The 71683-nt window shown below is 42.8% G+C and overlaps 2 protein-coding genes across 10 annotated transcripts in view; both read left to right on the top strand.

The window, feature by feature from the left end:
• SLC22A15 (solute carrier family 22 member 15) overlaps positions 1-2581 on the top strand; it is a 68623-nt gene extending 66042 nt beyond the window's left edge. The window contains exons 11-12 of the mRNA XM_012807640.2: positions 1312-1500; positions 2018-2581. Of these exons, the coding sequence (XP_012663094.1) occupies positions 1312-1500; positions 2018-2107 (279 nt within the window). The 3' untranslated portion in view covers positions 2108-2581. The remainder of the gene's footprint in view (positions 1-1311; positions 1501-2017) is intronic.
• Positions 2582-13828: 11247 nt separating this feature from the next.
• MAB21L3 (mab-21 like 3) lies at positions 13829-68649 on the top strand. 9 transcript variants are annotated; one of them, XM_023515482.1, is made up of 10 exons: positions 13829-13920; positions 36713-36867; positions 41722-41905; positions 42544-42680; positions 44058-44309; positions 53338-53478; positions 56735-57026; positions 60664-60842; positions 61265-61459; positions 66719-68649. In XM_023515482.1, exons 5-10 carry the CDS (start codon positions 44262-44264, stop codon positions 66950-66952), a joined length of 1089 nt encoding a protein of 362 aa, XP_023371250.1. In that variant the 5' UTR covers positions 13829-13920; positions 36713-36867; positions 41722-41905; positions 42544-42680; positions 44058-44261; the 3' UTR covers positions 66953-68649. The 9 variants fall into 9 exon arrangements, with proteins under 9 accessions (XP_023371250.1, XP_023371247.1, XP_023371251.1 ...); XM_023515479.1 differs by having other exon boundaries at positions 40438-41905; XM_023515480.1 differs by lacking the exon at positions 13829-13920 and having other exon boundaries at positions 36657-36867; positions 40438-41905.
• Positions 68650-71683: the final 3034 nt, after the last annotated feature.

Raw genomic sequence — 71683 nt, 5'->3', positions numbered from 1 at the left:
TGCTGTATGCTGGGCTCTATGCTGAGTACTTTATGTATACATATATGATCTCATGTAATCCTTACAATAACCATAAGGGGTAGGCATTGTTGTTACCCTGTATTAATGATAAGAAAATGCTACAGAAAGAAATTAAATATGTTCCCCAAAGGCACACCACTTGGAAAGAAACTTAGATATGAAGTATGCCTGGCAATGTTTATTAGTATCTTTTTGGCATTTTGTGAGTCTCACAGTCAAAAGAAAAGGGGATAATCCTGAGTCCTTCCACTCTGAAAATAACTCTCAAAGAGCTTACGGGTAGAGGCAGGGGGGCATATACAGATTTCTCCTTGGTCTGACCTGAGACTTTCCCGGCCAAGACTGGTGAAAGATGACTAGGCTGGTACGGGGCTTGTGGACCTGCTCTGCAGAAAGCTGTTCATCGTGCAGAAAACTCTACCCACCACTTTTTAGTAAGAGTTGTCTCAGAAACACCACCGTAGCCTTTTCATATTGTGAGTTGGGATATTTTTACAACTGAGTGTCTCTTTCCACATCTGGTGCTTACCTTTAGGTCACAGGACCCTTCTTATGACAGAGCCACGTTAGCTCCATGTGTCATTCTATAAAATATAGGTATCACACGCTAAAGAGATCCAACTGTGGATGGCCGACCTAGAGCGTTACAGGACCCAGCACGATGTGTCGATTGCTGCTAAGTTTAGAAGACGGGAAAGCGCAGGTCCCCTTGCTTCAACAATACCCCCACCCGTGTGGTTTAGAAACCACGTGTATGTGGTAGGGGTTTTCCCCCCAGAGTTTTTATACCTTTAATCCCTGGATCTCTCAGTTACGGTGTTAAGGTATACGGGATGGTTCAGCCAGTTCCAGGGTTGAGAACTTGAAAGTTCTTCATTAGCATATATTTTGGGATGACCCTTAAGGGACAAGTATGTGGGGATCTCGGTGTTACAAGCTGGGGAAGCTGAACACCAGGCTTCGGTCAGCTCTGGACACTGCCTGCCCAGCTCAGGTCAGCGTGGCCTCTTTTCTCCGCTGCCCAACCCAGGCATGATGCGGTGGCTGCTTCCAGTCCACAGACTGGGGCCGGCTTGTATTCCTCACTCTGCCTCTACATGCCGAGGTATCTGTCACCCTAAGGTGCCCTGGGGTCGTTATCCGTGAGGAAAGAAGTGGTTTGTAATGTAGCCGAGCAGGAGGCCTGAGCCCATGGTAACCATGCAGTTCCTCGGTCAGGAGAGGGCTGATGTCACTGCTGGGAAACGAGCCTCAGTTTGTGTGTCCTCATTTCATTCCTTGTCCCCACAGAAATATGTGCAGTGGTCTCTGCCTTTCATTGTCTTTGGAGCCACCGGCTTGACCTCGGGCCTCCTCAGTTTATTACTGCCAGAAACCCTTCACAGTCCTCTGCTGGAGACGTTTTCTGACCTTCAGGTGTATTCCTATCGCAGGCTCGGGGAGGAAGCCTTATCTCTGCAGACCCTGGACCCTCCACAGGTATGAGGTCATGTTTCTAAACCATTATAGCACTTGGGTGATGATAGTTGTTGAAACAAAGACTGTTCGGGTCAGGTTAAATTAGTGACGTTTAACTAGTGTGCCCTGAGAGGATCTTAGGTGTGCTGAGAAAATTGTGAAAGATCATTAATTAATTTCCAAAGACGTTCAAAACACAGTATGTCTCTATTTTCTTTTACTCCTTTGTTTTGATCAACATAGTTTAAGTGTGCCACGAAGTTTAACTATAGGTTCAAGTGTGCCTCGAGATAAAAAATATTGAAAAACACTGGGTTAAATAGAGCTGAATAAAACTGGAAAACAACGGTGGAATGTAACAGCAGCTGATTTCAGAGAGAGATGTGATCGATGACTTTTCTTAGAACGCCGTAGGGGCTGTTTCTTTGGGGAGCAGATGTCGTAAAGATGCATTTGCCAGATGAATAGACAGACAATAACTTTCGCTTTAGAAATGTCCTGACATCATTTCTCTGCCCTTTCCCCTTTCCTGTTTCAGTGTGTGGACAAGGAGAGCACTTTAGGGAGTGAGAGTGAGGAAGAGGAAGAATTTTATGATGCTGATGAAGAGACTCAGATGATCAAGTGAACACTCCCAGATTCCTCCTCGGAAGCGAAGGTTGTGTTTTATGCCTCTGGCTAAGGCAGGTTCTTCTTAAGAGTTGTAGAAAGGTTTGGTTTAAATAGCCACGGATGATACTCAGTGTGGACTGATTTTTTTCCAACCACCAAGGGAAGTTGGAGAAGAGATTTCATGAGAGATGACATCACTGCATTGAAGGAAGATTTGTTAATTTGTCCAAAAGTCAAGTCGAACTCTCAGAATCGTGACCTCTGGTAAATTGCCGAAATCCACTTTCCAGAGTGTTGGGCTGATGTGTTTCTAGAGGTTGATTATGTTGCTTTTCCTTCATGATTACCTAAAAGCAGATGTGTACAATTCTTCACTACCATAGTGGGATAAGATAAATGATCCTTAAGATTAAATCTTTAGCTCATGCCTGTAGATCCCAGCACTTTGGGACCTGAGGCGGAAGGCTCACTTGAGGCCTGGGCAACACAGTCAGACTTCTTCTGTAGAAAAAATGTTTAAAAATTAGCTTTGTGCGGTTATGTGCACCTGAGGTCCCAGGTACTTCAGAGGCTGGGGAGAGAGGGTCACTTGAGCCCGGAAGATTGAGCTACAGTGAGCTATGATCTTGCCACTGCACTCTGGGCAACAGAGTGAGACCTTGTCTTAAAAAAAAAAAGTCTTTTAAAATTTTGGTACATGTTTGGCAGTTGCTCCTTATCAGGAATCTTCTGCTGCAGATTGGTGTCAGCGTTTCAGCAGCTCGATGTCAGCATTTCAGCAGCTCAATATCAGCGTTTCAACTCTGTGTCCCAGGAAAAGCACTCTGATGTGATTTGTTTGTCCCGAGGCCCTGCGGCTTTATCTTGAGGAAATTAGAGTCCTCACCTGGGTTCCCAGCCTGTTGGTTGACTTGGGCTCCTTCTACTTTTAGTCTGAAGATGACTCATTCCTAAAAGCAGGATGTACCAAGGGTTTACTTGAAGGCAGAGGCGTGGCTGTTAGCCCTTTGATTCTTAAATTGTGCAGTTTCTTCAATTCCCACTTAGAGTCTGGTAGTTCACAGTCATGCCCAGTAAATGAGGAAGCTTAAGTAGAAGGCAGTTAAAAAGTGATGTGTGGCTCACACCTACAATCCTAGACTGTGGGAGGCTGAGGCCAGAGGATCACTTGAGGTCAGGAGTCAAGACCAGCCTAAGCACCATGGCAAGACCTACTGGGCGTGGTGCTGTGCATCTGTCGTCTCAGCTCCTCGGGAGGCAGAGGCAGGAGGATGGCGGGAGCCTAGGAGTTGGAGGTTGCAGTGGGTTGTGATTGAGCCACTGCCCTTCTGCCTGGGTGACGGGGTGAGACCCTGTGTCAAAACAAACAAAAAGAGAAAAAAGCCAAAACCATGTGACATGTCGAGAATGTGGGTGTAAAGAAAAAGGTGCAGTTTGTAATAAGGGAGGAAAGAAACCTATCCCTCGCAATTCTTTGTTTGTTTTGCTTCCAGTGTTGTGGCGCCAGGGACTTAGGGCAGCATTTAACAACCTAAACTCTTCCTGCCCTGGAGTAGCCCGGGTCTGTTCACTCAGAATGGGAGGCTCAGTAGTTTCCTAGGAAGCGTTGGCTTTTCGTTACATACTGTCCACTTTCAAATGACTCAAAATCATGCTTAGTTTCCTAAAATCGTGTGCTGAAAATATTTTCCCACAAAACTTGGAAACCATCTCAGACAGGACAATGATCCTGGAGGCAAGCTTGGGCAGCCTTGCTCCAGGTCACTTTCCCAACCAGGAAAACGTCCATGTTTTCAGACTCTCCATTTCTGCTAATCTCTTGAAGAAAAAGTAATTGCCTTCGCAATAAAGAGAAGCTGTCACTGTGGTTACTTCTGGAAATCTTGGGAGCACCATCCCCAGTTGGCTCCAGACACTCCCCTGCTCTCTTCCACGGTGATGTCTTGGTTGGCACCACGCCAGTGTGTACCTTTGTATTTTTTAAACTATTTTTATGTCCTTTATGCCCTTAATTATGTATTGAGCTCTTCATAAACAGGGCCCGTGTCTACTGCTGTTTCACTCTGCCAGGCCCAGAACATTGGTTTAGACAGAGTAAGGATCTAATAAATATTACTGTTTCTAGCCATCAGGGACATCGTGGAACTCCCCCAGCCTCATTTTTGCACACCCCAAGCAAATCTGAACCAAATTGTGGACTCCTGTTTGTCTTTCTCTGGAAAATGAAGACCTGGTCACCATTAGGATAGGGAGAGGAAGAACTTACAGAGACATATGGAAATTCTTCTTAAATGGTTGAGCATTTAAAATAAAGTAGTGAACTAATGTATATATAATCTTTGATTGAGGCTTTCTTTGTACTATAAGAATAACATACTCCATTATGAAAAATTTGGAAATTATAAATTTAGAGATGTATCACCCATAGACCCAACATCCAGAGACAACCTGTGTGATAGCCGTGTTCCATTTGAAGACCACCCGGGAGTCCATCTGTCTATTGGCACTGGGTCTCCTCCTTTCTCTGCTCTGAGCTGTAAGAAAGGCTGGAGATGGACATTTGAATTAAAAGTCTGGGCTGGCCATCAGCTGCTAATGTCAGGTGTGTCTCTAAATTTTCTTTCTAGATGGTTCGTTAGCCAAGTTTAATAATGACTGTTTTTTATTTATACCACTTTTGTAAAAGCAGACTTGTTCCCTTTGGATAATAACTGCTGAAGAATATTGTTTGTAGAGTGTGCCTGTGTATATATTCGCATTGGTTATATTGTTGGAAAACTTTTAATTCATAGGTAACACATATTTTGTTTGTACAGATGATTTGTAAAAAAGTGTCCTTTTTTTATTCTTTTCAAAATTAAATTTCTTTTCTGCTAAACGTAGCAAGAAAAGCGTAAACCACATAGGAAGTGTAAGACCCCAGGGTTTCCAGGGTCAACGGTCTCCTGAACAGCTTGTCTAGAACCTTCATACCACACAGATATGTTGAGAGAAACCGTGTTGCAATTTTCTCATCTCGTGAGTTAAAACTGCCACTCATTAGAAAGCCAGTACTTGTCATCAGGTTGCTTTCAAACAATGCAGATATTCTTTAGTATTTTTAAATGAGCAAATAAAATATAAAAAATGAAAACAAAGGTTTCTGGGGGACTGCTTACATGAGTATCATTTGGACAGGTATTTTTATGGGCAATCAAATCGATGAAGAGGAAACATACGTGTTTCTCCTCACTCTCTCAAGGTGTCTTTGTAAATACTGCAAATGTACTGAGCTCCAATAAAGTGATGCTTTCAAGACTTAAAAAAAAATTGATGAAGAGACTTTCATTAGGTGATTTTTATCTTAATAAATGAATACTGAAATATTATAGAAGTATAATACTGAACTATAACAGAAGTAAAATAGAGCTTTCCATTAGGACTCACCCCTTCATACAAACTCTTGATCACTGGTTCTTACACTGGCAGGGTATCTGTAAATTTTGAGATTTCTTTTTACTAAATGAAAAGCAGGTGTCTTGGTTTCTTGTGAATTTAATAAAGGATCCCAAAACATAGGCCTTTTCTTTTGTTCTCACAGAACGTCTCAAAATGTACAGTAACATCTTTGACAAACTGGGCAAACATGGAACCTGCTGGAGATGATGGGTGGTAATGAAATTGAGAGGCATGAGTTCAAACGATAACTGTGTGAGTAAAAATGCCTTCGAAAGAGAAAAATGGAAAGATGATGCCTTGTGGAAAATCCACCGAAGTCGTACATCCGAGGAACAAGGCCTTCTGATTATTACCTCAATAGATACATACGTGAAGATTATTTGACAAAATCCAACACCCTTTCAAAATAAACGCTACTGGCAGACTAAGAGTCAAAGGAAGCTTCCTTCACGAAACCAGGGCTATAGCAGCAGGTCTGGTGAAGTGGCACACAGCACCTGTTCACCTTCCTGGTACTTTGCCTTCAGACTTTTTTGATCATAACCCACAAGAACGGTTTTTATATATTCCTTGTCCTCCTTTAAAAATATGTACACAAATTATAAAACATATTTGTGTGTATGTCTGTAACTTTCATGAAATAATACCTATTCTTGATAGGCACACTGATAATTTCTATTCTGTCCTATTTTTTAAAATGCAATTTGTAACCTACTAAACCAATTTCATGACCCACTAATAGGTTCCAACCCATAGTTTGAAATCCACTGTTGTACTCTGTCTTCATGTCCAGAGAGGCTTAAAGCTAAAATGTACTTTTCCTGAACGCCTTTGCAGCTAGGCCTCTAGGTGCAATTTAGTTTGCAGAGACAGATGGAATCTGAAAAGTGGATTTGGAAGGTGCAGGCCAGACTTCTGCTGGGTCGTCTTTGGTCTGCTCAGAGTCACAGTGGTGGGGACATCTGGTTTCCCTAAGGAGTGTTAGCCAGTGATGTCATCACTCAGGGATAATATGGATTAAGGTCTTCAGATTTGTTGACATAGAACAGTAAGAAGTCTAATATTTGCCCAGGAAGGCAAGGTTTTTAAACAGTCACCATAAAATTAAAAGAAAGCCAATAGATTAGGAAAACTTTTTACACCTTCTATAAACAATAAGGATTAATATGCAGAATAAAAAATGATTGCAGATACAAGAAAGAAAAGTAGCCTATAGTTAGGCTACTCAAAGATCACAAGATGCTCAACCTCCCTAGAGGATCAGGGACGTGGAAATTGAAACAACATTAAGATATCACTTAAAACCCATTAGATTGAGGGGAAAGTCATAATATCCAACGCAAAGGCTCTGAAGAAATCGTGATAGACGCTGGGAATTTATTCTTCACCTACTTTGTCATTAGCAAGCAAGGTTGAAGACGTGTATATTGTATGATACAGAAATTCTGCTTCAATACGTGTATCATGGGAGAGCGTTTTCAGAAATTTTTTACTATAACCCACTGTAAAAAAAATGTTTTTTACACTATGGCACACAGTACACACACACACAACTGAATCAGTCTTGTAAAACAACTCAAGTACAGCATATGCTCTGTTTTATATTTTACTTCTTAAAAAAGGAATACTAGTGAAGACATTAAAATGATTTTATAATTCACCAGTAGACCAAAACTCGCAGCTGGGAGAAGTGAACCATCCTGTCCTTCACACTTGCCTTAGTACTTGCCTGGTACACACATGTGCAAGAGATGTGTACTAAGACGTCTGCCACAGTGGTGTTGTAGTAAAATAATGACATTCAACACTTTCAGTAAGAAAATTTATATAATTTCATATGCACAGGATAGGATAAAAACAGGAGTCCTATGTATTGAGGTGGATGGATCTCAATAATGTTGACCAAAATGTTGGCAATTTTTTTCTGGATTGAAGTTATTTCATCCTTAAATTCTATGGTGAATCATTACTTGCTAATTAAAGAGATTCGAGTGCTTCTTATGCCATACTTTATAGCCAAGGCTATTGTTATTTTATGCCAAAAATATAGACATCTCCCTCTTATTCCTACCAGACGAAGAGTTCCCCTCTTCCTCTCCCTATGGAGAAGGTCTATAAATCTGCCCGCATGTAGCTCTCAGTTTTTCTTGAAAGAGAGCTTTGCATCTGTGGAAACATTTATACAACTTTGCAGCCAAGATCCTAGAACTCTGTGTTCTAAGGCTTAGAAAGGATTTACCTATGTATTGAAAAATGTCAAGGGCCAATCTAGCAAAATGAGTTATTAAAAGAACTCCAATCTGGACCCTGAACAAGAATTGGTTTTGAACAGGGTTGATTCTGATAGAATTGCGTTGCTTCAAAATACAACTCCAAGATATTGAATGAAATGACAAGCATGAAAGCACATAGTCAACTTGAAGAAGAGTTTCATAAACAATGTTTCCCAGAAAGGAGACGGAGCTTCTATAAACTGTGGAAGAGAAGGCGTTATGTAGAATGAAGCCCGTTAATGGCATCTTTAAAGTTTTAGCCTCCTAGGGCACAGCAGAGCTTGAAAAGTGGATCCAGAGAACCAAACTGGGGCTAATCACCACTGGAAGGCACTTAAAGCTAGGGAGTCACCTCAGATGATGAGGGTTTAAGCTATTCTAGGTGGTGACAATATGACACATTCATTTACTTCCTAAAGCCACTTGTATTCTTAGAGATGCGTTTCACCATAATACGGAGAACCCTTTCTTTTCTGCTTACTATTGCAGGTGCAGTGCTTTCATTTAATTGTGTAGCAGGATCAAGTTATACATGTAGGAATGTAAAAGAAGAAGGACTAGGCTCGGAGGCACCAGCCACATACACCAGAAAGCTGGCGGGTTTGTATCCAGCCCAACCTGCCAAACAACAACAACATCTACAACAACAACAACAACAAAACAAAAATAGCCGCTGGGAGGCTGAGGCAAGAGAATCGCTTAAGCCCAGGAGTTGGAGGTTGCTGTGAGCTGTGATGCCACAGCACTCAACCCAGGGCAACAGCTTCAGGCTCTGTCTCAATAAATAAATAAATAAAGGATAAGAAGGACTAGAACACGTTTTTCACTTGTGTGATTTGCCAAGCAACCCCCTTGCCCTCGAATTCTTTCAGTGGTTAGTGAAGAAATACTGATAACTTGAGGACTGTGTCAAGCACTACATCTCACCACACTTTAGGGAAAATTTACTGTGATCAGCAAATACTTTAAAGTCTCCCAATCCCGCCATTTCCTTGCTAATACAAAATAGCAAAACAGGGATATGAAATGAATTGTTTCTGTAATATGCTTGCCTCTAATGCCGTACAGTTAGATTGGAAAACTTAATAAAACTGGCAGAGTAAGAGTTTACTTTCAACGGATAGTCTTACCAAATTATTTATTGTAATTAATCTTTCCATTATACTCTAAATGGGTACTATAACCACGGAAGAGGAGATTGAAGAGTATTTTGCTTTGATGAGATGAATAGCTGCAAAAAAGACCAGTGGTTAGGAAATTTGAATCAAAACAACTTTCCATACAGAATACGCTCAACGGCCTTTTCAGTTTACCTAAGGAATAGGGTGCTGTGTTAATTTCCTATTGTTGCTTTAACAAATTTCCACACACTTAGTGGCTTGCGAAGAGACAAATTTATTCCATGACAGTTTTGGAGGTCAAACTACAAAATGAGTCTTCAGGGGCTAAAAATGAAGACAGCAGCAGGGCTGGTTTCACAGCTTCTGGGGATTAAAAGGTGGGTAGTTTTAGGGGGGATCATTCAGCTTATCATAGGTGGCTTAAAGTTTATGTCATTAAAGGCTCCTGTGTGGACAGAACCTGGTGGAGTCATCAATGTATATTATAGGTTTAATGGGGTAATTCAGTCATCATCTGAATGGTGGTCAGTGTAGGGAGGTGGTCAATTATGGAGGCCTTCTTCTATTGGGAATGCCATTCAATCTACTTGGTGGTAGAATAAATTTTAAAATCAGACCCAGACAGTGAACAACAGCTCCATTTTACCCAGTTGGAGAAGCCTAAAGTCTCCCACTAAGACATATTATCACTTATTGTTCGAAAGAATAAACTGCTTACAAAAGAATGTAAACCTAATCTTTGTTTTGAGTTTCATTTGTTGTTGGAGCTTAACAGTTTCCAGCAGTTGCCTTACTGAAGTCAGTTATTTCTTGTATAACTTTGTTGTGTTCTCTTAAATTATCCAATACATCCCCATCATAACCTTACTGTGTGATCTAATAAGTGACATCTTCCCTAGTAAGCTGTAAGCTCTCTGGAAACAGGGTACCTGTCTTTCTTTTTCCCTATGACATTCCAGCCCACGGCACTGAAGCCATTGTGTTGTGCTCATTCAGAAATTTTTGAAGGAAGGCAAGAATCTCACCACTCCTTCATAGGAGCACCATTGTTACACTGAACTCAAAGGCAAAAGTCTGTCTTACTCATTTTAATAACCTTAAGAACTAGCACATTGTCTGGAATAAGGCAGGCATTTATTTAAATGTTTAAACAAATGGATGCTCACACACAATGTCAGGAGTGATAAAGTCATTGGCTTAACTGGTCTGCGTACTTACTCGAAAGGGATATTATTCCCCAAAATCAATCGAGAAAAGGTCTGTGGATTTTTTATTTCTGAGAAAGCTACTTATCAAAACAAGAAAGGCCCTCATTCCACTTTAATCTTTTCATTACCTAATCTTACCATTTTGTGCAAAGTTACAATTAGACTATAACTTTGTAATGTAATAGTAATTCTAATTTAATGAATACTTAGAATACCTTCAAGAGAGAAATGATTCCTTTTAACAAGTTTTAGAATATCTACCCTGAGAATGGAAATAAAGGCTTGATTATTAAATAATAATCTTGTCCATATATACACTACAGTAGACCCTCTGTAAGTTGACCACCCAAAGGATGGTAACAAATTGGTCTATATATGAGGGTGGTCACCATAAGGAACCAGGCCTATGTACTGATACGTATAGGTGGTGCATACCCATTCTGTGAGAATTAGGTCATCCTAAGTAGGTGGTCAGTGTAGGGAGGTGGCCTATTATGGAGGCCTTCTTCTATTGGGAATGCCAATTTTATTGGATGACCTACTAGGTCATCCTAATAGGTGGTCAGTGTAGGGAGGTGGTCAATTATGGAGGCCTTCTTCTATTGGAAATGCCATTCAATCTACTCAGTGGTAGAATAAATTTTAAAAAATAGAACTCCCTGTGCCCATAAAGAGGCAGTCTACCCTATGAAGGTATTCTTTGGAAGAATTTTTGGCATAGACATCACAGTTGTAACATTGAGGTCTCTTAAAATAATTCATCTAATGGTGACAGAAAGTTCAGAAGTGATGTCAGTGTGGCTCCAGGAATTTAAGGATCAACACAGTAAGAAAGAAAGGTCATTAGTTGTTTGATCAATGTTTAGATGTTTTTTCTTTGCTAGATGACTTGGAAGGTGGCTGTCACATGTTGACAAAAAAGTAGGTCACCTTTTCTTTGCCAGAGGGATGCTTTATCAGAGGAATGAATAAATACCTGAAAACAACCAAGGGGGGCCGGCGCCGGTGGCTCAGTGAGTGGGTGCCAGCCCCATATACCGAGGGTGGTGGGTTCAAACTCAGCCCCGGCCAAACTGCAACAAAAAATAGCCAGGTGTTGTGGCGGGTGCCTATAGTCCCAGCTACTCAGAAGGCTGAGGCAAGAGAATCACCTAAGCCCAAGAGCTGGAGGTTGCTGTGAGCTGTGATACCATAGCACTCTACCAAGGGCCACAAAGTGAGACTCTGTCTCTAAAAAAAGAAGAAGAAAACAACCGAGGGGAAAGTTTGACAGACTGGGTATATTTACTTCCCCATCCTGATACATCCCAGGAAAAGGTATTTATTAACTGGTAAGTAGGTTTCAAAGCATCTTCAAGACCAAAAATGCATTCAGATGCCATTGAGCTGTTGAAGTCTATAGTTACTGACTAACTAATTTCATAGTAGAGACACAGTATAGCAGCCACACTTTTCTTTTTTTCTTTCTTTTGAGATAGAGTCTCACTTTGTCACCCTCGGTAGAGTGCCCTTGTGCCATAGCTCATAGCAACCTCTTACTCTTGGGCTCAAGGAATTCTCTTCCCTCAGCCTCCTAGTAGCTGGAACAGCCACACTTTCACAGAAAACAAATTTATGATCTTCCCAATCCAGTCCACCGGGAGAGGGAAAGTCTTGATAAGGATTCAGATATTAAGAAGAAGAATGACAAGTATGAAGACCTGGGCAGCAGCAGAGAATTTCAGAAAACAGATTGCATCATACAGGAAAGTTAATCTGATTGTGGTTATGTGGGATATTAGAGTTAAGCAGGCCAGTAAAGCCACTGGTAAGTTATGTTAGCAAAGGTGTCATAAAAATGACACAAATGAGAAATAGAGTGGTAACCTAGATTTTGCGTATCTTCCATTTCCTTTTAACCATTTTTAACCACCCCAAATAACTTCAAGTTTACCCTTAAGTAGATGTGCACAAAAGGTGCTAGATTAAAAGAGATACCTTGTATTACTTTCCCTTAATGCTGGTGATCACGATGGTCTTCACTATCCTGTATTGGGTACCCTGTGCCATATCACCACGTTTAAGTGTACTCCTTGGTTATGTCATGTATTAGGTAGTTTCACAATCTCTACTCAGTTGATGGGAACAATGAAGCTAAGAGACATCAAGCAACTTCCTCGAGGTCCCAGTTTACAAGTTGCAGTGCTACTTACAAAGCCTTGGACTATTAGAAATGGCCTCAAATCTCTGTTGGTTTTCAGGACAAGAAAGGGAAATTGAGAAGAACAGTCACTGGTGGAATCTTTACAAAGCCAAGGATGATGAGGCTCCTTCTGGAGGTAGGGCATTTTAGGAAAAATTCTAATTAGTTCAAGATTCTCCTTGTTTTTTTAAAAACTTTAAGATTTCTTTTTTTCAGAATTAAGTCAGCGAGGGAGTACATTCATCAGTTAATAATATAATTAGATCGGGAGCTTATCAAGATTAATTGGCTGAATTAATGAGCGGAATGCGATTAAGACCTTACAGAGAAGATGATAAAATTCCTCTTCATCTCTCATTATTTGCTTTGGGGAAACTGTAAAGCTGCCATTCCACCAAGAGCATTCAGGAAATATTCGCTGTAGACCTACTGTGTGCCAGGCATTGTGATAGGCTTGGGGTTGTCAAAGGTCAGAGATCTGGATTCCTCAAGCTGTGAGCCTTTCCAGAGTCTGCCCTGAATCTGAGCAGCAGGGAGTGGGAGCTTAGGGGAGGGGCTTAAAGTCCCTGAAAGTCCTCAGTGGAATTGGAGCCTGGTGAATCCAAGTTTGGGAAACCAGCTAGTATCAGAAAATGATTTCAAGGAAGAATTTCTTGAGAAAAAGACCTCAGGCTGAGATTCTGCTAGAGTTTCACTTCTGAACTATTCCTCAACCTATGCTTTAATTATACCTCTGGCTAAAACCCATTATCTGGGGAGAGGAAGTTTGCTGCTGCTAGGGAAGGGACTTGTAAACACATCCTCTTGGCATGCATAGGCGCTTATCAGATCAGCCACATTTCAAAACTCAAGGCAAAAAAACAGGCCCTTCCAACAGCTTCCAATTTTTCTCTCATATTTCTTGTTAAATTTCCTTATTTGATGCTTAATAATTTATAGCTCTGAAGTAGCACAAAATATTCCCAAACGACGTTTTAAGTACCCTCTACAGTCTTCATAATCAGTATCATGTAAATAATGCTTTCAGAATCAGAAAGCCATTCTCCTTTTCTCCATCCGTAACGTGAAATATTAATAACACCATCTTTCTTCTAAGTTTTGTGATATAACTAACTGACATGTATGTAAAATTCCAACTGCCGCGTAGAAGGGTTTCAGTAAATTATACCACTTAAGGAACTGTACAAAATTTTAAAACAAGGATCTAAGGTACACATTTAAAAAAAAGTTGTTTTTTTTTTTAAAGCGAGTTTCAACAGTTTCTTTTCCCAAACAAATGTAATTGATATTAAATGTTCCAAGAAAGCATATTTACACTTGATCCACTTCATTTGCCAGATAATTATGTAACTCGGGAGACAGGACTTTCGTAAAATCATTTTCCTTTTCTTTATTGTCCTGGAAGATCTTTCATTTCCCATATATAGAAAAATACCTGGAAGGTGCATTCCCCTCCTACTTTTCGGAAGAATCTCAGGATTGGGGAGGTGGCCATACCCTTGTGGGAGGAGTGGAAGGGCTATCTAAAACCGCTTCCTCTGACCCTGGACAGCAGACCTTCTCTGTCTTTTTGGGAATCAAATTGGAGGAGTAAGCACGGGAAAGAGGTAACTGGGGCTGTGTGTGTGTGTGTGTGTGTGTTTGCTGTGGGCACGTGTTCAGTCTAAAGCTCCACAAGGGAACGGAGGAGAGGAAAGAAACCATGAGCTGGGGCTGCACTGGGCTGCGGAAGGGTCCTCCAGGTTCTTTCTGGCTGTAGGTACACTCAGGACCAGAGTGTGATCTGTCCAAAGTGTCATCTGTGTTTAAACTGTGGAAACCCGCAGGAGCCTTGAGTGAATGAATAGAAAGCTAATTCAGTGACACATCATGCACTCCACCCCTCAGGTGGATGACCAGGTCTGGTTGTTTTAAGGACCAGGAATTTGTAGCAGACCCAGTTACATCTAGTTGTTCTCACAGAGGTTCCATCCTTTGCCCTCTTTCCTTTCTGCTTTATTCTCTCTGAGCAATCTTGACATCCTCTGCTCTGATACTGAATTGTATTGTTTGATATTCCTTTTTCTGATTATAAAAAATAATATTTGACTGTAAAAAGTATATTGGACAATGTGTTTAAGGCTAACAAGGAAAAGAAAAATCACAGGCAGGCCTGCCCCCCAGAGATGACCAGCGACTCCCACTCTTTTGAGTAATGTTTAGTGACCTGCTTTTCCACCCCATTCATCAATATGTCGCCAACATTTTCTTTAACATTAATTAATCTTTTGCTATTTATTTTTAAAGGCGGATGTATTTTAATTTATTTAGCCGATGTGTAATTATTAGATGTTCAGGTTATGTGATTTTTCGCTATTTTGAGGCACACAGTTGGTGTACGTCCCATGTTTCCTTCAGATATATTTTAAGATGCAGACTTATGGAGTCAAGGGGCATGATTCTGAAAATTCTAGTGACACTCTTCATATCAGTTCACGCTGTCATTGTTAATATAGGGAACCAGGTTCCCCTTAGTCTCCTAAACACTGACTTTTTTTCTAGTCTTTGCCAAATTATCAAATTCTAGGGGAGAGGCGTGAAAGAGAGTGATACCGTGTTGTTAGGGCTTAATTTGCCTGCTTTGAGTCCCTAGAGATTTAACAGCTTTGTGTTTCTTAACCATTTGTGTGTCCTCATTTTGCGACTGCCTCTTCAGGTTCTCTGCTTGTTCTGTATTATAAAATTACGTTTTCTAATTTCAAAGCTGTCAATTTGTATTTATGTTCCTTTCCACCACTTGTTCCATCATTCTTCTCGTCCCTACCAAGTCAAAATGACACCTTTATTTCAGGGCCTAAGGATCCAGAGTTCTTGGATGGTCACAATTAGTAGGCAGAAGGGGGCACGGGGTAGGACACAGGGCGGTCAGCAAGACTTTAGTTTTATGGGTAGCATTTTGTATATTGCAAACTTGACAGATGTTTTTACCTGTAAAGTCTGTATGTATGGGCTCAGGTGCATTTTCTGTTTCTCCTGGTGCTGTATAAAAAAGTGATGGAAACTGTGTATTCCCTGGAAATTTAAAATCTCCAGGCCAGGCGTGGCAGCTTACACCTGCAATCCCAGCACTTTGGTAGACTGAAGTAGGAGGATTTTCTGAGGCTAGCAGAGGCCAAGAGTTTGAGATCAGCCTGGACAACATAGACTTCATCTCTACCAAAAAAAAAAAAACTTTAAAAAAAGTTTACCAGGCATAATGGTATGGGCCTGTGGTCTCAGATACTTGGGATGCTGAGGTGAGAGGATTCTTTGAGTCCAGGAATTTGAGGCTGCAGTGAGCTATGATTGGGCCACTGCATTCCAGCATTCCAATCTGGGCAACAGAGTGATACTGCCACTTAAAAAAGAAAAAAAAGCAGTAAGCTGAACCAGCCCAGCAAAGAGGAAATACTTCAACAATTTTATAATTTCTTCCATATTGGTTTCCATAAGAATATTCCTACTTCAGGCTTGGCACCTATAGCTCAACCGGCTAAGGCGCCAGCCATGTACACCTAAGGTGGTGGGTTCGAATCCCCAGCCCGGACCCGCCAAACAACAATGATGGCTGCAACCAAAAAATAGCCGGGCGTTGTGGCGGGCGCCTGTGGTCCCAGCTACTTGGGAGGCTGAGGCAGGAGACTCGCTTGAGCCCAGGAGTTGGAGGTTGCTGTGAGCTGTAATGCCACGGCACTCTGCCCAGGGGGACAGCTTGAGGCTCTATCTCAAAAAAAAAAAAAAAAAAAAAAAAAAATTCCTACTTCTTTTGAGTCACTTTTCTTGATTAATTTTTTTTCTGGGACATTGCCCACTTTATTCTGACTTTAAATTAATTAGCATAATTTAGGAAAGTAATCCCCCCCCCCATATCTAGGACTATTATCTTTTTGGTTCCAATTTTGTATATTGTTTTCTTCTTTTTACTTGACTAGATTAATCAAAATGTCTTTGAGTGTCTTTATTATTGTTTTCAAACTTTTAAAAAAAATTTTCAAGTAGTTGGAATTATTTTGCATATAATCATTTTTTTGTATTGTTTTGTTCTTTAGTCAAAGGATATAGCAAATACCATAAGTTTCTTTTCAGAACATTTAAGGTTCTCTTTACCATGAATTTATGAGCGCTTGACAAGATTGTCATCCGTGTCTCCATTTTAATAATTTTTGTCTACTTGACAAGGTAGGGCTGAACGGGGTATGTCTAATAAAACCTTCCACGACCATTGTATTCATGCCAGCTTTCTATTGTACTTCTAGTGATTTACACTTTGTTTTTTGTTTTTGTTTTTTGACATAGAATCTCACTCTGTCACCGTAGGTGGAGTGCTGTGGCATCATAGCTCACAGCAACCTTAAACTACCTGGGCTTGAGCCATCCTCTTGCCTCAGCTTCCTGAGTAGCTGGGACTACAGGCGCCTGCCACAATGCCTGACTAATTTTTCTATTTTTAGTAGAGATGAGGTCGCTATCTTGCTCAGGCTGGTCTTTAACTCCTGAGCTCAAGAGATCCACCCGCCTGGGCTTCCCAGAGTGCTGGGAATACAGGTGTGAACCACAGCACCCTTTATATGGTTATTCTAGATGTTAGTAATGGCACATAAAAATTCCTGCTTGACTAACACATCTTCCTAATCTCTGCTATGGAGAGCAGGAAACAAGTCATTTTGTTCTAGCTGAGAGCTGATAAGGGAGTTGAGCCACTGATCTTCAGTATCATGATTGTTATTTTGAGCGTCTGTCCTCTGATCTTTTCAGGCTTGTATGTTTCCTTCCTATATGACATCTTTTCTATCCTTTTCTGCTTGGATTCTGGGATGTTTTATTGTGATGAAATATACCTAATGTAAAATTTATCATTTTAACCATTTTTGAGCACGTCATTGTGCAGCACTCAATACATTGGCACTGTTGTACAGCCATCACCACCCTCCATCTCCAGAACTGTTTTCATCTGCCCCATTAGAAACTCTGTCCTTATTAAACACCAAATCCCCATCCCCTCTCCCCACAGCTTCTGAGAATCACCATTCTACTTTCTGACAGTCTGACTACTCTAAATACCTCATATAAATGAAAGCATGCTACATTTTGTGCTTTAGCAACTAGCTTATTTCACTTAATGCATTATCCTTAAATTTTACTCCTGTGTGTATTACAGTATGTGTTGGAGTTTCCTTCCTTTTAAAGGCTGCATAACTTTCCATTGTATGGACATACTACATGTTGTTTATTCATTTTTCTGTCCATAGACGCGGTTGCTTCCACCCTTTGGCTATTGTCAATAACACTGCTAATAAACATGAATGTACCAATATCTGTTTGGGAACCTGCTTTGACTTCTTTTGGGTGTATAACCAGAGGATCATGTAGTGGTTATGTTTAATTTTTTCTGAGGAATTGTCGTATCCTTTTCCACAGTGGCTGTACAATTTCTTATTCCAACCAGCAGTGCACAAGTGTTTCAGTTTTCCATGTCCTCACCAACACTCATTATTTTTTCAAGTTTCTCATTCTAGCCATCTTCCTGGGTGTAAAGTGGTATCTCACTGTAGTTTTTATTTGGTAAATGGTGATATTGAGCGTCTTTTCATGTGCTTCTTGGCCATTTGTTGTTCTTCTTTGGAGAAATGTCTATTCAAGACTTTTGCCCATTTCTAAAACGGGTTTTGTTGTTGTTGAGTTGTAGGACTCTTTATATATTCTGTATATTGTATCCCCTATCAAACAGATGATTTGTAAACGTTTTCTCCCATTCTGTTTCTCTTTTTATTTTCTTAATAATGTCCTTTGATATGCAAGTTTAGATGTAATCCAATATACCTATTTTGTCTTTCGCTGAATGTGCTTTTGATGTCATATCCAAGAAATCATTGCCAAATCCAGTGTCATGAGGATTTCTCCTATGTTTTTTCCTAAGAGTTTTATAGTTTTAGTGCTTACATTTAGGACATTCTTCCATTTTGAGTTAATTTTTGTATACAGTGTTAGCGTGGAGTTTAATTTCCTTCTTTTGCATGTGTAAATCCAGTTGTCTCATGGTAAATTTGAGTAAGATTTTCAGAATGGGAATGTAGTTGTACGCTTTTTGAATTCTTATAGATATAAGAATCTGCTGTCTTTGAAAATGAATAAGACCATTTCCCCTACCAATTTCATCAAATTGCTTAATTATTGTCTATCACTTATTGCAGTAGAGACATCTGAGGTCAGTCCAATTTTTGTTCCTTTCTGGGTTATTAATTTTTCTCAGGACTGTATGTGTAAAGAATTCCTTGCTGATCATTTAAGTTTTAAAGCATTGCTTGGACTTATCTACCTAACATGACTCTTTATTCGTATTGTGTGGGACATGCGAGTCCTGTAGATTCAGGTCGTTTTTCCTCTCGAGGAAACCTTTCTTCATTCTGTTCTGTGTATTGCACCCATTTTTGATATGTTGAGTCTCCATTTTCTATTCTTCATATTCATCACCTTCTCCTATTTTTGTCCTTTTTCTTTGCTCGAGACGAGGTTTTCACAAATTGTCTTCCACACAATTTCAGTAATGGAGATTCTTCTCTTTTTGTCTATAATCCTGTTTTAAGTTCAACTTTGATTATTTTTACTTTTCTCACACTCCTTTAACTCAGTTCAGCATGATCCCTCGTTGCTGCCTGAGAATATCATCATTCACCTTTTATTCCATCAATTCTATATTTTCTTATTTTATATACCCCATGAAGCAGAAGCTGCCTAAATATTTTTTCTTAAAAGTAACTCTTTCATTAAATATCCTCATACCCCAGCTTTTGAGAGCTGTTGTTCCTCCACTATTTTTAGGGTTTATAATATTTTCACAGCGCCATGTTAATTGCTAACTGATTTGTGAACCAGGACAAATATAGTCCTAATGCTTGCCAGAAAATTCTTTAGATTTTTGTTGGATTCCCTCACCTGGATGGTTGGAATCTTTACTGCCTGGATTTCAATTGTGGTAGGTGGCTGATAATTGTGCCAGGACTTGGAGGGGGGTGTGAGTACAGAGCTGATCTGCAGGCTGAGTCAGAAGGAGAACTTCGTCCCCTCCAGGCAAAATCTGGTTTGCTCAATTTAACTTTCTGTTTGGCCTGGCTGTCATCCCAATGCTTGATGTGACCATATGTGTTTTCTCACTATTTACTCTCTCAACTCTAGAAGGTCAATGTCTGGCTGGACTTTCTCCCATTTAGGAATTTCCACGCAGCAGCTTCTGATACTAGTGCCCAACACCAATGAACTCTGAATCCAGAGAGGTGAAACCCTTCTTTTCTGGCTGGACCCTGCCCTGTCTTTCCAAATTAGGGACATTAATGGGTTAAGGCAGAAACCATAACTACCTCCTGTAATGTGCATCCCACTGTCACTTTATCATCCCTGGAAACTGGCTGCCCGTCTTCCAGCTTTAGTTTGTGGCAGATCAATGATGTCACCCCTTTAACTCCAATGTGAATAAAAAATAAAACAGTTTTCTTTTCCATTAGTTATTTCACTTTAGTGTAGGGGTAGGAGTGGAGGAGGATTTTGATACCTGCACTTAGTTTTGCTGTTTAATTGAAAGTCTACTGCCATTCAATGGCCTCCTACCGTGATATCTCTATTCTGTGCCACCTTCCTTTCAGAGATTTGTTTATTATCGTTTTGCTCCCTAGCTTAAAAACTCTCAATGGTTCTCCATATCCCGGAGACAAAGTTGAAATGCCTCTGCATGTTATAGCCCACCCACCATTCTGGACCCTGCTGATCTCTAGGGCCTCAAATATAATACTTTCTAATGTACACCTGTGAGAATAAACTTCTTCCAGCTTCTTAAATACTGCATGTTGTATATTTTGTATTCTTTTCCAAAATATGTATTGAGGCATACTACTTAAGGAGACAGATAAACATTAATCCAATCCAATATATTAATCAATCCAATATAAGTACTACACTGTAAGTTAGCAGAAATCATATTTTAGGAAAGTTGTTATGCCTTCATATTTATTTTTTTATTGAGATATAATTCACTTACCATAAAAGTCACTCTTTTAAAGTGAGTCATATAGCATGTTCACAAGTTTGAGCAACCATCACCACTGCATAAATTCAGAATATTTTAATCACCCTCAAAAGAAACTTTCTACATGGTAGCAGTGGCTCTTCACTCCCATTTACCCCTAGCCCTGGCAATACTAATCTATTTTCTGTTTCTGTGGATTTGCTTGGACATTTTGTATCAGTGGAATCATGTAATATGTGGCCTTTTGTGTGTGGCTTTTTTCGGTTAGCATGATGTGTTCCAGGGTCATCCATGTTATGACATGTATTAGCACTTTTTATCACAAAATCAAGTTTCATTTTATGAATGCATCACATTTATTCATTTATCTGGATTGTTTCCACTTTGGGACTATCATGAGTAATGTTGCTATAAACATTCATGCACAAACTGTGTGTGGACGTGTGAGCTGTCATCTGAATGTTTGTGTTCCCCTCCCCCATTTATATATTGAAATCCTAACCAATAAATTGATGGCATTAGGTGGTGGGACATTTGGGAGGTGATTAGGTCATGAGAGCAGAGCCCTTGTGAATGCTCTATTGGTGCCTTACAAAAGAGGTCCAAGGGACCCCACCACGTGAGGACACAGAGAAAAGATGGATTCTGTGAACCAGAAAGCTGGCCCTTGCCAGGTGTAAAATCTGCTTGATCTTGAAGTTCCCTGCTTTCAGAACTGTGTGAAATAAATTTATCTTTTTTACTTACATGTAATTTCCTGCCTGCCTGCCTGCCTTTCCTCCCTTCCTTCCTCTCTCCCTCTCTTCCTTCCTTTCCAATAGAGACAAGGTCTCACTCTTGCTCAGGCTGGTCTCAAACTCCTGAGCTCAAGCAATCCTCCCATCTCAGCCTCCCAGAGTGCTAGGATTACAGGTGTGAGCCACCACAACTGGCCTGAAATAAATTTATATTATGCTTATAAACATATATTATATATTTATTATATATATTCATGTATAAGCATAATATATATATTTATTTCTGATAAGATCTGATACTAAAGTGTATAAAGAACATTTGAAATTCAACAATTAAAAAGATGAATAACTCGATTAAGAAACAGGCAAAGGAAATATACATTTCCACAAAAAAAATACACAAATATGGCAATAAGCACAGGAAAAGATGCTAAGTAGTAGCATTATATACATTATGCTTATAAATATAAATATATATTATGTTTATATGCTACCCAATCTGTGGTATTTTGTTGAACAGCTGAATGAACTAAGGCAATATGTTTGCATTTCTCCTACCCAGGAGTGTTCTCCCTGTGTCCTGTGATACTGCTGGGTTTGACATCTTGAGCAACTGCAAAATTGTTTCCTAATGTGGCTGCACCATTTCACATTTCCATTGGCTATTTAGGAGGGTTTGACTTTCTCCACAAGTTCTCCAGCACATGTTATTGTCTGTCTTTTTAACTATAGCCACCCTAGTGGGTGTGCACTGGTATCTCATTGTGGTTTTAATTGCATTTCCCTAACACACTACTCAGCATCTTTTCCTGTGCTTATTGCCATATTTGTATATTTTCTTTGTGGAAATGTATATTTCCTTTGCCTGTTTCCTAACTGAGTTATGCATCTTTTTAATTGTTGAATTTCAAATGTTCTTTATACACTCTAGTATCAGATCTCATCAGAAATAAAATTTACAATTTTTTTTTCCATTATGTGGGTTGTCTTTTCACATACTGATGATGTTCTTTGAAGCACAATAGTTTTTCATTTTTATGAAGCCCGTTTTATTTATTTATTTATATTATGGTTTCTTGTGCTTTAGGTGTCATGTTGAAAGGTCATTGCTATTTCAAAGTCATAAGAGTTTTATATTTTTAATTCTTAGATGTAGATTTTTGTTCCTTTTGTAGTTAATTTTGTGTCTTTTGTGAGATAAGGATCAAAATTCATCGCTTTGCTTGTGAAAATCTGTTGTCCCAGCACTATTTTTTTGTTTATTTTATTTCAAAATATCATGAGGGTACCAGTGTTTTGGGTTACATGGATTGTTTTTTGTATTGCTTAAGTCAGGGCTATAAGTGTGCTGATCACCCAAATAGTGTTCATTGTACCTGTTAGGTAGGTTTCCAACCATCTCCTTCTCTGCACCCCCACTGCTTGATTTCCACCGAGCTTTGCCTCTATCTGTGTACATGTGTGCTCATTGGTTAGTTCCAATGTAATAGCGAGTATGTGTGGTGTATGTTTTTCCATTCTTTAGCTACTTCACTTAGGATAATGATCTCCAATTCCATCCGCATTGTTGCAAAAGGCATTAATTTATTTTTGTGTGTGTTTGTGGCTGAGTAATATTCTATGAGGGGGGTGTGTGTGTGTATGTATAAAATGAATCCACTCATGAATTGATGGGCACTTGGGTGGGTTCCATGTCTTTGCAACTGTGAATTGTGTGCTGCAATAAACATTCAAATGCAGGTGTCTTTTTGATAAAATGACTTCTTTCCCTTTGGGTAAATACCTAGTAGTGGAATTGCAAGATCAAATGATAGATCTGTTTTTAGTTCTTTGAGGAATCTCCATACTATTTTCCATGGAGGTTGTACTAAGTTGCAATCCCACCAATAATATATAAGCATTCCTTTCTCTTTGCCTTCTTCCCAGTATCTATTGATTTGGGACTTTTCTTTTATTGTTTTTTTTGTAGAGACAGAGTCTCACTTTCTTGCTCTCGGTAGAGTGCTATGGTGTCACAGCTCACAGCAACCTCAAACTCCTGGGCTTAGGTGATTCTCTTGCCTTAGCCTCCCGAGTAGCTGGGACTATAGGTGCCCACCACAACACCCAGCTGTTTTTTTGTTGCAGTTTGGAAGAGGCCAGGTTTGAACCCACCACCTTTGGTATAAGGGACCAGTGCTGTACCCACTGAGCCACAGGTGCCGCCCAGTTTTTGGACTTTTTAAGAAAAGCCATTCTATCTGGGGTAAGGTAATATCTCATTGTGGTTTTAATTTGCATTTCCTTGGTGATTAGTGACTTTGAACATTTTTTTTCATGTGTTTATTGGCTATTTATCTTCTCTTGAAAAGCTCCTGTTCATGTCTTTTGCTCATTTTGTAATGGGATTGTTTATTTTTTCTTTTGCCAATTTGCTTGAGTTCTTTGTAGATTTTGGCTGTTGGCCCTTTACTCGTTGTCTATCTTGCTAATATTTTCTCCCATTCTGTAGATTCTTACCTGCATAGAAGCTTTTTCATTTAATCAAGTCCCATTTATTTAATTTTCTTTTTACTGTAATTGCCATTGGGGTGTTAGTCATAAATTCATTACCTAGGCTGATATCTAAAAAAAGTTTTTCCTACATTTTCTTCTACAATTCTTCTGGTTTCATGCCTTAAATTTAACACTTTTATCCATCTCAAATTAATTTTTGTGAGTGGTGAGAAATATGGATTCTGTTTCATTCTTCTGCATGTGGCTAGCTATCAAATTTCGCCAACACCATTTGTTGAAGAGGCTTCTTTTCCTCAGTGTTTAGTGTTGCCTGCTTTGTCAAAGATCAGTTGGCTGTACGTGGATAGTTTTATATCTGTGTTCTCTGCTTTGTTACATTGGTGTATGTCTCTATTTTTGTGTCAATGCCATGCTGTTTGGTTACTATGGCCTTGTAATATAGTTTGAAATCTGGTAATGGGATGCCTCCAGATTTGTCCTTCTTGCTTAAGATTTCTAGCCCTATTTTTAAAAGGACTTTTTTTCCCACTAAATTATCTTAACACCCTTGTTGAAAATTAGTTGGCCATTGATGGATGAATTCATCAAATTTGTTCTTTTTCAAGATTGCTTTAGGTAATCTTTGTCTTTTGTATTTCCATATGAACTTTAGCGTTAGCTTGTCACTTTCTGCCTACAATAGAATAGCAGAAACTTTTAAAGAGGTTATGCTGAATCAGTTGGGCATTATTTCCATCTTAACAAAACTAAGTCTTTCATTTCATAATCATGGACTATATTTCTACTTATATAGGTCTCAATTTCTGTCAATGATCTTTTATCATTTTCAGTGGACAGTCTTTTGCTCCTTTTATTAAATTTATGCCTAAGTATTTTATTGTTTGTGATACTATTATAAATTGAATTGGTTTCTGAATTTTATTTCCAAATTGCTTATTGCTAGTATGTAGTAATAAAACTGACTTTAGTGATTGTTTTATATTGATCTTGATCTTATATCTGCCACATTTGGTGAATTGATTGACTAGCACTAGTAAATTTTTTAAATTTCAGATTAATATAAGGGTACTAATAGACTTTGTGTGTGTGTGTGTGTGGATTCCTTATTTTCCACATACAAGATCATGTCACCTACAAATTGAGATAGTGTTACTTCTTCCTATATAATATGGATGTCCGTTATTTCTTTTTCTTGAGTAATTATCTTGTCTAAAACTTAAAGAACAATGTTGAATAGAAGTGATAAGAATGAACATCTTCTTCTTGTACTTGATCTTAGAGAGAAAGCTTTCAGTCTTTTCTCATCAAGTATGTGTTAGCTGTGGGTTTTTCATAGATGGCCTAACAAACTATCCATAGTTTTTTGTTGATTTTTTTTAATCATGGAAAGGTATTGTGTTTTGTCTAATGCTTTTTCTGCATCTAATGAGATAATTGTGTGTACTTGTTCTTTATTCTACTAATATGGTATATTACATTTATTGGGTTTCTTATGTTAACATAGTTTGCACTCCTGGGATAAATCCCATTTGTTCATGATTTATGTTCCTTGTCATATGTTGCTGGGTTTTATTTACTAGTGTTTTGAGGATTTCAGAGTCCATACTCATAAGGAATATTGGTCTGTAGTTTTGTTTGTGCGTGGTGTCTTTGTCTTTGTCTTTGGTGTTAGGTTTATATTGGTCTCATAAAATAAATTGGGAAATATTCTCTTCTCTTCTATTTTTTGGGAAGAGCTTGTGAATGATTAGTATTATTTAGTTTTTAATCATCTGGCAGAATTCAGCTGTGAAGCCATCTGATCCTGACCTTTTCTTTATAGGAAGTTTTTTTGATATTCAACCTCTTTAATTATTAAGGTCTATTCAGATTTTTATTTCTTCTTGAGTCAATTTTGGCAGTTTGTATCTTTCTAGAAATTGGTCCATTTTCTTGAGGTTATCTAATTTGTTGGCACAATGTTGTTCATAGTGTTCTCTAATAATGGTTTGTATTTCTGTAAGGTCAATAGATTTTAGTATTTTACTATTTTGAATCTTTCTTTTTTTTTCTTGGTCACACTACCTAAGAATTTATCAATTGTTCAAATTGACAACTTCAGGTATCATTGATTTTCTTTATTAATTTTCTATTTTATTTATTTTCATTCTCATCTTTATTACTTCCTTCTTCTTTTTTTGGATTTGCCCTTCTTTTTCTAGTTTTTTCAAGTGGAAGTTTAAACCTATTGATTTGGTATCGTTCTTTGTTTTACAGCTATAAATTTTCCTCTAAACATTGCTTTACCTGCACCTTGTGTTGTTATTTTGTGTTTTCATTTTCATTCATTTCAAAATATTTTCTAATTTTTCTTGTGATTTCATTTCTAATTTTTCTTGTGATTTCATTTTTTAAGTTATTTAAGATTAACTTAACTTTTACATATTTATGAATTTTGCAAATTTATTTCTATTATAGATTTCTAATTTGTTAAAAGTTAAAAAACATAATTTGTCTTATTTCTAATGTATAAGGTTTGTTTTGTAGTCAAACATATAGTTTTTCTGAGAGAATGAAATGTTTCATGGGCACTTGAGAAGAAAGTATATAATGCTGTAGTTAGAAAAAAGCTCTCGGCTCAGCACCTATAGCTCAACCGGCTAAGGCGCCAGCCACGTACACCTAAGGTGGCGGGTTTGAATCCCCAGCCCGGACCCGCCAAACAACAATGATGGCTGCAACCAAAAAATAGCTGGGCGTTGTGGCGGGTGCCTGTGGTCCCAGCTACTTGGGAGGCGGAAGCAGGAGACTCGCTTGAGTCCAGGAGTTGGAGGTTGCTGTGAGCTGTAATGCCACGGCACTCTGCCCAGGGGGACAGCTTGAGGCTCTGTCTCAAAAAAAAGAAAAGCTCTCTATATGTTTGTCCATCTAGTTGGTTTATAACGTTGTTTAAGTTTTCAATTTCCTTGTTGACCTTCTGCAAAGAAAGGTTCTATCTATTATGAAAAGTGGGATATTGGTGTTTTCAACTATTATTGTTGAAGTTCCTGTTTTTCCCTTTAATTCTGTCACTCATTGCTTCTTATATATGGGTTCTTTGTTGTTGTTATACATATACTTATTATAAATTCCTATTGAATTGGCACTTTTATCATTTTAAGATATCTATTTTTGTCTATAGTAACAATTTTTATCTTAAAGTAAATTTGCCAAAAGCTTGCTTTTTGTTACTATTTCTTTTTCCAGCCTTCTACTTTTAGCCTATTTGTCTCAGTCTAAAGTTTGTGTCTCTTGTAAATAGCATGGAGTTGGTTCATGGTTTTAAAAATTTGTTTTGCTCATCTCTGCCTCTCAATTGGAGTGATTAATCAACTTATATTTTAATGTAATTGCTGGTAAGATAGGATTACATTTACCATTTTGCTATTTGGTTTCTATGTCTTACTTCTTTCTTTGTTCTTCTATTCTTCCATTAGCTGACTTTTTGTGTGTTAAATAGATATTTTCTATTATACCTTATAAATATCCTTGTCATTTCTTTTACTGTCTATTTTTTGCTTATTTTGTGCACCTGGGGATTATAGTTAAAATTCTAACTCATAATAATCTAATTAAGACTAATGCCAACCTAACTTGAATAGTACACATAAACTTTTACATAGATCTGTACCTTAATCCCACTTTTATGCTGTTAGTATGATACAAGTTATATCTTTATACTTTATGTGCCCATCAATACAGATTTATAAATATTGTTCTATGCAGTTTTCTAAATCAGATAGCAAGAAAAAACTGAAACAAAAGTATACATTTAGATTCTATTTTATATTTACTTATATAGCTAACTTTGCTGATGCTTTCTTTTTTATAGTGTGGATTCAAGCTACTATTTGTTGTTCTTTGCTTTTAGTTTGAAGGAATCCCTTTAGTATTTTTAATATAGTCTGTGATAAATTATCTTGGTGTTTGGTTACTTGTAAATGTCTTAATTTTTTTATTTTTGAAAGATAGTATTGCTTAGCATAGAATTCCTAGTTAACTTTTTTTTTTCCTTTTAACATTTTGTGTATGTCATCTCAATGCCTCTTGCCTCCATGGCTTCAGATAAGAAATCATCTGTCAACCTTATTGAGAATGCCTTGTATGTAACAAATCATTTCTCTTGCCACTTTCAAGATTCTCTCTTTGCGTTTCAACAGTTTAATTATGCTAGGTCTCCTACTTAGAGATCACTGAACTTCTTTGGTATGTAGATAATGTTTTTCATGGAACTTAGGAATTCTTCAAACATTCTTTTGCCCCCTTTTTCTTTCTTTTCTGAGACTCTCATAAACATTTGTTAATATGCTTGATTGGGCCCATAGAACTCAAAGGAGCTCTTAATTATTTATCCTTTTTATCTTTCCATTCATAAGATTGCATAATCTCAGTTGACCTATATAAAGTTGGCTGACACTTTCTTTTTCCTGCTCACAGCTTATGTTGATTTTCTTAGTAAACTTTTTATTATAGTTATTGTACATTTCAACACCAGAATTTCTATTTGGTTCCTTTTCATAAATTTTATCTCTGTATTGATAATCTCTATATGGTGATATATTTTTCTTATGTTTTCCTTTTCATTCTTATACCTGGTTTCCTTTAGCTCTTTGAATGTATTTAAGAAAACTAATTTAAAATTTTAGTCTAGGCTGGGTATAGTGGTACACCTCTGTAATCCTGGCACTTTAGGAGACTGTGGTGAGTGGATTGCTTGAGCTCAAGCATTAGAGACCAGTCTCAGCAAGAGTGAGACCTAGTCTCTACTAAAAATAGAAAAATTAGCTGGGCATCATGGCTAGTGCTTGTAGTCCTGCTACTAAGGAGGCTGAAGCCAGAGAGCCACTTGAGCCCAAGAATTTGAAGTTGCTTTGGGCTACCATGGTGCCATGGCACTCTACCTAGGGTGACAGAATGAAACTCTGCCTCTAGATAAATAAATAAAAGTTTTAGTCTAATAAATTGAATGTCTGGGCTTTCTCATGGGTAATTTCTATTGACTTTTTTTTCCTGTATATGGGTCATCCTTTCTTGTTTCTTTACATAGCTTATAATATTGCATTGAAAACTGGATGTTTTAAATAATATAACATGGCAACTCTGAAAATCTGATTCCTCCACCCCCTGTATTTTTTATGACTATTATAATTTGTTTAATGACTTTTCTGAACTAATTCTGTAAAATATGTGTTCTTTATTAAGTGTGGTCACTGTAGTCTTTGTTTATTTAGCTTACTGATTGGACAGAGATTTTCTTAACCACTAGAACCAATAAGTTTCCCAACTTTGCCAAGGATTGTTGTGTTTGGGGGTGTGCCTTCAATAAACAGCCAGACAGTTGACAATTCTGCCTCAGTCTTCACTTCCTGCTTTTGCAGAACCGCTTGGTTCTGTTAGGGCCTTCTTGGATCTTTTTTGAGCATGTGTACAGTTCTCGACATGTACACAACCCTATACTTAGGCATACTCTTCTATATTCCCCAAAATATGTAGGAGCTTTTTGAAACCCCAGGGGACATCTATCTTTTCCTTCGGTTATTATGCATTTTTTTCCTAACTGTTATCCACAGTTGTCTGTAATTGTTTATACTGCAGGGGAAAGGCTATTTGCCCTAGAGGACTGATGAGTCAGCTGTTTGCCCCAGCGAAGCAATGAAATATAGAAAACAAATGAGGTCTCCTAGGGAACCACCAGCATGGTCAAATAATAATTCTCTCACAATGAGGCTTCAGAGGAATTCTAGCCCTGTTCTTTTTCCTCTGGCGACTGCCAAAATGATAGTTTTCACCATGAGTATGGGCTATTAATTTTCAAGGCTACTGTGGAACTGGAGAATGAAATATGGGACAAGTTAAAACACCACAAAACACCCTCTTATTACCAAGATCAAGCTGTTTTTCTGGAGTAAATGCATGTACTCCCCAGATTTTGCAAGTTTGGTTAGTATACTCACTTCTGAAAAAGTCGATTCTGGCAATTTGGGGGTTTTTTTGTTCGTTTGTTTTGTTTTTGCCAATTTTCTCATTACATTTATTTGTTAGAGAATTTCTGAAGGTCTTTGCCATTTTTACTGATGTCACTTGCTCCATGCTTTTGAACCTATTTTTTCTTCTTGCAGCATCTTTTTATTTCTAAACTCCCTCAAGAATTATTTCTATCTTTTAAGACTCAATCTAAATTCTTCTTCTTCAGTAAAGTTTTAGTTAACGTGCCAGGCAATATTGATTTTACCTGTACTTATTATCACTGTTGTATTTATTATCATCCTGTATTGCAATTGTGTGTGTGTCTTTCTCAACAGTAAAATGAACCCTTTCTGTTTCATGAGCTTCTAATTCTTCAGAATGGTGCCAAATTTATCATAAAAAAAAATACTATCAACACTCTACAATTTCACTTAAATGCACACAGCTATCCTGGGAGACTTTAGTTAAGGCTTTAAAGGAGAAAATGCAAATATATTTATTAAGAGAATAAAACCAAGTTATCAGTAAACTTCTACGTACTAGACATATATCACATGTACAAATTCTTCTGCCTTCCCTACCTAGGATTCTTTTTTGGAGTAGTTAGTTCTTACCCAATTTTATACAAAGAATAATTACCGTGTCCCCAGCTTGAGGAGAAAAGCTATTATAATACTCTAGTAATTGCAGCCATGGCTTGGTATATCTTTAACTAGATCGTCTCCACTAACCTAAAGGTGTCTAAAAGGTATTTTGGTTGAGGAAGCATCCGGAAATGGTTAGTCAATGGAGTTATGGTGAGCCGTACTGTGCTCACAAACCAAGGCACAATGAACTGCAGATGTGGTTGATCTGCCTGCCACTTCTTTCAGTTCCTTTCTGATATGGCCTATGATTAATTTGAAGCGCAGTGGCTTTCAGCATTGCTTTTTAATCTTAGATAGTTTCAGTTTTACTTAATGGTTGAGGCATAGTTAGACCACGCTTGGAAGCTGAGGATGTACATAATCTTGCCGCTAACTAGATATTACAGAGGAAATAGGAATCTAAGCAGTCCTTGGTGCCAAGAGCCCAGGAATTCTTGGATCCTCTAGTACTAATGACTGGCTACTCAATGTTGTCATAAGCCAAGAATTGACCAAGAAACAAGATCATTATTTGAAACAAAGTCACAGAAGCTGGGTATAAAGGCTTATTCTTTACTTCTAATTTGTAGTGTCCTGGCTGATTATGATTGATGAGGGTTGTCATAGTGATAGGGGAGAATGAATTGGGAGCTAGCTGTGATAGGCCCTGCCTTATGGGAGATGGAAACTTGACCTACATGTCCTCTGTTAATAGCCTTTCTTTGGAATAGGGCTGAAAGCATCACATTGCCCCTCCTGACGTTAGGGTGCAGCATGAAGACAGTAAATGTATCCTGCAGTCTGCAAATCAAATTTGTCTCTGTCTTTACTCCATTTCCCCATGACCCTAGGGAGTCTTAGGTATGCAGACAGAGACTTGGTAACGAGAAAAATTGTAGTGTTTTTATGAAACAGTTAGGAACTAAAGCCAAATGTAAAACAGCTATTTCAATTGGTACCAGTCATTTGGCTCTTGCTCTACCAGTTATTTTTATGAAATGTTTAATAATAAAGACCAATTGATGTTTGGATAACAAACATCATTCATTTCTTTTCTATTCTCTCCTGTTGCTGCTGTCGTTGTGTCTGAATAGGCTGAACTTGAGCACTTTTTATTGAATAGGCTCCTGCCCCAAAGGCCAAATTTTATTTTCTCAACATCAATTGTAGATTGTAAACTCTCATAAACCTGTGGTAAGAAGGCACATTTTCTTTGGCATCTGGTTTCCTCAGTCATGTTTTAAGAACAAATATTGTGGTTTCTGAGTAGCAGTGAAACCAAGAAGTGGGGTCTCAGTGTTCCCCTTGGTGGTGAGACCTCCAGCATTTACTTTGAGAGATCTTATCTTTCTCAGAGGAAGGACAGGGCATTATCCCCAAGGGGGTAGGCTTTCATGACTTTCTTCCTTTCCCTTAGTCCTGAGAGAAAGCTCAGAAGAAAGCTTATACTTTAGTAGATCCCTGATTCAGATGCCTGAATCAGGAACCCTTTATTATCATAACTGATCATCAATGACTTGGCTGGAGAGTTCCTGCTGGGTCTCATGAAGAAACATAATAAAGCAGGAATTGGGAGGTGGTGGACGTAATAATCAGGTTCCTGTGATCTTGGGATTGAAACTTCCGAATAAAGAGTGAAGAGAAGGCTGTGCCCAAATTCTAGTGGCAGTGGGAATAGTAACAGAAACATGTCCAAAAGGGCAAGAAACTTTCCTTCGGAAAACACAGACCGAAATGTCATCTTGCCTGGGGCAATGGATTGGCTGGTGGCAGGGAGTGTCACTGAGATGTCTTTGTCTAGCTCGGAAAGCCAGGTGAGTTCTTCAGCAGAGGTGTGTTAGTCTGCTTGAGCTGTCATAACAAAATACCCACAGGGTAGATGGCTTAAACAACAGAAGGCTATTTTCTCACAGGTCTAGAGGCTGGGAGCCCATGAGCACGGTATGAAGGCTGGTTTCTTCAGAGACTTCCCTTCTGGGCTTGCAGATGGCAGCCTTCCCACTGTGTCCTCGTATGGTCCTGTCTCTGTCACACCAATGTCTGGCATCTCTTCCTATTCTCATGAGGACACAGTCCTATTGAATTAGCGCTCTCCTCGTATGACCTCATTGAACCTCAGTTACCTCTATAAAGGCTCTGTCACCAAATACAGTCCCATTCTGAGGTACTGGGGGTTAGAAATTCAACATATGGATTTGGGGGGGACATAAGTCAGCCCATAACAAATAAATTTCATGATTGGGAGAAGGAGGCAGGGAGCACACAGAAAAGGGGCTGTAATTGACTTGGGAACTAATGGTCCTCTGAGTATAGTCACAAGAGCTGAAGGGTAGCCCAAAGAACTGAACCTGGGTGTAGACAGCGCTAGGACCTTTATCCCAATTTAGCTTTTTTCTAGTTCAGCAGGAGAAGGTGAGGGCAGCAGTGGGGACATGACGGAAGGAGAAAAACTAAGGGAAACTGGAGAAAACAAGGGTTATCAACATGTCTAGTGAGCCAGGAGTGTGGGAGCCCTCAAGAGAATACTGAGGGGGTAAGACACAGTCCTAGGTATCAGAGAGCTTAAGTCTCATTGAAGCATAAGGTAAGAACATGTGAGAAGTTATTAAATACAGAGAAATGCTCCTGCAATCCCAGCATGCTGGGAGGTGAGGTAGGTGGATTGCTTGAGTTTAGGAGTTCAAGACTATCCTGAACAGGTGGAAACCTCCCGTCTCTAATAAAAATAGATAAACTAGCCAGGTGTTGTGGCAGATGCCTGTAGTCTCAGGTACTTGGGAGGCTGAGGCAAGAGGATTTCTTAAGCCTGAGAGTTTGAGGTTGCCGTGAGATGTGACGCCACTGCACTCTATCCAGGGTGACAGCTTGCGACTGTCTCAAAAAAAAAAAAGAAAATTTTTATCCTAAACTAATATTTATCTTTTTATCTTTTATGGCATCTTTCACTCACATAATCAGTTTTAATGTTTATATTGTCAAACATATCCATTTTTTCTTATACAACTTCTGGGTTTCTTAATTGAAATTTTTTTCTGATCACCATATTATACATACAGTTTCTACAATTTATTTCAAGATTTAAAAATTTTAAATTTAGTTTACATTAAAATTATAGTTGAGGCAGAAATTTTAATTAAAATTTCGTTGAGACACAGAGCTGGTTTTTATAGTACCCTTTTTAAATTCTTTTTTTTAGAGACAGAGTCTCACTTTATCCTTCGGTAGAGTGCTGTGGCATCACAGCTCACAGCAACCTCCAACTCCTGGGCATAGGCGATTCTCTTGCCTCAGCCTCCTGAGTAGCTGCAGGCGCCCATGTGAACACCCAGCTGTTTTTGTTGTTGTTGTTGTTGTTGCAGTTAGTTTGGCCATGGCTGGGTTCGAACCCACCATCCTCAGTATATGGGGCTGGTGCCCTACCCACTGAGCCACAGGGGCTGCCTATAGCACCTTTTATTAAATAAACCATCCATTTTAGTTTGGTGCTTTTGGAGAAATAAAACAAATGATCATTGGGGCTAAAACTTCATGGGTGGAAGCAAGATAGTAGCGGGAGATAACAGTGAAAAGCAGGCAAGGATCAAATCATTTAGGACTGAGGGAGCATAAATGGGGTCTTTGGGCAGGTGCAGCTCCATTTAAGAGGTTTTTTTTTTGTTTGTTTGTTTTTTGAGACGGAGCCTCAAGCTGTCCCCCTGGGTAGAGTGCCATGGCATCACGCTCACAGCAACCTCCAACTCCTGGGCTCAAGCGAGTCTCCTGCCTCAGCCTCCCAAGTAGCTGGGACTACAGGCGCCCACCACAATGCCCGGCCATTTTTTGGTTGCAGCCATCATTGTTGTTTGGCAGGCCTGGGCTGGGGATTTGAACCCGCCACCTTAGGTGTATGTGGCTGGCGCCTTAGCCGCTTGAGCCACAGGCACCGAGCCCCATTTAAGAGATTTTTAGCAGGAAAGTGACAGGATCCGACGTAAGTTCCAAAGTTGCTGTGACCCCAGTCTGGAAACGGTGCGGAGACAGTCAGTGAGGAGGTAGACGGAGAAGGTAGAAGCATCACCATAGTCCAGAAGAGATACGGAATGGGTGTTGAGAAGCAGGGGCAGTGGTCAAGAGGATGGTGGGTAGACCCAAGGGCTACTTTAGAGGCAGACAGGATGGAATGGAAGGTGGGCCATGGGAGGCGAGGGATGAGGAGTCACAGATGACTTTCCCTTTGGGGTGATGGTTCTTTTTCCTGATCTTTGTAAAAGAGGATGAAAATCAGACTCAGGGGAAAGATGAAGAGTTGGTAGAAAAGAGATGAAAAGAATCATAAAGGAACGCTGTGGAAAAGTCTATGGCAATAGATTTGGAAATTTAGAGAAGATGGATGATTTTCGAGTCAAATATTAATGACTGACATTGACCCTGGAAGAGATAGGAAACTGAAACATATCAACACCCTTGGAAGTGGTCTTAACAGTTAAGTCAGTTTTGATTTTTAAAAGGACCAGGCCAAAGTGCTTGAACAGCTGAGTTGTATGTAATCTGTAAAGAAAAGATAATTCTTACATTATTTAAGCTATTCTGGATGGTTGAAAAATATAGATGAGTGGTGTCTGTTTCCAGGCAGAAACCCCAAAGTGAAGAAAATGCCCATCCAAACTGGGCTAAGCTGTGGCACACTCATACTACAGACTGTTACATTGCTGTTTTAAAGATAAACTCACCCCCTCGCTGTAAACATGGCAGGGTGAAAGGGTGGGGATTTCCACACCATATATATAAATTATATATATATTTATTTTATTTTATTTTATTTTATTTTTGCAGTTTTTGGCCGGGGCTGGGTTTGAACCCACCACCTCCAGCATATGGGGCTGGCGCCCTACCCTTTTGAGCCACAGGCGCCCCCCTCCACACCATATTTTTAAGGAGTGAGATGTCAAAAACGCATATATAGCATTGTCCTATTTTTGTAAAACGGAACAACAAAAGCACAACTTCAAGGGATGTGGTGATGTGGTGTTTTAAACTTTGCTTTTTATGTCTGAGTGTTTTCTGTGTTACTGAGAATGTATCACTGTGTGATAAAAATAAAAACGAATCAGTTAGGTTTTAGAAATGTTTGTTGGTTCTGAGAAATCGTCAAGGTGCCTAAGTGGAAACCACGCGTGGTCAAGATGCAGTGAGGTCTGACGTTGGGAAGAGAGGTGTGGGCTGAGGGGCACAGAGGGAGCCCCTGGGGTCCTAGGAGTGGAGGGGACTGCAAGATGGGGTGTGTAGATGGGGAACAGGAACCTCAGGGCTATGCCAGGAGGAAGCAGCAGAGAAGTTCAGTGAAGAGGAAGGACCGTGAGAGAGACGATGAGGAACCAGCGTCTCTGGGGCAGGGGATGTGGAGTGGTGCGGAATTATGATGAGACCACTCGCTGCCAGTGGTCTTACTGGCTATCTCAGAAGCCTGTGAGAGAAATAAGGGCTCCTCCCTCTGTTCTGCCCCACACCATTTCCTTTCCACCATCCAAGAAAATTAGCACCCCTCACAGCTTCTTTCTTAGATACAGCATGAGGACACCATTAGCTCTCGGGCTTAAACACCATCAGCTGAGGATGGAAGAAGCTGGGGCCCATCTATGGAGAAGCCAGTGCCTAAGGGACCCAAGGTTGAGAACAGACTTTTCTAGCAAAGGCATCACCGAGGAACTGAGTGGAGCAGATTTGTTAGGCCTGTGCGTGTGGAAGTCAGGACCCACGATCCTTTATCGCAGTCCTTCCAGTTACAGACGGCAGAAGAGTGGGCTCGTGACCTTCCTCCTCTTTTCCAATCCTGCAGCCGTTACTCTAGTGGGGTGCACAAGATAGTCACCTCTGACAGTCCCCAGTGTGTGGTTCCTTGGGGCATCCACTGGGTGCCACACTGGGTGCCTGAGTGAGGGGCGAGTGTGGCTGGAATCTGGCCTGGGCTGCCCACCCAGCCACGGGTGCTTGTGCAGGCTGGTTCTTCCTGGAGGGCTTCCTCAGTCACATGGGGTCGGATCACCACACCTTGGCAGGGCTCAGTTTGCCTGGAGGAACTGCTTCTCTCTACAGAGGGTGCCCCCCCCAAATGTATACACATTTTAAGAATGGAAAAAACTATATTAAGATTATAATATTCAGGCAGGGTGCAGTGGCTAACATCTCAATCCTAGCACTCTGGGAGGGAGAGATAGGTGGACTCCTTGAGCTCAGGAGTTCAAGGCCTGCTTGAGCAAGAGTGAGACCCTGTCTCTACTAAAAATAGAAGATTTAAAAAAAAAAAAAAAACTAGCTGGATGTCATGGTGGGCACCTATAGTCCCAGCTACTCATGAGACTGAGGTAAAAGGATCACTTGAGCCCAAGAGTTTGAGGTTGCTGTGACCTGTGATGTCATAGCACACTCCCCAGGGCAACTGGGTGGGACTCTGTCTCAAAAAAAAGAAAAATTGTAGTATTCAGTATTTACCAATAATGTTTGTTATCTTGTACATTGTATCTTTTATCTCTTGTAATTGCAGACGTCAAATGTGACTGGACTTTCCTTCCTTAAGACCTGTATACACTTTTTGAGACCATCTGTGTTTGCACAGTGAGGTTGACGTGGCTAGCAGCAGTCCCGGGAGTCCCAGGACAACAGTGAATCAGACACAGTCTTGGCCTTCAAGGTTAACAAGTTAGTAGAATGGCTCCTTTTATAGACAACTTGCTGCCAAGTAAACACTTTAAAGAACAGTTACTATGATATCAGTCTACGGTCAAAAGCCACTAAAGGCTCTCTATTGTTCCCCTTAGTCTGGCGTTCAGAGCTTCATGTCATCTCCCTGGCTACCCCAGGATCCTTCAGGTGGAAGGCTCTATAGCTGTGCCCGGCTGTCCTCTCTGTCTCAGGACACACCCTCCTACCCACCTCTCTGACCTCCTCAAGAGTGCCTCAGTCTTTCTCCCATGCTTCTTTGAAGTAAATAATGTCTGGGCCAGTTGGCACTTGACCCTCAACACAGACTGAGGATCCCACTCTTATGCTTTGGCCTTGCCTCTAATTTTACCAAAAGAAGGAACCTATGGAATCCACAGGGTCATTGCATTTTGGCAGCCAGCCCAGGACTTGTACCAAGCAGGAGTGCAATGAGTTTGGGTCTATAGTCTGAAAATTTACATTGGAAATCTAAAATTTTGCAAGGTACTTTCAAATATTTAACTTTCTGTTAGATGCTTGACCTTGAAATCACGTGGCTACCTTGGAAAGATAGATGTGTACCACAAAATGATTTATGAGTCTCCTATTTCTGCCTCTGACCTACATGTATTTTTGTTTCTTTTTTTATTTAGATCTTTCCTTCCTCAGCATGATACATCTTAATAAAGGAAGCAAGCACAGAAATACATGCTCTACAATCATGCTAATAATATTTTTCTACACTCAAGCATTCACGCATTGAGACTGGGTCTTTTTTCTAATTGTGCAGAATAATGTTAGTGAAACTGGAAGGCAAATGAAAAAGAAGCATCAAGAAATGAGTTCATTTTTACTTAATTTTGAATAGCATATGTAGCATTTAGACCTTTTCCTGATTATGAATGCTCGTTGTAGGAAATGTATAAAAACAAACTCACAGAGAAAAAAAAGCCTGTAATTATTTCTCCATCCAAAAATAACACCTGTTTTGTTGACTTCTTCGTACGCTTTATTGCATGGATGCTCTCTCTTTCTCTCTCTGACTCACCCTCCCTCCCTCCTCCTTTCTCATATATGCTTTAAAAAACTTCCAGAATATCAGTTTATTAAAATGTATCCTTCAGAAAGGACACTGGCCAAGCCACGAACAGAACTTACACATATCCACCATGACCCTCCTAATTGTTCACTCACAATATTAGACTTAATTAAATTTGGCTTTTCAGCTATCTAGTTTGAAAGTTTATTTTATTTTATTTATCTATTTATTTTTATTTTGTATTTTTTGAGACAGAGCCTCAAGCTGTTGCCCTGGGTAGAGTAACGTGGCATCACAGCTCACAGCAACCTCCAACTCCCGGGCTCAAGTGATTCTCCTGCCTCTGCCTCCCAAGTAGCTAGGACTACAGGCATCTGCCACAACGCCCAGCTATTTTTAGGTTGCAGCTGTTATTGTTGTTTGGCAGACTGGGTTGAATTCGAACCTGCCAGCTCAGGTGTATGTGGCTGGTGCCTTAGCCACTTGAGCTACAGGGGCTGAGCCTATTTATTTATTTATCTGAGACAGAATCTCACTTTGTTGCCCTTGGTAGAGTGCCGTAGCGTCACAGCTCACAGCAACCTCAAACTCTTGGTCTTAAGAGATTCTCTTGCCTCAGCCTCCCAAGTAGCTGGAACTATAGGCATCTGCCACAACGCCTAGCTATTTTTGTTGCAGTTGTCATTGTAGTTTAGCTGGCCTGGGACAGGTTCGAACCCACCACCCTCAGTGTATGTGGCTCCCGCTCTGTATTTTATCTCTTTAATCTCATGACAGTGTCTTTGGAAGAACAAGAGCTTCTTGATGGAGTCCAATTTACCAATTTGTTTTGTTTGTTTGTGGACCACCCACTTGGTGTCATTTCTGAGAACTGTTTGTCTAGCCCTAGTCACTAAGATTTACCACATATTTTGCTCTAGCACCTTTTATAGTTTTATGTCTGTACTTAGATCTACAGTTCATTTTGAGTTGATCTCTACTAACTTTATATGACCACAGATGACAAAGTGTTCCAAAACCATCAGTTGAAAAGAGTATCTTTTCTCCACTGAATTGTATTTACATGTTGTCAAAGATCAAATGGCTATATTTGTGTGAGTCTATTACTGGACTTTTTATTTTGGTCTATTGATCTCTGGGTCTATATCTTTGCTCTGGGTCTTTTAAAACTAAAAAGTGTACATATTTGTTATGTATCATGAACAAGAGAGGGCAAAAGGAAACGAAATCTCTGTGTGTCCCCAAACTGGCAGCAATTAACTCCTCTAACCAGCTATTTCCTGCCACCTCCTAACTCGGGCTACACAGAAATGGAGGTGAAGAGCTCAGTAAAGGTACCAGTTGGCTTCATTGTATAACACATTAATAACACGTCTGCTTCCTTAAACACCTTCCTCTCTCTCAGTGTTTTTCTGTTGGTATCCACTGAAAAATATGCCACCTTCATGCAGCTCAGGGAAAAGGGAAAGGAGTGGCTCCCTGACTTCAGGCAAAGTTTTAGATAAAAATCCAACTCTTCTTTTTCTTCTCCTTTTTCCCAGGAAGGGAAATATGAAAATGAAAACACTTTTACCATTTGATTTGAAAATAAGATGTCATCCAAGCCGTAGCAAGAGTTTCATTCTATTGACAAGTGGTCTCTGTTAAAAGCAAGTTTCTGGGTAGCTTTCCAGCAGGCATCATTTCAATGAGGAAGATTCAGAACGGGATTCCAGAGCACAAAAATACAAATGGACAGAGATGTGGCAGGTGGAAACAGAGAGTCTCCCTTTGCTCAGCCTAAACCGGGGTTATTTATTATACACTACAGTAGAACCCTCTATAGCTGGCCGCCTCTCTACATCACCCACCTCCTTAAGTTGACCTAATTTCCATGGACAGAAAGTACATATACGTATCAGTACAGTAGGCCTCATTCCTTATGTTGACCACCTCTGTATGTTGACAGCTTATCACAGTCTGTTGGGTGGTCAACTTACAGAGGTTCTGCTGTATTTTATAACTAAAAACAGGGCAACTTCACTGCAGGGAAGGCTGGAGATGATGGCACTCATTACGTCTCATTCTGTCTCGTTGATCCCGTGCTATGCAAATGACAGAGCTATTGGTGTTAGGTAAACTCTTGTTTTCTTCCTTCAGGCTGATGTTGGGGAACTACACTCCTTTCTCCACGTATTGGGATAATACATGCAGCCAAGAAATAATGTACTTTTAATTGAAATGGCCAGGGGAGTCATGACTTTTACAGAGACCCATGAGTTTTTCGCCCCCAAGATCCACGTGACATGTTCTAATGACTGGGCAGTTTTTCTGTGTTCCTGACATCTTTAGTCCATGAATTGTGACTTCCTTCAGGTCCAGAGACTTTTTATCCCATTGCATCATCACTCTTTCTGAATTGAAGTTGACTTCTCCGAGGAACATTCCCCTATTCTTTTTCTACTTCTGTTAATTTTGTTCCCAAATGAACCAACGGGGGCTTAATCACTATTTAACTTTACTGTTATCACCTTGTCTTATGCCTGCAGATGGGAGATAGAATGGGACTAGACGGTGACATAACAAAAGGGACCACCCTGATTATCCATTCATTGGTGAACCTGTTCATTTGTTCTTTCATTTACTAAGCAACTGCTACGTGTCAGGTACTGTTTCCAACACTGTAAATCTTTTCCTTCAAGGAGCTTATGGTGCAACAGAGAGGGGATAGATTCAAGGAAACCAGCAAAATGCACAGTGATAGAGCTAAAGTAGGCATTTAGCACCCGGTGGCCTAAAAGCATCATATGGAGTGTCCTGCTCAGCCTGGAGAGTTAGAGAAGTCACCTGGAGCAGGTGGCAGCTAAGACAAATCTTGGAGAATACATAGGAGTTAGTTCAGTGACCAGGGTGGAAGGTAGCAGGGGGTTTCTGAGCAGAGGACATTGCCTGTGTAAAGGCCCAGAGAATACACATGAGGTGGGAGTGTCTTTCAGGAACTGCAACTATTTTAGCATTAGGGGAGTGCAGCGTACAGGGATGGATCTTGTGGCTAGTGTGAGTGCTACTTACAAACACCAAAGACAAATGAAAACAACCCAACAAGTTCGACTGTCCTGGGCAGGACATACATTCTTGCATCTACCACAGACCCTCCTCCTTTTCATTGTTCTACCCTATGCTAATTTACTTTATTACCACCTGGCGCATGTCGGCATTTAAGTTTAGGATCCCCCTACCTCTGGTCCTAGACAAAATACCAAGTTCAAACAATCTCAGTCTCCATGTCTGGTATGAAAGGAAAGGAGACTAGCTTTGTGAATGCCATTGTAAGATCCTACCAACCAGGAGAGCCCAGGACAATTACTCACATTCATTATAAGAAGGGTCTATTTCCTTGTTGAACAAAATGGAGCATAGGAGTATAAAGACAAATATTTGCAAAGGTCATAATATATGCCAAGTACTATGCTTAGTTCTTTTATGCCAGGTCATTCAACAGAGGAAGATAGTAATTTATTCAAGAAATAACAAAAGGGGCCACCCTCACTCATTCATTAATTCACGTACGCATTCATTTGTCCAGTCATTTACTAAGCAACCGCTGTATGTCAAATACTGTTTCCAACACTGCAGATCTTTTCCTTCAAGGAGCTTATGGTGCAACAGGGGATCGTTTAAGAGGTCCTGGGTGCATGTATATAATTAAATTCATAATTTATAAAGTGATCTTGTACAACTTAAAATATATTATTTATGCAAGGAGCACTTTAATGTTTAATGCAATCAAATAAACACCTGATAACATTTATGGAGGCTCATTTCTGTGCTAGGTTCTGTGGCTCCCTGGCAATACAGCGTTCGTGTGGTTCCTGCCCTGGATCATCCACTCCTGTGGGCTGCATGATAGCACAGATGACTATCTCTGCCTGGTTTTCTGAGTCGTCAGATTTGAGTCATCCAGGGATTAAAGGAAACCTTGAGTCAGCCATTTGTAACCCTGGCAAACGTTAACAGGTTTGCATATTTAAGATTGATTTGGATCAAGCTAACCTTTTTCCTTGTTGGGATGAAAATCTTGGCCACTAAGTAGATCAGGAACGAACACTTCTGCTGATAACCCAGAGTAAGCCTGATCCTTGTCTTTCCAGGACTTCTCCTATGCACGGTAAGGGTTAAGCTAACCACGTTAATACCTTGTTAAGCTGACTTGAAAACGTAAGTTCTTAGTCCTCACAACAGAAATTGAGCTGAAGCTGGCTTATATTTCTTCATGCTTGCCTTTGGCATGAGTCATGAGAAATGAGGATATTTATTTCCAGAGGAAGGAGGAAAATTGGAGTTAACTTTGAATTTCCCCCTGTGGCTGCCTGCTGTAAGCACTCTGTTGCCGGGTACATTTTTGTTGATCCAATATTCAATTAGTCAGAGATCTCTATCTACAGCAAATCTCATCTGCATCAATGTGTCAGATAGGCCTGTACCTGTGGGGCAGCTCTACATCCCAGAGCCCCTGACCATTAGGAGCTCACTCACGGAGTAAGGAACCAGCTTCGCTCGCACAGCGCCGTGTCCTGGCTGTGGCATCCTGGGACAGTCGGTCTGTAATCGCTGCCCTGAGCACATGCTTCTCTTTCTCCTTCTCCCTCTCCCAGGATGCTCGGCTGGCCTGGCAGGTTGTTTTCCCTGCTCACATCTGGCAAGCATCCCTGGATGTTAAGCCACGACAAGATTCTAGTTACAACATTTTGATCAGCTGCAAAACTGGGCAACCACACGAGGGTCACAACAGGTACAAAAATGATGAAAGCTGATGGCCCTGATGACAGGAGTCTGGGGTGACCCTAGAACACCAGAAAAGGCCTTCCCAGAAGAAAGGGACTCCCAAGTTAGTGATTCTGGTGAAAGCGGAAGCCAGGACAAAAACAAGAGCATGTGGGAGGAAAGGGAGGACTTGGGTGAAGTTGGGAAGGAGGCAGAGAGAGAATTCTCAGTGGCAAGTTCAGAGCCAGAGGCTCTGGTTCTGTCGGTGAGAAGGTAATAGTGGTAAGAGAAGCCAAGGGAGTGAGATTGTGAAGTGTTCCGCAGCATTTGATATAAAAAGGAGATTTAGAATCACATAGAGAAGCCAATGGAAAATCAAGGCAGATTTGAGGGGGGGTCTTGGAGGGCCGTTGGAGAGCACGGAGCCCTGCGACGTTTAGTCAGGCTGTCGGGCTCTGGAGGTGGAGACTGTCGGTGAAGGGACTGAAAGTGGGGGTGGGGGGTGGCTAATCAGGTGGGCGGAGCTCCGGCGTGGCCTCCCCGGGCAGAGTGAGCCTGGGCTGGGCGGGGAAAGCATTCGCAGGTAGGTTTGGAGAGACACACACCTTCGGAAGGTTGTTCAAAAGTGAGCTGTGCCTGTGATTTCTTTAGATTGTCTGATAGCAGATTCTGCGATGTGTACCAGCGTCAGAGGGATCAGGCCATTGTGAAATTTTTTTTTTTCTTCTGTGGTAAAACTAGCCCCAGCCAGCCAGACTAGGAATTTACTGCCTGAGCTGTTTTCCAGTGTGAGTTGTGCTGGCAAAACCAGATGTGAGTGTTCCCTTGACTCTCAAGAGACCTGTTTACACTGACTTTATTTTTACTGCCAGCTTTCAAGTGGGAAGAGGGAAATTACATTTAAAGGTCAGCAGGTGAGCAGCGGGATCCCGGCCCTGCCTGTGTGGATGTGTGCACGTCTCTGTGTGTGTGCACGTGTGCGTGCTTTTCCAGATGGACCGTGTGCCCTGCTCTGGTTGACAAGCCCTGATCACTTGTTTGTAGGCATAATGATGGGTGCTACGCTGGTTGTTTGGCAGTTTCTTATTTGTTTATTGTAAAGAAGGTAAATCAATCTGTGGGACGTTTTTGGACTGCAGAGCAAGGGATATTTACAGTCAACAGGATAAGGAGGAGGAGATATAAGACCCTGAGCTGCAGGGCGCTTCTAGGATCAGGGCAAGAGCAGAAAAAGGCGGGGAGAAACCACACTCAGGGTATTTCTGTCTTGCAGGGAGCTTTTAAGCCTTTGGGTGAGAAATGCAACTTGAAAAACTGCTCTCTACTCAAAGCCCCAGTCAATGGAACTAAACGGGGTAAAATTAATGAAATTCCATCTCATTAACTCTTCTTTTTAAATTCCCAGAAAGATTACAGAAGGAGTCTCACAATTTGGAAATAAGAACCTGACTGAGTGTAGAGTTGAGCAGCCAGTCTGTGGTCCACGCACACACCTCCAGAGGAATTTAGCATCCAGAGACTAACATTACTGGGAAAGCTGCCCACAGCGCGTGCTCCACTCAGGAAACACCCAGAAGTTGTGGTTCTACTCAGGATTAACCAAGAAGCCATGAAATCCTTTAGTGAGGGGGACTTAGAAGACTGCCTGCTGAGTGAGGTAAGGACAGATGCTGGTCTCGGTCTCGCCCAGACACCCCTCCTCACCCTCCACCCAGCCCAGCCTTGATCCAGAAAGGATTCCAGGTCGCCTCCACGGATTCATGAAATGCAACTCAGAAACCAAAGGCTGCCCCCCGCCCCCCAAGAGGCTTTAGGGACTTATATTTCAGTCTTTTCTTTGAGGTTCTAATGCCCAAGGACAGAAAGTCGGAATCTGGGTCGCAACTCCATCTCTGCCCTGATCCGTGTGTGGTCATGAGTCACTTAACCTGCCTGGGCTTCAGCTTTTTTCTCTGTGAATTGAGAGTGACGATAGACTCTTATTTGGGATCATTGAAAAGAGCACATGAAATTAAGATTAAGGTTTTTGTTTTTACTATTATCATTTTTGAGACAGAGTCTCACTTAGTCACCCTCGGTTGAGTGCCGTTAACATCATAGCTCACAGCAACCTTAAACTCTTGGGCTCAAGTGATTCTCTTGCCTCAGCCTTCCAAGTAGCTGGGATTATAGGCACTGGCCACAACGTCTGGCTATTTTTAGAGACTGGTCTCACTCTTGCTCAGGCTAGACTCGAACTCCTTAGCTCAGGCAATCTGCCTGCCTGGGCCTCCCAGAGTGCTGGGATTATAGGCGTGAGTCACAGCACCGGGCCAAGATTAAGCTTTTTAAAAACTGAAACTGCTAGGTTTTTTTTTTTTTTTAAGTCCTATTTGTAGTACCCATCAATTAAGAATTAATTTAGTTTCTTCTAGATAGAGTCATGGGCTCTCAGAATGTTAGAACATGAAGTGGCTTTAAATATTATCTAATTTAAGTCTTTCCATTTACAGATGGATGATGTTAATACTAAGACATGATGTTAATATTAAAATTAAAACATTGAAACTGATGTAAGAGGTAGGGACTAGTCTGTAGTTTTCATCCCATTGCAAGTAAACAAAACAGAGATCATTATGATAATTTTAAGTGAAGTGTATTTCTTAGGCAAAACCAATAAAAAGAGATAAACAAGAAAAACTTACAATGATAAAAATTATAGTAAACAAAATAACTTCCTATTTTTCCTCCTTTTTTAAAAGGAAGAATGGTGGCTGTCATCTTCCTATGAGTCCTATATTTTATTTAAGAAAAACCTGCACATTTTTGAGCCTGGCATTCAAATAACTTTAACACCCCTCTCTACCCTCTTCTTTCCCTGAATTTTCCATAGCAGGGATTCTAAACAGTGCTTCACAAGCTGAATCCAGCCTGTGCTTGTGTCTTGTTCGATCTGTGAAGTATTTTTTTTTTTTTTGGAGACACAGCCTCACTTTGTCACCCTTGGTAGAGTGCTGTGACATCACAGCTCACAGCAACCTCAAACTCTTGGGCTTAAACAATTCTCTTGCCTCAGCCTCCCTTGTAGCTGAGACTGCAGGCACCCACCACAACTCCTGGCTATTTTATTTGTTTGTTTAACAGGCTCAGGTGGGGTTCAAACCCACCAGCCCTGGTGCATGTGGCTGCCGCTCTAACTGCTGAGTTATGGGCACCGAGCCATGGGAAGTACTTTTTAAGTTTTTCAAATTTTTATAAACATTTCAAAATAGAGATTTTGCATAGAAATCCCGATTTCTATCTTCCCTGGGGGGGAAAATCATGCTGTCTGGCAACCACAGGTCCTAATTTGTTGCCTGGAAGTTGCAGCTGGAGCTGAGTGTCTGTTGGGCAGAGCTTGTGCGTCCAGCCCTCAGGAGGCAGCAGCCCTGGGGCTCTGACCCCTGGCCCCTGACCTCCCCAGATCCTTCCCTCTCCTGTATGTCCCCTACTCCAACCTTATGGGGGGTCAAGTCTCCCACTCCTGCTCCACAAGAACTGTGCCTGGAGCATGTCTCAGGCCTGAGCCTCTCACCCCCAGTTTTTTTTTTTGCTTATAATTATCCTTCAGACTCAACCCAGAGTCCACTTTCTCAAGGAAGGTTCCCCTGACACCCCAGCACAAAACGGTTTTGCCCCTTTTGTAAACTCCCGTCATATTATGAACTGATACTGTTTACTTGTCAATTAATTCTCTATTGACTCCGGATACCTTCCCTCTCATCACCTTGGTTGTTGACTTCAATATTACATTATTTTCATTCTTTGTAAGTTTCTGGAGGGAAGGATGGTGGCGTCTTGGGTATCTTTTTTCCTTTGATATTCACAGGGTTCTTGCACTTATGTGGTCAGAAACATCTTCAGAGTTTCTTGAAGATAGGGCCAGAGTAGTGTGGAAGTTGTTGGCAGGTTGAGGCCCACCCCCGAGCTCGTTTATTCTAATCAATAAGCATGTGCTGTGTGTATTTTTTTTTTATTAAATCTTAGCTGTGTACATTAATGCAGTCATGGGGTACAGTGTTCTGGTTTCATATACAATTTGAAATATTTTCACCAAACTGGTTAACATAGCCTTCATGGCATTTTCTTAGTTATTGTGTTAAGACATTTATATTCTACATTTAGAAAGAGTCACATGTACCCTTGTAAGATGGACCATAGGTGTGGTCCCCCCAATCACCCTCCCTCACTCCCCCCTCCCCTCCTCTCTCTGTGTGCTGTGTTTATTACCTCCATTTCTCACAGAAGAGAAAAGAGGCTTACAGAGATTAAATAACTTGTCCAAAGTCACACATCTAAATTGTGAAGGTCCGGAGGTTTCAGCCCAGTCTTTTTAGTCCAAAGTCCATACAAGGTTTGACAATTAAGTTCACAAACTCATCCTAGAAAAAGTGCTACGTACCTCACTGCTGAATAGGGGGTCACCTTTGAAGCTGTGCACCAAGGCCAGCCCCTAGTTCACCCTTTAGCACAATTTTAGAACTCGGTTTCTGGAATGATGATCAGGGCCGTCATCATACAAAGGTCTGACAAGTAAGTTCTCAAACTTGCCACTGTACACTTACGTTGGCACCACTGTACCAACAACTCAGTAAGGTTTCATAACTTGGTGCATCGCTTCCCAAGGGGAGCACTTCAAAGGGGACCATAGTGATACACAGAGACAAAGGTGCCGCACTTTTTCTCAGGTGAGTTCAAGAACTTAATTGTCAGACCTTCATGTTCCTCTGTTAACCTTCTTTCTCTGCAAACACACCGAGCACTTGCTTTGTGCAAAACCCCTGTGCTATGATTCGAGGGTAGACAAGGCCTGAGATCTGGCAGGCTAACTGAGAAAAATTCTGTGTTGTGGTTCTTAAGGAAAGCTCTGTCCTACTGGCAGAATTTGCACAAAACTCCAAAGGAAAAAGGAGGAAGTCCCATGTGCAGACAGAGAAATGCATAAGGGATGCAACAGAGGTTTCAACAGGGGAGGACAGGAGAACTGGCCCTGACAGGGAGGAGTCTTACCGAAAGGGGGTGCAGACGGAGCTTTGGAGAATGTGGAGCATTTTTGTAATGGGAGAAGCACAGGAAAAGGAGCTCTATGCAAACATTTGAGGTGGCATTCATTCCCTGGCACCTTTTTTGGGGGGAGGCAGAGCAGTGTCGTGGTTCCAAATATGGGCTTTGCAGTGATACTGCCCAGGTGCGTGACTTACTAACTCTGGCCTCAGCTTTCTGTACTTCAGTTTTCTCATCTATGAAGTGGGGATAATTGTAGCATCCACCTTAAAGGATTGTTGTGAGGCTCAAAGGAGCCTACCCTTATAAAGTGCCTGGGACACAGGAAGGACTCAATCTTCTTTCCTCCACGCAGATGCTGCTGCAGCTTCTGCTACATCTGGGTGCTACGAATATCCCGTGGGGCTCAGGCATTTGACTCATAGAAGAATTAGTCTGGAAAGAAGGGATGTGGGGGCGGAACAGCTGTGGTTTCGTCTGTATCTGTCACTGAACTTAAGCCTCCATCCCTTTATGTTATTAGCTCCTGGAAGACAGAGATGAGGCTGGTTTTGTTTTGCTGTGCGGTGTTTTAAAAAACTGATTATTGTATTCATGCAATTTCAGAATTAAAGGTCTGATTTCTTGTTTTCTGGAAGGAAGTTTATGCCTTTTTTCCGTCGTAGCACCTCTCCTGGGGACAGATCCCCGGGCCCCATGAGCTGGTCTGTGTGACCTGCTCCTGGCCGGCTACTTCACCCCACCTTGATCTCTTTCTCTGAAGGAAACGTGTTGGAATGCAAGTGAGTCACAGCAATTTCATGATAGGGAACAAATAGCCTTGAGTTCCCAATAATTTATATTTGAAACAGTAAATTATTCACGAACTTGATCTATTAATAGTAGCAAATGACTTGTGGAACAACAATGAGCCAGACACGGAGGTTGGGAGGGTGGAGGGGAAGTAGCCCAGGATGGGGTGTGGGCGTGTGGGTGGGCATGTAGTGGGAGGCCTGCAGGAAGTGCATGGCCCTCTTCACAGGTGCCCCACAGGGACTACTTTTGCATAAGCTCTGCTTCATGAGGAGGAAGGAATCTGCTTGCTAACGGTGTGACACAGCTTTTCTGGGGCCAGTACAATAGAAGGGCTGAACCAGGTAACCCAACCACGCCCAGCATTGTGTGTGTGTGATTAGCTTCACACAATTCATTTCTGCGTTAGCTCTGTCACATCTACAAGTGCAGCCTCTTCAGAAGAAAAATGCACCTTTGTTCATTGATTTAATTAGCAGAGCAGGCGAGTGAAACCTGAACAGACCCCTGAGGTCAAGTTTTGATTAAATGTGCTTTGATTCCATCTTCTTATAGTATTGTATTTCCCCCTTACATTGGTTTCCAAGTTTTGCCATGAAGTAAGTTTGTTTTGTTGTGCGGTTCTTCAAGAACAAAGCTTCCTCAAGGCTGCAGCTGGTAGCTTGCTCCCTCCCTCAGGGATGAGAGGCTCTGAAGGGATTCTGGGCTGGGCTTGCAGTGAGTCTCTGCCTATGGCAGAACCTCCTTCTTTTATGAAGATCACTCTCTGCAAAACAATAACAAAGAAAGAAATCAAAGAAATAAAAAGATTACTCTCTGTAATGCTACCTCAGACCCCCACCCCGCCTGCTTTTCCATACCCTGATTTGGAATCTTCCCCTGCATCCTCCAGGCTGTGGTCAGGACAGGTGCAGGGGTTCTGAGTCGTCACACCATGGGAGGGACAGGAGCTACATGGGACCCACCTGGGAAAACACCCGGCACAAACCACTCTTGGGGCTACTGGGTAGCACTGTGGTTCTGTATATGTAAGGACCTATGGCTGGAGGTGTACAGGGATGTGGGGAGACACAGGGCTGCCCCCACCTAATAAGAAAGAGGCTTCCACCCAGCCCCCAGGCGTGGGCACTGTCCAAGCCTAGCCTCATAGTCCAGCCCTGCTGCACTGCCCTTCTGTGCTGGTGGGACTCCAGGACAGTCAGCGATGCCCAAGTAAATGGACACTTTGGACTTTTTATTTCATGATCCTTGACACCAAATTGTGAGTATTTTTAGGTTCAGAAGGAAGAAAAGGATAGGTATTAACCCTGGGGCTTCCATACTTGTATGTGTGGCTCAGGGTGACGGAAGGGAGAGTTGGGGACCTGGGCATGCAGTCTGGTTCTATTGCCAAACGCCAGGGTGACATCGAGAGTGCCACCTTGTCAGTCTGGCGCTCTGTGAAGTGACGCCAGCCAAGTTTCTCAGGTCTCTTCCATTTCTAAGATCCTGAGTCTAAATAGCAGCAGAAATGATGGAGGAAGAAAAGCAAAACCCGATTTGTGGTTCTGGTCTTGGGAAGCATTCTCTGATTCTGACTTTTCATCTTTGGAAATCAGAAAGGATCTTTAAATGAGCTCATGGTTCCGTGTAATGAGTGAGAGATTACACTTGTCTTTCAGGAAGTGTGTGATCTTATCCTTCCCAGTAAGAAAATTTCACCGTTGAATGAGGGCACAATTTGTATAAGAGATGAAGATCTTTCCAGGAAGGCCACTCACCACATGTGTGTGGATATTTCCATGTTCATGTAAACACACATGGACACAGACTCCTAAGCTTTTATCCGTTAAATGTCATTAGCTGGTGTTAAGATAGTAGGAAATCTTCTGTTAGCTTATTATCTCAGGAAACGGTGCATGTATATGCATGTATATAGTCACTACTGTTATCGACATTCACATTTGGGGGAATCATACCACAGGACGTGGAAAATCAGGAGGCGAGTCTTTGTCCTCAACACATCCTGAGAACCTAATTGTTGGCGAATACGGTTTCCCAGCCCCGGGGACAGCAATGACCTTTCTAGTTAGCCCTGTATTACTTTTCCCCGTGGCACCTGATCAGACTTCTTTTCTTTGAACTTGCCTAAAGTTCCCTCCCCTATAGAACTGGCTTTATCCATTCCCTATTCAGGCTGGAAACCATAGCCCCTAGCCTACCCCTGGAACCCTCCCTTACCCTTTTATCTTCTCTGGCCTTTGTCCAGCAAACTGCAATCTGAGCACTGCAGTTCTTGCCTCTGGAGGGCTGAGAGGTGTTGAGGAACATCTCACAACCTAACCCACTGCGACCCCTAGCTTCCTGGCCCCCACCGCAGCTAAGTCTTGGTGCTGGGGGGCCATCTTTCCACATGTCCTCAGCCGTCCCTCCTTCCCACTTTCCACCTCCCTTCCAGCACACTGCCGTATCTCCTGGACTGTAAAGAAAAGAAACCTCAGATGGGAAATCGCTCTGATTCCTGCTCTTCCCTGCCCTTTCACTGCCCATCTCTGCTCCCTTTGCCCTTTCCTTCTGACACACAGAGTCTCCAGATCTGCATGACTTCTTCTGTCTGGGAAATCCGTACACAATGGTTTTGCTCTCTGCAGCCTTTTTTCCTCCACTGACTGTTTTCTCTCAGCATTTAAACATGTTCAAGCCTGTGTGTCATTTTGGAAAAACTTGCTGGCGTCCCTATTGTCCTGGTTCCCCCCCTCCCCCACATAATCAAACTTCCTGGAGGAGTTCTCACCTCTGCCCTCACTTGCTTGTCTCCCATTTACTCTTAATCCCCCTCCACCTCTTAACACCCTCCACTCCCACCATCACTTCCAGCGTCCGATCGTCCCCCCACCCCCAAACACAGCAATCCCATTCCAGCTGCCAAACTCCATGGACATTTTTGAGCCTTATCTCACTCAGCCACTTGCCGTTAACTTTGTCCTAAAACTCTTCCTCCTTTATTTGTAAGATTTCTGTTTCTTTTCCCACCTCACCACCCTCCTTTAAGGCAATTGCTGCTCCAGCAGCGTCATAGAGACAACTGAGATTCTCTCTTTGTGTTCCTGGGGCCTCGCTGAGACTGCCACTTTCTCTTTCTAGAATAACCTTCATGCCCTGTCTTCCTAGATAAGTCCTACTAATCTTTTAAGGCACAAGTCTGACACACTGCACCCCCAGGAAGGCTCCCCAGCCTCCAGGCTAGAGGAAGCGGCCCTTCTCTGTGTATCGGAGCGTCCGTGCAAACCGCGGCCTCGCTCTAGATTGCAGCGACTGTAATTCCCACTGTATTTGTCCTGCTTTGTCAGTTGATCTCAATAGCGGGTGTGCATGGAGCCTGGCAGGAAGTGGATGTCCAACAAACATCAGTTAAATGGAGTTGAATCACAACACGAGGGGGAAGCCCTCCCTGGGGGACCCTTATTAAAGGTCTAAAACCATCTCCCTTTATTTTTGTTGTGGCAAGTGCCCTGCCCCTCTGTGATCTTCCACTTGCACACTCTGAAAGACGCAGAGCCTCGATAGTTTACAAATGTCCAAGAAGGGTCCCCTTGGTTCCTTCTCCCGTGATGACTATCCTGGGTGGGCATGAAAGGCATTGGGTACAGTGCGGGGGGTGGGGGGTTGCTCATGGCAAAAAGATGTTAAAAGCTGGTATGGATATGATCACCACATTCAGGATCAGGAGAAAAAGGGAAATTTTGAAAAGACAAATTCACGTATATCAGTTATTTCAATGAGATTGGAAGCTCCTCTGAACGAGAGCCTCATCTTAGGTTTCCTTTGACTCATTGCAGCATTAGGCATCTAGAAGTTGTTAGCTTGTTTTTCAAAGATAGTCACCTCTGTGATGATATGTGCACATAAAACAGGCCTCAGCCTGTGGACTGGATAAACGTCTCTGTTGTTCCCGGGGCGCCCTGCGAGTCCCCACTGTGCCGTCCCCACACCTGCATTCTGTACTTATGTCTGTCTTCCCCACCGCTGTGAGTACATAGCTATGTCCGTCTTCTCCATGGCTGTGCCAGCAGGTAACAGTGCCCAGCACAGAGCACTAAACATTTACTGACGACCTGACTCCATATGTGACATACAGCGTGTGTGCAAACAGGCACATTCTCACAGCTGAGCAGCCTACTGGGTGCTGACACTCGTTCAACTACTCGGTAGTCACAACCTGGGTGGAGGCACCATGGCGTCATGTCACAGTCTCACCGGGGCTCACAGGACCCTCCGTGATGATCCCGCCTCTGCTCTCCTTTCCAAACTCATCTCCAGCCACTTCTCTTCTCCTGCCCCAGGCTCCAACCGCAGTGGCCTCCTCAACTGGCCTGGAGCATTGCCAAGTGCGCTCCTGCTGTAGGGGCCTTGGAATCTGCTTCCCCCAAATGTCTTCATGCCTCACTCAAATATCACCTGTTTAGGGGAGCTGCCTCTATCTACCTTACCTAAAATAGCAGCTCCTCCAGTCTCTAGTGCCCCCCTCCCCGATATTATGTCACACACACACACACACACATTTCCTGTACTCTCTCCTCAAGGGCAAGTATTTATAGAACATTTGCTGTTGTCTTAATCACTGTTGTGTCCCCCAGCTCCTGGACTGGCACCTGCCACATAGTAGGTACCAGGTGAGTATTGAGTAAATACATCTATTTTAGGAGAGAGCGTGGAAGCACTTCCGAGTCTCATGGCAGGCAGAGTCAGGTCCATCTCCTCCAGAGTGCTGGGAAGGCAGTGTGTTTGAGCTGAGCTCCTCCAGTCACAGGCACCCGCAGATCAGCCCTTGTCTGGTCCCTTCTCTATCCCAGGCAGAAAATAACAGCCTTTGCTGGTCCTTTCACACCCAGGTGGACTTGAGGCGCCAGCGGATTTCCCAGTCTGTGGAGGAGGTACAGAAAGTCGTTCATCAGTTGACCACAGAAATCAGCCACCAAGACATTAGGTTTCAAGCCATGCCATACTCAGATTTGTACAATAGGAACATCAAGGTAAGCAGGTCTCCCTTGTCTCCAGGTGCCACCAACACGCTGGGGATGCCGGGTGCCTGGAACTCAGTTTGTGTTGCCCCTGACCCCTGAGAATACTCCCCGCACTCCACGTTTCTGTGGGAACTCTCAGCTCACCATTTCCAGGCTCATTTCACAGATGCTATCTCATTGGAGCCCCCACATTCCTTCATGATAGAAACTGGACTTAGAGACGCCAAGTGACTTGATGGCGTCCTGCTAGGTGCCGATGCCAGAACTCCTGCTGAGACCTCCCTTGCCAAGGCAGGCTCCACTGCAGTGACTGAAGCTCATTTATCAAGCACCTTCCTAATAGATTAAGGACGGGGTAGAGGGCATGGAGGCCACCGATAAGAAAATATTAGTAATTGAAAGTGGTAGTCTGTGGGCTGAAGGGGGAAAGTGGCAAGTGGCCCTTAGAAACTGGAGCAGCCTTGCAGTACCCCCTGCTGAGGAATCCCACGGCTCCTAAGCCACCAGGGCCAGGGTGTGAAGCCGGAGTTCAGGTGACACTGCTGTGGACACAGCTGCTCTCACAAAAGTCACTTCACTCTAACCTGTAAACAACCTTGTGGAAAGGACAATATGGTCATCTCTATTTCAGAGAGGAGAGAAGTGAGGCTCTGATCATCCTGAATCTCATCATTTCTTTTTTTTTTTTTTTGAGACAGGGTCACTTTGTTGCCCCAGCCAGAGTGCAGTGGCATCATCATCGCTCACAGCTTCCCAAGTAGCTGAGACTATACACAATAGTCTGCCACAATACAAATTTTTCAATCTTTAGTAGAGATGGGGTTTCACTCTTCCTCAGCTGGTCTTGAACTCCTTAATCTCAAGGGATCCTCATACCTTGGACTCTCAAAGTGCTAGGATTACAGTTGTGAGCCAAGGCACTTGGCCGCCACATCATTCTTTATCTCGGTTGTTCTTATGCCACCTAAGAACCTCTTCCACCTTGTATTAAATATATATGTATTTATGGCCTTTTTTTTTCTACAGCAGACTGTGAGCTCCTTGATTGTAAGGGTCGTGTTTATTGATTATTTTACTCCTAGCACCCAGCTTGGTGTGTGGCACATGCTAGACACTCAACCTACATTGACTGATGAATAAGAAAACTAGTTAGTGCCTGAGCAAAAGACCACTGCTGATCTTGGACATCAGGAGCCACACTATGAGATTCTAGGATGTGTGGATTTTGAAACAGAGTCAAATTTTAGGAAATTCATTCCAGGATGGAAACTGTAAAATTAGATGGCGTCCTGGGAAATTTCCTTCTGTAGTCCCACTTAGAATTCACAACTTAAAACATATCTTGCATTTATATATGCCGTGTCCTACATTTTAAGTTCTGAAAACAGTTACAGTGTAGCATATAAAAATCACTTTTACCTTATCTGGAACCCAATTCAATAAGGATGTATTAAGCACCATTCATATGCCCAGCAACACGACAGTTGTGCTTTTGAATTCACGTGCAAGTCGATTGAGATAATGCATACATTTTGAATCCTCTAGTCTAGATGTCTTTCCCTCTCTTCACATGCCATCAGCTTTCTGTAGACACCAGAAGTCATGTGGGCCCACGGTCTAAAACATGAGACTGTTTGAGAATGAGAACAGGAGTCAGTTGAAGCTGATTTTGGTGTTCACCCTCAATGGGTCAATGACCAGGCTGTGGCTAAGGATTACCCAAGTTAGCACAGCCAGCAGTTTCCACCAAGAGCAGGCAGCGGGCTTGCAGGGTGAGGTGCAGGTGGGCGGCCCTGGGACCAGCTGGTTCCGGCTCCCTTTGGTGGCATTGCTAGGCCCCTCCTCTGACTCCTGGATTATTGGCCTCATCGATTCCCACTGATTGCTGCTTAACTGGTTCCAGGAAAAAGGGAAGAGGTGGACTCTGACTGTTTGCTTTTCTCTGTTAGACACAGAATCATTTTAATAGCTCCCATTTTCTGAACAAACAGGCTTCTGTTTCACCTTTAATTTTGTAAAGACACTGACCATGAGTCATCAGGCAAAAAGAAAGAAAGAAAATTCGCAAAATTCTTCCGTCTCCTCTCCCATCCCTTCCTACTCTCTATTCATATCAGACCTTACACTGCTCCACATCTGCCTTCTTGACTGAGAACCAGACTGGGGGGGAAAGATAATCATTGAAGGAGCTATCAAAAAAAGACTTCAGTTCTGTCTCTACTTACGGTCTGTGTATCCTCAGTAGGGGGGAGTCCTGTGCGCCCCCCCCCCCAGCCCTGGGTTCCTTATCTGGGAAATGGTGACAAAGTCACCTCACTGAGACTGGTGAGAGTGAGCGTGTGGAAACGGCAGCCCTTCCCACCCAGGGCTCAGTGGAGGCCAGTTCTTTCCCTTCTCTTTGTTTTCTTCCCCAAACTTTAGGTCTTTTCTCGAGTTCCAGGTCTCATTCACACTTTTTACTTATGGATTCATGAAACCAAAACCTCAGGGAGTTAATTCTCTTGCCTGCAGCAGTACAGTGGGTGATGTTGTGTTCTTTGGAGCTTCTGATCAGAGACGCAGGGGAAAGAACTGCAGACAGAATGATAATTTAAGGGAGACCGGGACTCGCTCTGGTTGGCGGCCCAGCTAAACTTTACTGATTACCTTATATACTTTCCAACATTCAGTAAGAATTTAACACATATACAAAGAGGTGAAGTAACATTAGGAAGCTACCATTTAAGATTACAATTTAGTGTGAAGGCTGAGGAACACATATACAATTGATTTTGTTTAGAGTAAAAACATAAGAGAGACTGGCTGTCTATTCCTTTTAGCCCAAATGGAAACTAGTGATTATAATGTTAATGAATGAGGAAGGCAGAGAATAGAACCCAATGCTCGGTCTGTTCACCCCCAGCTGCGACCCCAGCTAATTCTCCACACCTCCCAGAGAGAGACTTTTCTGCATATTCCTGCATCTCTATAGGCAGGTCCAGAAGCTCGATCTTCAAAGAGATGCTTCTCAGAACCAATCTCCTGGAGGAGCACATTGAAGAGAACTGCCATGTCTGAGCAAGGGGAGCTTATCTCCTACAGTGGGTCAGTGGCAGAGCACAGATGCCGTCTTCTTGCCACCCACAGCTGGAGGTCTGTCGGCCTGGTGTCATTGCCAAGGGTGGGGTGACGAAGCCGCCTGGCCCGATCCGGGGCTCTCCAGGACTTTTTGTCACCTCCCATGTCTACAAACTCACCTTTATTTTTTCTCCTTTCCTGACCCTAGGTTTTGGCCCCCAGCCAGTTCCTTGTCACAGTCCCTGTAAGAGGCCTGGCGGGGTACAGGGAAGCCCGGGGGCAGCGCTGGCGCTACTACACGCTGCAGGGCGGCAGGCTCCCCTGCCCCCTGCAGGCCCCCGAGGCTCTGCAGCAGTGGCTGGAAGTGGAGCAGTTTGTGAAGAGCCTTTGGCAGTGGCGTGAGTCCGATGTGAGCATCGAGGGGGACATTGTGCCCGCCAAGGTCCTCCAGGTGTTCCGGAAGCTGGTAGAAAATGCGATCAGAACCTGTCACCTCTCAGGTGAGCCGATCAGGAGAAGGGGCGGGGGAAACCAGGCACATTTCCCTTTTGCTCTCTGAAGCCTCGGCGTGGGCGTCACCCAAAGACCACTCCCCTAATGGGACACAGTAACCATGTCCTCTGTGAATCTGTTCAATCTTCATAATATGAATTAGTTTTTTTTTCTGCTGGGACACACAGAAGATTGGAATTCATTCTCACAAAACGCTCTCCTAGATTTAAGTAGATGACTGCTCTGACGCACACAGGACAGGGTGTGGATTATGTACCTTTCCAGGATGTAGCTTAAAAACGCCAGTGTACTTTTTGTGAAAAGCAAACTATTCACAAACCCTAGATCTTCATTATTAGCACACCCCCAATCTGACTGCAAGACATCGAGAGAACACATTTGAAAACTACCACCTCGTACCAAGATACGAAATCTGGAAGCCATAGTGGACTGATTAAGTTTGATAACCCCCCAATTGTGTGCTCTGTGTGTGTACCATTTTTGTTCACATAAAGTAAGGTGAATGTCTTTTCTTTTTTTTTTTAGAGACAGAGTATCATTTTGCTACCCTCGTGGCATCACAGCTCACAGCAACCTCCAGCTCTTGGGCTTAGGCGATTCTCTTGCCTCAGCCTCCTGAGTAGCTGGGACTACCCGTGCCTGTCACAAAGCCCGGCTATTTTTTTGTTGCAGTTTGACTGGGGCCAGGTTTGAACCCACCACCCTTGGTATATGGGGCCGGCGCCCTACTCACTGAGACACAGGTGCTGCCCAAGTAAGGTGAATGTCAGACTGGGAAAAAAGTGGCCAATTTTCTTTATTATCAAAGAGAATTTATAAACCAATAGGGAAAAAGATGAGCTGACAAGTAGAAAAAAAAGGAAAAAATGAACCACAGAAAAATATTTTAAGTGACTGGTAAAAACAAGAAAAGGCATTCCACCTAAAGATACATTAGAACGCAATTAATACTAGGTACAATAAAATACTTCTCTTAAAAGAGATGAAAAGTTTGATAGTGGGCCCGGTGCACTGTAATCACACCTGTAATCCCAGCACTCTGGGAGGTGAAGGTGGGTAGATTGCCTGAGCTCAGGAATTTGAGACCAGCCTGAGCAAGAGCGAGACCCCATCTCTACTAAAAATAGAAAAACTAGCTGAGCGTGGTGGTGGGTACCGATGGTCCCAGCTATTCAGTAGGCTGGGGCAAACTCTTGAGCCCAGGAGTTTGAGGTTACTGTGAGCTATGATGATGCCATGACTCTACCCCAGAGCAACAGAGTAAGATTCTGTCTCAAAAAAAAAAAAAAGAAAGAAAGAAAAGTTTGATCATGCTCAGTGGAGGGCAGGCATGATGACGTGGCTATTTTTATGTATTCTTTTCAAAAGTGTAAATTGGTGCCTCCTATTTTAAAAGATAGTTTGTCCATTAAAAATTTTTTTATAATATGCTCACTTGATAATTCACCGATTCTTGTTCTAGAAGCATGTATAGGTCTATAAGTATACAAAGAAATATGCACCAGGATATCTTCAGCCGTAGGTTTCATAATAGTAAATAGCTAGAAATAATCCCAGTGGCTAACAAAGATGACATTACCTCTGCCTAGCAGGCTACTGGGCAGCCTTTAAGAAGAATGAGGCTCACAGCCCCCGCCCCCCCCCCATATGCACAGAGTTGTAAAACAAATGCATGTGCTAGGGGATTAACTAAAAAACCACTAAACAATATGAGATTCCATTTGTGTAGAAATAAAAGGATATATTTGTACAGATGTTTGCTTGTCCATACAGAACAGTTCTGAAAGGTTCCATCTGGCAATAGTTCATATTTAATAGAGTTTACTAAATTAAGGATGCTTTCATGGATTATTTAATTTAATCCTCATAACAGCCCTAGAGAGTAAGAATTCTCTTTCTACCTGTTTCATATGTGAGAAAATTAAAACCTAGAGAGGTTATGTCACTTGTCAAAGGTCACATGCCCAGCCAGCGGAGTGAGTGACAGAAGCAGGATGTGGGCTGGCCCCAGCGTCAACTCACTGGCTCACCGTGTGACATTATTTTTAACAGTGAAAGTGCAAAGCAGAGATTCAGACCGGGCCAGGTTGACAAGTGCTTTCAGTAAATAATGCTCAAGTACCAGACCTCATCGTGATCCTGTCTGGGCAGCTCTGATGAGATGCAGACAATAAGCCCTTTATCAGACGGGGCCAAGGAGGGGACTGTTTCCCTCTGAACAGCCCCACACCATCAATGAGCTTCCGTTTTCTTCTCAGAGCCGGGAAAACCAAAATAATAGATTCCGATTCAAGGCAGCTCGTCCTTATCTGAAGGCAAACACAAAAAATCACTGTATCTTTTGAAATATGGGGAAGCAAATTAGAAATGAGGGAGTTCTGGGTGTGAGCTGGAAAACTTCAGCAGATACATTCGTTTTCTTTCCCTCTTTGTGGGGTTGGAATATGAGGCAGTGGGAGCGTCTTCCTGCTCGACTCTATGAGATGCTGTGACAGGCTTTGAGGTATTTTACGATTACAGGGCTTCTGATGGTACATCTGAGACGCTGGCTGGGGGAGTGGGAGAAATAGATATTATCAAAGAGACTGTGACTCAGCTAAAAGAGGGGTGACATGAACTCCACTTACAGCATACAGATAATAAGGGGGCTGACACTGTCCGCGGCCAGTATCGGAGCATCTGGGTGTACAAGTCCCTGTGTTCTCAGTACTCTGAAAAACATTGAGGTTTTCGGGTGGAATGGAGAATATAAAAGAGTGTTGAGATTTCATGTTTTGGTAGCAAATACAGATGGTTCCTGACGTATGATAGTTCCACTCAGATCTTTTGACTTCACAGTGGTGTGAAAGTGATGCGCTTTCAGTAGAAACTGGACTTGTCGTTACTCACACAGCCGTTCCATAAATTACATGAAACACTCAATGCTTCATCGTAAGATAGGCTTTGGGTTAGATTTTGCTCAGTGGAGGCTAAAGGGAGTGTTCTGAGCACATTTAGGGTTGGCTATGCTGAGCCGAGAGGCTCTGTAGCTTAGGGGTTTTAAATGTGTATTCAGCAAATGATCATTTTGACTTACAATGGAGGCCACAGCATGTAGCCAGCCCAGCTGAAAGGTGAGGATCCTCCGCACTGTACTGCTTCTTTGTATTCTATAGCTGTTTTTCTTTTTTATTCTTTTAGCTGAGGCTTCTGAAAAGAATCTGTTAGTTTAAAATGAAAGGGAGGATGGGCGGGTGGTGAGGACTCAAACCACTCTGGTGACAGGTATACTCAGAGCCCTGGGTTCAGCATTGCACAATTCATCCATGTAACAAAAACACTTGCACCTTCTTAATACTTTTAAACAAAGAACAACAAGAGAGAAAAGATGCCATAAAAAGCTTGGGATTGGGGGAGAGAGAAAGAAGAAAAACTCACCAACAGTCAGACTCTTTAGTACTGCTCTGACAGTGGTTAGCTGACTCATGGCCTGGTTTTGCTGTAAGCGCCCCACCCTTGATGTGCGACTGATGTGGTGAAAGTTGGCCCCCCAGTTGCTGGTCGGGCACATGCTCACAGTTCCTTCTCTGGACACTCAGCATTGAGCTTTTCTCTTCCCATTGTCCATCTGGTCTGTTCCCGCAGGTAAGGTCAGCATGCTAGCAATCCGCTCTGCGGTCTGGGTTGCCGTGGAAACTTGTGTGTGTCAGGTGGAGCTGGAGCTGGTCCCTGTGGTGGAGATCCCCACCACCTGGTCGGAGAAAGCCCGGTGGCCTCGGTGTCTGAAGCGCTGGCCCTCCCCGGAGAGAGTGGAATGTATCAAGGTATCAGTGGCTGGGGCCCAGCTCCCCAAAACAGACTCAGCAGCCTCTCCGGTCCCAGATTCTTGGAAGATCAATAGATCAGCACTTCTCAAAATGGGGCCCCTGGACCAACAGCCCTTGGGAACTTGTTGGCAATGCAGATTCCCAGCTCCCACTCTGGCCCTGCTGAGTGAGAGGGTGTGGGCAGGGCCCAGCAATCAGGGTTTCAGCAGGCCCTGTGCCTGGTATGATTCTGAGGCTAGCTCCGCTGTCTTCTGAGAGCTGTCCAAGTCCAAGCTGGCTCCTCTTCCCCTCACCCCTTCTTTTCCCCATAGGATGTGCTGCCCAAGGCCAGGTTCCCTGACACCGACTGCCTCAGGAACGGCTTTCCAGTTCAGCAAGCGTCCCTCTTCTCATTTCCCAATATGTTTCTCTTTTTCCAGTCATTTGGGTTTAACTTGCTGGCCCGCTCCAATTATCACTGGCAGCTGAGTTTCCTCCAGGCTGAGCAGGTGCTGCTGGAGCAGCTGGACGAGGACGGGGGCTGCCGCCGGAAATGCTTTCAGGTCATGAGGCAGCTGAAGGAGGACGTCTGGTGCCCAGGGAAGAGGCCCGTCCTCACGTCCCACCACCTGCAGGTGAGCAAGGCTGGGGGCCCCTGTGGGTCAGGGCTACCCCGAGACCTCATGGGAGAGCCACTCAGAAGGGGCGCGTGTGAGAATGCAGGATGGGGTCTAGCATCCAGATTTGCCAGCCCTCAAATCATTATTCATTATGGGAACAGGTGAACTCAGCTGTGTGTGTCCACCACACTCCTGCCCAGGGTACAATCTCCTCTCAGTCCCCCTTCCCTTTTCCATTTCTTCTCCCCTCTCTGCACTCCCCTCCTCCCCTTCTCTCTCTCTTCCCTCCCTCTCCTCTCCTTCTTTCCCTCTCCCTCCTTTTTCTCTCCTCCCCGCTCCCTCTCCCACCTCCCCCTCTTACTTCACTCAACAAATCAACTGTGTCCTCTGTGGGCCGGAAACCCTCCTGAAGTTCAGGAACGAATTACAAAACATGGTTTTCACCTCACATCTCTGATGAAGTCATGTTTTCCCTGATGTTATGACCCACTCAGTTCCCGTTCTAGCCCAAACACAACCACTCATGCACACCCAGACGCTGGGCAGAGGGGAAACAAGGAAACGTCGAGTTATCACATAAACAGTGCCACAGACCTGTTTCCAAGCTTCAGGACTTCCGGGTTCCAAATCATCAGCCAGGATTTTCCCTGTTCCACCAGCTCCTGCCTCCCCTTGTCCCCAGCCCAACATCATGCCTCACTGCTGTGTTCACTCACTCGCTCACTCACTCATTCAACAAGAGTCTGTCCAATGAGGCGCCTCTGGGCTGGAGGCCTCTGGGCTGGCCAGTGCCTACTGTGTGCTCAGCGCCTACTGTGTGCTCAGCTCCTGCTGTGTGCTCAGCTCCTGGAGGTACCGGGACGAGAAACGTGGTGTGTTCTTGCTCTCGTGGAGCTTCCGGTCTAGCAGGGGAGGGAGACACTGGTCCACTGAGCCTTGCGGGAGCTCAGAGGGGAGAGTCACAGTGCTCTGTGAGGGCTCAAAGCAGCACATCCTGACCTGGACTGGGGAACTGGGGACTTCCTGGAGAGGTGCCCTTTGATCACCCTCCCAACTCCCTCTTTCTCAAACTGTGGGCCACACAGAGTGAAGTGAACACTCGTGTAACAGCTGTGTGCAGTCGCTGGGGTTAGCAGGTGTCAGACTCTTGCAGGACCACAGAGCCCAGCCCAGCCAGCGTCTACACGAGCTTCCGCCCTCCTCCCTGACCTCAGAAAAGATGCGCTGACTTTCTGCATAGGTGAGCACAGGTCCTGGGGCAGACACCCTCATTCAGTGGACAAAACCATCCTCTGTCACCATGAAACTCTCTCTTCTTTGAGGCAACCTACTTAGGGCCAAGTTCAGGTCGGGCTTACTCCCCCAGCACACTGACCTCACCTCAGGGTTTTGTTCACCGGCGGGAGGATGAGAGAGACCCAGTGCCTCTCCCATATCTTTGTACTGGTGGCTCAGTAAATATTTGCTGAGTAAATGAATGACTAGCTTCCCATCTCATTCAGCTTTTCTTTGCTGCCCCAAATCCCCAACATCTGTTTTGTGCTCTCATCTTTCCCGATAACCTGCCCTTCTTGACCTACCCAAGGATCTGTTATCGTCTTGTCTACACACACCGGGCCTTAGTTTCTACATCCTCAGCATGTCCTCGGGCACACCCCCCTAAAAACACACGACCTGCCCGCCTGGGTGGAGGGCACATGCTTTCAAAAGATACACTAATATGTTTCGTGAATTTAATTTGCTGTCTACAAGCCACCCGGAAGAGGTGGAGCTGAGGAACACATTCAAGTCTGTCTCATATCAAAATCTCGTAATCTTCCTTTCTGTTTTTCAAAACAGTCTCACTCTGTCACCCTGGGTAGAGTGCCGTGGCATCATAGCTCACAGCAACCTCAAACTCCTGGGCTCACGCGATCCTCCTGCCTCAGCCTCCCAAGTAGCTGGGACTACAGGTTTATGCCATGACACCCAACTAGTTTTTAGTAGTATCTTGCTTTTGTTCAGGCTGGTGTCAAGTTTCTGAACTCAAGGAGTCCACCCACCTCAGCTTCCCAGAGTGCTAGGATTACAGGAATGAGCCACCATGCCCAGCCAAAACCTCATAATCTTAATGATTAACTTCTTTGCCTCCCAGTTAAGATGGATAGAAACACCATTAAGTGGCATGAAAGTTTCAGGAAAGATTGAACAGGGCCACCACAGACCTCAAACTGCCTTCCACTCAGGGGTTTGCTTCTATTCCAATGGCTCCTACATCCCCTAGAGCAGTGGTTCTCAACCTGTGGGTCGCGACCACCTTGTAACAATGAAAATACATCCTGCATATCAGATATTTACATTACGATTCCTAACACTAGCAAAATTACAGTTATGAAGTAACAACGAAAATAATTTATGGTTGGGGGTCACCACGACATGAGGAACTGTATTAAAGGGTCACGAGATTAGGAAGGCTGAGAACCACTGACCTAGAGCATTTTAAGGCAACTCATTAAAGGTTCTGGGTCAGTCCTCCCTGACCCCCGCCCACACGGCACGATAGGCTTGTGCATTCTCAGGGAGGGGTGTTTTATAAAGGGAGCTTATTTGTGGATCAAAGTAGGATAAATAGAACGGTGCCTCCTGCCTTTTCCTCTGGCCCTCCATGCTTCATCCACGGGCAGAATTCTCTCACCTTTGGGTGCACACGCCTGGGAATGGACGTGTCTGGTGACAAGGTGGCTCGACACCGTCCCAGACGATGGCTGAGTGTGCTGGACCCTTGCCATGTCTTTAAGCTGGGGAAAGTGGAAGAGGTCGGGTTGCAAAACAGCAGTAGGAAGGATGTGGCAAAGACCGTCATCTCAACCTGGCTCCAACATGGTCTTGCAAGGTTCTTACCTCCTCCCCAAAGAGGCTGTTCCCGGGAAGCAGAGCTGATCTTACATCAGCTTATTTATTCCTAAAATGTACTCAAAGGTACATGGCTTGATGAAGGGCTTAACTGTTTCAGTTTGTTTAGGGAGATAAAACCTTAACTAAGAGAAAGAATAGCATAAAATTATCTCTGACTCATTTATTCAGAATAATATGATCTAAGTCAAAATATACTCTGTATCTGGCTGACCAATAACTGATCTAAAAGATAAAGACTACATAAAAACACTCAATATATGAGCCCTATATAATATTAATTGATTACTTAAATAATTCACTTATTCAATAAATGTTTATTGATTGTGTCTCATAGACTAGTCCCTCTGCTGGGTACTAGTGTCATAATGCTAAATAAAAATAGATGTAGTCCACTGCGCTTATGAAATTTATAATCTAGTAGGAGAGATGGAAAATCAGATAAACACATAAACGTGAAAACTACTGTCATCATTGCTTATTATAAGAAGTACATGGTTAAGAGACTGTGAAATGGGTGTACTCGGAAAATTTGATCTGTTAGATGAGCTTTCTGGACAAAAGAGGGAAGGAAGTATTTTCTATGCGGAAGAAGTGGGATGTGCAAAGGTCCTGTGGTAGAAGAGAGTGTGAAATGAGGTCTGTGCGGCTAGGAAGGGAGAATGTGGGGCTTGGAAAGAAAGGCAAGGACCAAACCTTATAAACCAAACACATTAAGGATTGTATCTTTAGTTAACAAACAATGGATAAGCTTTTAATCATTTTAGACAAAAAAGAACATAGGTTTATATTTTTAAAAGATCACGTTGGCTGCTGTGTGGATGGTACAAGCGTAGTTGCAGGCTGGCGAGGCGACTATTGCAGAGGTCTGGTGGGGTGTGGAGGGGTGTGGATGAGCGTGGTAGGAGTGAAGATGAAGACAAGTGGGAAGCTGTGAGAGATACTTAGGCAGGAGGATCCTGGGACTTGATTGGGCGGTACAGGAGAAGATGCCTCCTGGGCGTGTGTCTTGCACAACTGGCTGGATCAGCAACTCTGGTGGTGGATCACGTGTGTGGCAGAACCAGGAGTTCAGTCTGGACATGCCGAGACTGAGAAGAGAGCTGAGGTAACTCAGATGCTCAAGAGATACCAGGGGCTCGGCACCCGTAGCTCCGTGGGTAGGGCGCTGGTCACACACACTGGGGCTGGTGGGTTTGAACCCAGCCCAGGCTTGCTAAACAACAATGACCAAAAAAAGTAGTTAGGCATTGTGCATTGTGGTGGGTACCTGTAGTCCCAGCTACTTGGGAGACTGAGGTAAGAGAATCACTTAAGCCCAAGAGTTTGAGGTTGCTGTGAGCTGTGACGCCACCGCACTCTACCGAGGGTGACAGAATAAGAAAAAAGAGATACCAGGGAAGGGGGTCGCTTGGAGAAACAATTGCAAGTCACCTGTGTTTCATGAGCCTTAAAGCCACTGTGGTGAAAGAAACAGATGGCTGAGGGACAAGTGTGGAGTGGGAGGAGAAGAGGCCTGCCCCCAAGTCTCCAGAAACCCCAGCATGCAGAGGTGGGCAGGAGGATCAGCTTGCCTGGGAGTGGCTGCGGTGTGAGAAGAGCCCGAGGGTAGACTGGCCGGCAGCCACGCCGAGGATGACCCGAGAGAGACAGAGTGAGCGCAGGTCAGGTCTGCTGAAGGTCAGGTGAGAGGCAGGCCAACGAGGGCCTGTAAGATTTGGAGAGGCAGAGGTCATTGGACCTTGACCAGAGCAGCTTTTGAAGTTTAATGGCAGAAGACTCCACCTGGGAGTGTGTCCTGGAGGCAGAGCATGGAGGAAGAGGAAAGAGATGGCAACACGTCAGGGATCACTGGAGAAGGCTGGGTGTGCAGCGAGGCAAGGGTTAGGGCCTGAGGGAGCTGCGGGCCTGAGGGAGCTGGAGAGCTGGCAACAGGCAGGAAAGCTGCGAGGCAGAGGCTCATCCATCACGCGGTTCCCGGAAGGTGGGTCCCGAGCCTGTGGCAGGACCAGCCCAGCTGGGAGGAGGGGCGGATGCCACAGCAAGCAAGGACTGCCTGGTTTGGAGGGTGAGGGCTTCCTTTCTCCCGTAAAGTAGGAGGCAAAGGCATCTGCCTGGAATGGGTATTGCAGATTTAAGGAGAGTGATGGTCATTGGCAATGTTGGAGGAAAGTGAGGGAATAAATTAGTGAGGAGGGCAGAGGGCCAGCTGGTGAGAATGGTGCCCACCAGAAGCGGCCTCACGAGCTTGTGGCAGACGCCGGCTGCCCTGGGCGGCTTCTTCCTCCTCCTTCCAAGGCCACACAAACTCCATGATTGTTTCTGGAGATACCCTCCTCGATTGCGGGAAACGCTGTCTGACACCTCCTCTTCCTTCCACAGACGGTGCTCTTTTGGACCTGTGAGAAATATCCCCACTCGAAGGACTGGCAGGCATTCCGCAAAGCCTTCCTGCGCCTGGTGAGGAAGCTGCACAAGTGCGTGAGCCAGCACTTCCTGAAACACTACTTCGTCCCGGACAGCAACCTCCTCCAGTACGCCAACTCGGGGGAGCTGGACGCAGTGGCCCAAAAGTTGGCCTTCTTCCTGAAGGACTCGCAGGTCAGCCTGCCCTGATGGCTTCCCGGCCTGGGTGGCTCTTGGACTTTTCATTCTGGCTTGACCTCGCATTCTGGATGGTTCCTACATCAGGTGCCAGGAGAGAGGCAACACACGGCAGAGGGATAAGGGGGAGGAAGCTGTGCCCCGCGGTGTCTGACCCACGCCTCCTCCTGGGACCCAAGCAGGCATCTCAGCTACCTCTCGTGGGGATGGCTCTCCTCAAGCTTCCCTAAGCCACAGATTCCAAACTGATGACAGTTCTGAATTTATTTTCCCTTGTTCAGGCTTTGACTGCCTGACAGGGAGGATGGAGACAGACCCTCTGGAAGGCTAGACATTAGCCTACTCGCCAAGCCCCCAAACATGGGCTCCCTGGGCCTCAGATCAGGGCTGTGAGCCTGTAGCACTGTGATGCCGCCTTTTCAAGGGGAAGGCCTTGGATCAACAGAAAGTGTTACTGGCTGGTTGAGTAACTGGTTTGCCTCCTGGGTCAGGGCCACAGCACTGAGGAGCTGAGTAAGCATGCCGTGCTCCCTTGCTGCCCTGGGCGGTGGTTCTGTCTGCTTCCCTGGTGTTCTTTAAGCAGGGAGGGAGTAGTTCTGATGGTGAGAGTCAGTCCAACATGACAGGGCAGCCCAGCCACAGCCTTCTTTTTGCTTCCTAGTATTTATGTAGTAAACTCAGTGCTGTGATCTGCATGGAATGACCTGGGCGTGGCTTGCCTGGCTGTATATTCCTTTACTCACTTCACTCATTCAGTGGTAAACAAATGTCTGTTCAGCACTTGGAATACAACAAAGAACAAGATGGACCTTCCCGGTGGGATGACACCTAATGGTGGAGACGGGAAATGAACAGATACATCAACATTATACTACCTAGGGGAGCCAGGGCTCTGAAGGAGGCAAACAGTGTTGAAATACAGTCACAGAAAGACCCACGGGATGAAAATGACAGTAGCGGAAAGGGGAGGAAAAGTGACCCAAGGACAGCCCTGGAGGGGCCAGCAGGAGTCAGGTCACCTGGCCTAGTAAGGGCAGGAGATCAAAGGTGTGACATTTGGCTCTCTGGAAGCAGCTGGGTATCATGATCTGACTTGCATTCTAAATTAATGTTCTGATAACTGCCTCAAGAGCACCTGGGGGCTCCCGTGAGCATCCAGGGCACTACGGTCACCCTTCTGGGGTCTTGCTGAGCCAGACAAAGCTACACTCCCATGCAGCACAAATGACCAGTAACTCAGGAGGCCCTGGGAAGCCCAGTGGTTTTTTCTGGCACTTACTTAATGCTTCTTAGCTCAAGGAACTCCTTTATCACTTTGGAACATTTCCCCCCAAATATGTATGGCAAAGTGAATTTTCTAAAACATGAACTACTGGTTTTATTGTGATGAAAATCCCCATTTGGAAATGAAAATAATTACTTTTCAAAACTACTGTAACCAAATGGTGGGGCCCTACAGCTGTCACATAGGAAATCATGGTTTTATTAACAAAAAGTTGGAGAAAAAAATCTTTCTAAACTTACAATGAACAAACCAGTGTTTTGTTAAAACATCTAATTCTCATATTCTTGTATCTCAGGAAACATTGTTTTTGAGAAGATGGTAAATGTAACAGGTTTTTTTTCTTTTCATGATGAAAACATCTTAAGCAAATTTTAAAAGAGCTATATACACACACACAAATAAAATAAAATAAATGAGCTACACAGTCACGAAATGCCAAAAGTGACAGTTGATTGTACCACTGATCCAGCATGTGCATGTGTGTGTGTGGGGGGGGGGAGGGAGTGACAGGTGCCATAGTCAGATTCCACCAGATTCTTAACCTTTTTGGCAAGAGATCAATGATTTTTAGAAGAGTTTGGGCTGTCTGCTGATTCCTGCGCAGTCCCACTTCTGGCCAGCAGAGGGCAGAAGGAGACCATATATAAAAAGATCCAGGTCCCACCCACTCTTGTCCTCAGAGCCCAGCAGGTGTCTCTCCCCTTAGTCTATCACTTACACCTGGCTTCTCCAAAACAGCAAACCAGGGACAGTAGAGTCCAGCTGATACTAAATTGTTGACTTTTCCTGCCATTTTAGCCAAAACGACAGTCTTAATGCTAAAAGTTCAGATATAAAAAGGGAGGGACAGTCTATCCAGGAGCCTGGAGCATTCAGCTTTATTGTTTCCTTGGAAAGACTACACAGCTCTGAAAAATCTGATAATATCACTCCTTTATATAAGCAGGTTTTTCTTTTTATAATTCTCCAAAAGAGCTTTTCCATTCATTTGTCTGCCCCCTTCGAGCTGTAAGATGGCTTTTATAGAGGAGTGGTGGGTATTCAGCCACTGCTGTGACCTGCTAGCATTTGCATCCCTGACACTGTGTAACTGCATAACCTGGCTGAGTTGTTTGACCTTTGTTTTTCTCCAGTTCCTCTCTCCCAAACAAACATTGTTTTATGGTCTGAATTGTGACTCTCCCAAATCTAGATGATGAAGTCCTGACTCCCAGCATCTGTCCCCCCAAAAAGGAGGAACTGTATGTAATAAATGCAAAGACCATATGATCATCTCAATAGATGCAGAAAAAGCCTCCAATAAAATTCAGCATCCTTTTCTGATTAGAACACTTAAGAATTTAGGCATAGGTTCTACATTTCTGAATCTGATTGAAGCCATCTACAACAAAGCCACAGCAAATATTATGCTGAATGGAGTAAAACTGAAGGCTTTTCCACTTAGAAATGGATCCAAACATCATTATCCTCTATCGCCACTATTATTCAACATAGTGCTGGAAGTTCTAGACAGTACAATCAGGCAAGAGAAGGAAATAAAGGGCATCCAAATGGGAACAGAGGAGGTCTACCTCTCACTCTTTGCCGACAATATGATCTTATACTTAACCCCAAAGACTCAACCACAAGACTCCTGGGAGTGATCAAAAAATACACAATGTCTCAGGATATAAAATCAATGTCCACAAATCAGTAGCCTTTAGATATGCCAATAACAGCCAAGATGAGAAAATCTGTAGGAATATACATAACAAAATAGAAAAGGGACTCTACAAAGAAAATTACAAAACCCTAAGAAAAGAAGTAGCAGAAGATATTAACAAATGGAAGAAGATACCATGCTTATGGCTGGAAAAAAAATCAACATTGTGAAAATGTCTGTACTACCCAAAGCAATTCACAGATTCAATGCAATCTTCATTATAATACCATTATCATGCTTTCAAGATTTGGGAAAAATAATTCTTCATTTTGTATGAACAAGAAGAAACCCTGTATAGCCAAGGCAATTCTTAGTAATAAAAATAAAGCTGGGGTATCACCCTACCAGACTTTCAGCTATACTATAAGGCCATAGTTATCAAAACAGCACGGTATTGGCACAAAAATAGAAACATCGATATTTAGAACTGAATAGAAAACCATGAAATGAAACTAACTTCTTACAGCCACTTGATCTTTGATAAACCAAATAAGAACATACACTGGAGGAAAGAATCCTTATTCAATAAATGGTGCTGGGAGAACAGATAAGCACATGTAAAAGACTGAAACTGGGCCTGCACCTCTGACAAAAATTGATTCAAGATGGATAAAAGATTTACATCTAAGTCACAAAACAATAAAAATCCTCAAAGAAAGTGTGGTGAAAACACTTGACAGTGTCTGCCCAGGGAAAGGTTTTATGAAGACTTCTGTGGCAATTGCATTAACAACAAAAATAAACAAATGGGACTTAATTAAACTGAAAAGCTTCTGTACAGCTAAAGAAACAACAACCAAAGCAAACAGACAATCTTCATAATGGGAAAAGGTATGTGCATATTATGAATCGGACAAAAGTTTGGTAACTAAGATCTATAGAGAACTCAAATTTATCAGGAAAAAAAGACCCAACAATCTCATATATCTCTAGGAAGAGAGATGAATAGAACCTTCTCTAAAGAAGACAGATGAATGTCTAACAAACATATGAAAAAAATGCTTATCATCCCTAATCATCACAGAAATGCAAATCAAAACTACACTGAGATATCACCTAACCGCAGTGAGAATGGCCCACATCACAAAGTCTCAAAACTGCAGATGCTGGTGTGGATGTGGAGAGAAGGGAACACTTTTACACTGCTGGCGGAACTGCAAAGTAATACAACCTTTTTGGAAAGAAGTATGGAGAATCCTCCAAGAACTCACATTAGACCTCCCATTTGATCCTGCAGTCCCATTACTAGCATCTACCCAGAAGAAAAAAAAATCCTTTAATCATAAGGACATTTACACTAGACTATTTATCACAGCTCAATTCACAATTGCCAAAATGTGGAAACAGCCTAAATGCTCACCAACCCAGGAATGGATTAAGAAGCTGTGGTATGTCAGGTGGCACCTGTGATTCAAGGAATAGGGAACCGGCCCCATATACCAGAGGTGACAGGTTCAAACCCAGCCCCAGCCAAAAACTGAAAAAAAAAAAAAATCTGTGTATACCATGAAGTACTATTCAGCCACTAAAAAAAGATGGAGATTTTACATCTTTTGTATTAACCTGGATGGAGGTGGAACACATCCTTCTTAGTAAAGCATCACAAGAATGGAGAAGCAAGAATCCAGTGTACTCTATTCTAATATGAAGGCAGCAGTAGATGAGCTAATACGAGGGGTGTGAGGGAATGAGGGAGTGGGGACAGGGGAGGAGATGGGGGTGGAGAATCACGGTGTATGGCACACCTCTTGGGGGC

The sequence above is a fragment of the Otolemur garnettii genome, unplaced genomic scaffold, assembly GCF_000181295.1.
Source record: "Otolemur garnettii isolate 467f Iridium unplaced genomic scaffold, OtoGar3 scaffold00073, whole genome shotgun sequence".
Classification (NCBI taxonomy): Eukaryota; Metazoa; Chordata; class Mammalia; order Primates; family Galagidae; genus Otolemur; species Otolemur garnettii.
The sequence above is the reverse complement of the archived record's forward strand: the minus strand, read 5'-3'. Positions and strand labels throughout refer to the sequence as shown.

What these genes read in the sequence shown, in the direction of transcription:
- MAB21L3 (XM_023515484.1), top strand. Translation starts at nt 44,262, where the DNA reads ATGAAATCCTTTAGTGAGGGGGACTTAGAAGACTGCCTGCTGAGTGAG. An exon ending in AAGACTGCCTGCTGAGTGAG is followed by an intron (nt 44,310 to 53,337) that starts GTAAGGACAGAT and finishes TTTCACACCCAG; the next exon opens with GTGGACTTGAGGCGCCAGCG. An exon ending in AGAGAGTGGAATGTATCAAG is followed by an intron (nt 60,843 to 61,264) that starts GTATCAGTGGCT and finishes CTCTTTTTCCAG; the next exon opens with TCATTTGGGTTTAACTTGCT.